The sequence below is a fragment of the Amphibalanus amphitrite genome, unplaced genomic scaffold (assembly GCF_019059575.1).
Source record: "Amphibalanus amphitrite isolate SeventyFive unplaced genomic scaffold, NRLGWU_Aamphi_draft 001041F_arrow, whole genome shotgun sequence".
Lineage (NCBI taxonomy): Eukaryota > Metazoa > Arthropoda > Thecostraca > Balanomorpha > Balanidae > Amphibalanus > Amphibalanus amphitrite.
Genome location: NW_024882535.1, coordinates 185,373 through 256,968, shown reverse-complemented (window position 1 = coordinate 256,968; position 71,596 = coordinate 185,373). Strand labels below are relative to the sequence as shown.

General features: G+C 46.7%; 2 protein-coding genes across 6 annotated transcripts; both read left to right on the top strand.

Annotated features, from left to right (window-relative positions):
- The first annotated feature begins 30,785 nt into the window (after window positions 1-30,785).
- LOC122369490 (glycine-rich protein DOT1-like) lies at window positions 30,786-51,580 on the top strand. 5 transcript variants are annotated; one of them, XM_043344282.1, is made up of 4 exons: window positions 30,786-30,980; window positions 50,261-50,343; window positions 50,640-50,696; window positions 50,987-51,580. In XM_043344282.1, the coding sequence occupies exons 1-4, from the start codon at window positions 30,975-30,977 to the stop codon at window positions 51,294-51,296; spliced, it is 456 nt and encodes a 151-aa protein (XP_043200217.1). In that variant the 5' UTR covers window positions 30,786-30,974; the 3' UTR covers window positions 51,297-51,580. The 5 variants fall into 5 exon arrangements, 3 of the variants coding, with proteins under 3 accessions (XP_043200217.1, XP_043200215.1, XP_043200216.1); XR_006254408.1 differs by having other exon boundaries at window positions 30,865-31,014; window positions 50,987-51,504; XR_006254409.1 differs by lacking the exon at window positions 30,786-30,980 and adding an exon at window positions 32,232-32,264 and having other exon boundaries at window positions 50,987-51,504.
- A 14,889-nt stretch (window positions 51,581-66,469) lies between these two features.
- Window positions 66,470-67,870, top strand: LOC122369491 (glycine-rich cell wall structural protein 2-like). Its single transcript, XM_043344283.1, has 4 exons — window positions 66,470-66,503; window positions 66,692-66,771; window positions 67,041-67,097; window positions 67,381-67,870. The coding sequence occupies exons 1-4, from the start codon at window positions 66,495-66,497 to the stop codon at window positions 67,730-67,732; spliced, it is 498 nt and encodes a 165-aa protein (XP_043200218.1). The 5' UTR covers window positions 66,470-66,494; the 3' UTR covers window positions 67,733-67,870.
- Window positions 67,871-71,596: the final 3,726 nt, after the last annotated feature.

Genomic DNA, 71,596 nt, shown 5'->3' with positions numbered 1-71,596 from the left:
AATGTGTGGGAAAGCTATGCGTTTGCAATGGAAAAACACTTGCAATGGAAAAAACAGCAATATACCAACACCAATGATGTAAAAAAATGTGTAATTTAATCCGAATGGCTTTTTTACGTTTACAGATGTCTGAAATTAAGCTACAGACAGTCTGGAATCACTGCCATCTAGCGTCAAAAGGGGAGAACTAAAGCTTCATCCTACGTCCGCAGCAGTTGGAATGGGGTTTACAAAAACCGTTCCGGGTCAGTCAATTTTGAGTTTTGAGGAAAATGTTGCGCCCAGATATTATTTTTACGTCCTTGCGCCAAATAATATGCCAGTTTCCTTGCAAATTTCGGTTATCGATACACTCTACTAAACACTCTCAAACACTGAATTGCACGTAAGTTTGACACACTGAACAAAACATTAGTACCTGTGACCTCTCTTTATGCCCCTGAGGTCATCTCAGGTCACGAATTGAATCTCAGTTTTTCGCGAATAACTTTTGATAGTCATTCTAGAGCGATGAAAACGCCTAAGATGTGTTCAGCTCGACGATACGGATCAACTGATATGCAACATGACCCTTTCCGGTCAGGTCATGACATTGACTTGAGGTCAAATTTTCAAGTAGACCTTTCAAGGTCATATTATAGTTCATTCGATGCGTCTCGACGAGAGAAAACATGATGCTGGCAAAAGCAAGTTGTGTCTCTCTTGAGTCAAAAGTTATTGAAGAAAAACATTTTTCCAAAAAGGCGGCTATTTTTGGAGTTTTTGCCCTCTGTGTGTAAACCGTTGACCTGAGGTCAAATATGAGAGCACTCTACAGAAAGGCCAGTAATATATGATACTGAACGAGGCCGGTGTAAATTCAGTAAGGACTGAGGTCTTGAAAATTTATCACCGGCCGAGTTTGGTATGTATTTACGGTATGCCAACGATAAAGTAATTGTCTAGACCGAAGCTCTTAGCCGTTTTTTGAACGAGGCCATCCCAAAATGTTGACTTGATAATACATTCCTGTCCGGGGCTGGGAAAGTTTAATGGTGTCGCCGAGATTTTTAATTGAAAGTACCGAGGTTCGATTAAAATACGAGGTGACACCATTACATTTTCCCAGCTCAGGGCAGGAAGCTCTTCCCCATACATGCGTACCATTATAGGGAGCGTTGCAAATGTTATGGAGAAAACCAAAACGCCCCAATTTCAACCTTGTTGAGTCTTTCGTGGCTAGCTATGGTTTGTTGCAAATTAGCGTCAAAGTTTAAGTTTTATATGGTGATGCTTCACTTTATTCATGACAAATAATAAAATCCTTGCATCAAACACAATGTAGGTAGGCATATCATAAGCCAATCAAATAAGATGGACGATAGATAAAATGAAGTTATAAGGAGCAAAATGATGCTCTTCAACTTTATGATGTGACGTCATTCATGATGACGTCATATATTTGAGAAGTGCAGGAAAACGTTGAGGGGTGCAGGAAAACGTCGAAAGGTGCAGGAAAACATATTTTCCTGCATGTCTCGCACGGACGTATAAATAAACTGGACTGACGATCCCAATGGACCTCCTATGGAACATAGTGAAGCCGACAAGGCGCCATTTTACGTTGCCAAAAACCCGTGCTCTGAAAGGTCATCGAGCCAATACGATTGGAATTGCGTCTAAACGGATGATCGGATCGAGATGCTGGTGGTACCGTTCGACGGGTAATGCTTTGAGGCAGGTGATGATGCATGTCACAGGTCATTCGGTGCCACGTGGCGCGTGCCACGTGCCGACAAAGTCAGGAAGGACAAAAACCTTTAAGCGACGCTCCAAATTAAACGGTGGGCAACACAGGTGCCAAATTCACAGGTCCACGTCCCGGTGTTTGACCATTAACATATAGTATGCTCGGCAGCAGGGGGTGCGGATGCACGCGCCAGGGCGAAAAACATGTTTTGAGGAGGCATCCTCCGATTCCGGAAAACCTTGATCTAGGCACACCAAATTTGGCACACTGAACGACTGGACGAGCGCTTTAAGGCGCTGTGCAAATAGATGTGCTGGGGTACACGGTGCACGTGCACAGCACGTGCAAACCTTTGATGTTGCACTCTGTGTCACATATACGGGCAGAGCGGGTAGCGCTAGCAAGCTCAATGTACCAAATTTACACAGGCCACCCGGAATGCATTCCCGCATAGTTATTGAGCATATCCATCTCCTGGTGGACCCCGAAGGTGCGCTCTGCACGTGCAAAAAATTATCCGCGCCGGGTGGTGGGGATGCTTGGACACCCCATGTAGGTCTATGTAAATATCTCGAAAACAGCGTTGTGGAGCGCCGCCGTTTTTAGCACACCCTTTCATGCATCTTTTTCACACATGCTGCATAACTTTCAGACCCAGGTCACTCAAGGCTAGGTCACCAAGGTTACGTCCAAGTGGCCTTACCTTAGGAAAAGTTATAATGCTCGTCATAGCTACACAGACTGAACAATTGGTCTAAAACGTTGGCAGCGATTACTAAGAGCACCATATATACGTAGAGTACCTCTACCTCGGTAGTTCACTGTCACTGACCTAGGGTTCTGATATCAGAGTGAGTTGATTTTGCGACCTTTCTATTATAGGTAAGTCAATGGGAGACAATTGAACTGCGCTTCTGTTGCACGAAACTCATATTAACATACTAAACAATGCACTCAAATAACGGGACGCGGGTAGCAGTGAAACGTGACATATTTAATCGGAAAATTGCACCTGTGACCTCTAATTATGTCCTGGGGTTATTTCAGGTCATGACAGCCATCCAAAACATTTTGACAATAACCTTTGGTAGAGACATGCAAGAGCGCTGAAAACACTTTTGATATGTTTAGTTCAACTTCGTAAATTGAGGTTGTTGTGAGTTCTACGGGTCATTTATCAGGAACGTCATGTTTGTTTTGATCACAGCTGATGTTTTCATGCATTTAGGCCAGGTCGGGTCAGGTCAGGTCAGGTCAACCAGTAGGTGTCCTGCCACTTATCCATAGTAGGTGTCAACCACCACTGATGGCGTCGTAACATGTTACGAAGGCAATGAAACTATAACTTCTTAAATGTTAAACTTAATGCTAAATTCGAAATCAGCTCCAAAAACTGTCCTAGAGACATGTAAAACTCGAAAAGGTGAACCAAGGTCATTAAAGGTCAGTGACCTTGACCTAATTTTCACGAGACCCTGACACCAACCATATTGCATGTGACCAGCCTCATATCACATGTTTGAACGCTTAAGTTGAAACCACGAAAAGACAACAAACGCGCAGCTAGTGCGCGCCGACGTACGCCGAATCGCGATTCCGGCCAAATGCACGGTCTCGTAATAATAACTTAATATTAGATGCTGATTTACCGCTACTCAGTCAAGTTAGAACCATTTCTTGGCCGCGGTCACCGGTCCAGGCCACCACATAATCGTACCTATTACACCGCGCTTGCTCAATGCTCAGTTCGTATTGTAAAAGCACTGCGGCACAGCATAGGTGCAGGCGCTCTGCTACTGCCATCTATGGGTGAAAGATGAAGATAATGGTTGTTGCGGTACAGTATCACTACAGGCGCCGATAATGCTTTATAATTGTACTTTTTGTGTTAAGACTGCAAGAGCTTTTGCCTTTTGCGCTAGGTACCTACAATTAATCTTTTTTGTCATTTTTTCATTTTTATGTTGGTAGGAATGAAGCGCAGTTCAACTGTCTCCCATTGACTTATACCTATAAAGTATAATAGAAAGGTCGCAAAATCAACAGAACCCTAGGTCAGTGACAGTGAACTACCGAGGTAGGGGTAGTCTACGTATATATGGTGCTCTTAGTAATCGCTGCCAACGTTTTAGACCGATTGTTCAGTCTGTGTAGCTATGACGAGCATTATAACTTTTCCTATAAGGTGAGGCCACTTGGACGCAACCTGGTGACCTAACCTTGAGTGACCTGGGTCTGAAAGTTATGCAGCATGTGTGAAAAAGATGCATGAAAGGGTGTGCTAAAAACGGCGGCGCTCCACAACGCCGTTTTCGAGATATTTACATAAACCTACATGGGGTGTCCAAGCATCCCCACCGCCCGGCGCGGATAATTTTTTGCACGTGCAGAGCGCACCTTCGGGGTCCACCAGGAGATGGATATGCTCAATAACTATGCGGGAATGCATTCCGGGTGGCCTGTGTAAATTTGGCACGTTGAGCTTGCTAGCGCTACCCGCTCTGCCCGTATATGTGACACAGAGTGCAACATCAAAAGGTTTGCACGTGCACAGCACGTGCACCGTGTACCCCAGCACATCTATTTGCACAGCGCCTTAAAGCGCTCGTCCAGTCGTGCCAGTGTGCCAAATTTGGTGTGCCTAGATCAAGGTTTTCCGGAATCGGAGGATGCCTCCTCAAAACATGTTTTTCGCCCCTGGCGCGTGCATTCCGCACTCCCTGCTGCCGAGCATACTATATGTTAATGGTGAAACACCGGGACATGTGACCTGTGAATTTGGCACCTGTGCCACCCACCGTTTAATTTGGAGCGTCGCTTAAAGGTTTTTGCCCTTCCTGACTTTGTCGGCACGTGGCACGCGCCACGTGACACCGAATGACCTGTGACATGCATCATCACCTGCCTCAAAGCATTACCCGTCGAACGGTACCACCAGCATCTCGATCCGATCATTCGTTTAGACGCAATTCCAATTGTATTGGCTCGATGACCTTTCAGACCACGGGTTTTTGGCAACGTAAAATGGCGCCTTGTCGGCTTCACCTGAATGGAGGTGGTTGCGGGTCCAGTTTATTTATACGTCCGTGATGTCTCGGAAGTCGGAAACCAATCAGCATTGACTTCTTGTGTGTTTCAAAAGTGCCATTTTAATGCCTGACTTTGTCGATTTTAACGTGCAATGTTGCATGTATGGGAAAATGCATTTTTGACCGTAGTCACTTTGCTTACACCAGCTATTACCACACCCCTCAGGCCAATGTATTTGGATAGACCAGGTATAAGAGAGCTATCGAATGCGCTTTTCCGCGGCGCTGTAGCTCTATTGGTTCCCGAGTTGTCCGTTGGCAGTTTCGAAAAAAATATTGAAATAGCAAAATTGACCTTTGATGGCCTCTGGTTACCTGACCTTTGACCTGACCTAAAAAATGACCAAAGTATTTTCGTCATGAATTTTGACGTTCTTTCAAATACCGCTTACCGCGTGCCGCTACGTGGCCCAGGGGCCGAGTTAGATGGGTGAGGGTGTTCAAACACCCCCCCCCCCCCCAGCAGAGCGTGGAAATCCAGGACCCCCAGCGGGGCGCGGGTTAACTTTTTTTTAAGGTAGGAGGGTTCCTGTAAATCAATTCCTTACAGATACCCAAAATTTGGCGCGCCTGCTGCGCCGTTTTTAAGCTATACCTAGCAAGGCGAAAAGCGGACGTGTCTAGCCCCCCCCCCCTCCCAGCAACTCGCATGTTATATTCTGCTATGAATATTAATGATCTGAGCTATTTCAGTTGGTATAACATGATATAACTCTGTATTTATGTTTTACAGAGTCACCGTCCGTGACAACGGAAGCGACGGCACGCCTCCTGGCTACCCTCGCCGACTTGAGGTTTGTCGTTCTTGATGGAGCAAGCGCCATTTCCTGTGCTGTGCTAGCAGCCCTTCAGGGCTGTGCGCAGCTGGAAACGGTGCAGCTCTATGACTCCCGGCCCGTCGCGGACATCGCTGCCCTGACCCAGTCAGAGCTGGCAGCGGTCAGCAGGTCAGTCGGCCGGACGACGCCGGCGGATACTTGTCATGCTGTCATGATTGGGTTCTTGAAGTGTACAGACGTGTTTTGCTGTGCTCTAGAAAACTTGGATTTTAGCCGAATATAGCTTGTTTTCATTAATGTGTTATATATTGGCATGTTCCTAATTTAACGTAGACTAGATGGCATGTTTTGCGCTATAACTGTGCGTTTTGATAGATGCGTTTGATGGGGCATTAGTTTGGGTGTGTGAACTTGTGATTTAATATACTTTTGTGTCATATAAGTATAAGATGTGTCTTTATTCTTACATCTAAAATTTGATTTTTTCTAGTCTTTTGTTTAAAAAAAAAACAACTATAGTTCGTTTTTTTTTCAAAAGGACGCTGGCTCCAAGTTCCTTATTGAAGCTCTCACGTGAGTTTTGGCAGCTTCAGCGTCTGGCCAAGAATTTCTTACCGAAAAAATATTCGATTTCAAATTGTGCACGGTAAGTACCCGGAAATTGTGTCTTGAAAAATTAGCATGTTATGATGACGTCACTGGTGGCAGCAGGCACCCAATGTCCGTACGATGGGACAAAGTTTCGACGAATGTGGGGGAAACTTCGTTTTTCACTGTTGCCGAGGTTATAATCGAGTAAGCGGTTTCGTCCATGATAGTTATACGGTACATTGCAATACAAGTACGACAGCATGACGTCACCGCTGTTCTCATGTCTGGTTCCAAAACACACGTATGAAAATTTTCGGTAATACTTCACATGTTAAAATAAGGCGAAGTTCTAGTTTCTCAGGTTCAGTTTTTGCTCGTTTTGCTCGCTAAAACGCGTGCTTTTTCGAAAAACATACTTTGAGCCAGCGTCCTTTTGAAAAAAAAACGAACTATAAATGAAAGTAGGGCAAAGTGCCCTTGATTTTTGTAGGAAGGCTCGTGCAGCTAAATAGAGTAGTTGTTCGTTTTCAAGATACCATTAGCTGAATTATGAACGACTCTGTTGGCGAAGATTCTGAGACATCCGCACTCATTGAAGGTTTTGATCTATTCTTTTAGGAGTGGGTTGTAGCGAACAAGCGTGAGAGGAACAAAAAGGACAAAAAAGCCGGTGCCTTGCCCTCTCGTAAAAGCGTGCCAAAGGTCACGGGCAATGTAATATTTGTAATGGTTCCGAGGGTAAGCCTTGCGGAAAATCGGTTTCGAACGACGTTTTTGGTTCAATCAGATGCCAAATATGCATGACCTGGTACCATCCAGCTTGCCAGGGCCTGGAGGAGGAGGCGTACAAAGCGATCACTAGATTTGGTCTCCTTTGGCTGTGCGAGGAATGTGAAGATCACGTGCAGGATTTCCGCAATCTTGTGCAGGGAAAAGTGTCAATTGAAAAGAAGATAGATGCGCAATTCTCGAGTGTAGAGAGCCAGATGAAGGAAATGCATCAGGCTATTCTGGAAAACACTGCTATCCTAAAACAACAAGAAAAAGCGCAGGTGATCGAATGAAGCTGATTGAAGGATGCATAAGCGAGAAAAAGTCACAGGAAAGTACCTATGCCGAAATAGTGAGAGGTTCGTGCTCCGAAGTTATTAGTGAAGTGTCCGCTAAGCTGTCAGCCTTCCCACTCTCTGCCACACCTCCAAACGACGTCCCAAGTGTAGCCAAAGTCGTTGACGATTTTTTCGACAAAGACGAGCGAAAAAAGAACATCATCCTGCACAACCTCCCGGAGCCGAGGGCTGGAACTTTGGGTCAGAGGTCCCAGGAAGACATAAACCAATTTTTGGAGATGGTCAAGGAAACCTTTCGACTACGAGTTAGCGTGGCCAGATTCTTTCGGATCGGCAAGGCTAACCCTGACAAACCCAGACTGCTCGTGGTAACGCTGGAGAACGAGGACATAAAGCACGAACTGCTGAAAATGGCCCCGCAGCTCCGCCACTCAGTGCGATGGGGAAACATATACCTCTCCCCCACCAAACTAAGGTGGAGCGCGAGGCTTCTAGGAAGTTGAGAGATGAGCTCCGCTCTCGCAGGGCAGCCGGCGAGCAAAGCCTTGTAATCCGCAACGGGAGGATCATTTCCAATGACAGGCCAGTTTCACATGCCCAAGCCGGTCGGAGTTTCGATAGTGTAAGGAACAGTGCCAGATCTATTACCTTGCCAGTCGTCCGGTCGTCGGCTGCAACCCATGATTTGGTTCCAGCTGATGCATTGGCACATAACGATACCTCCCGTGTGTTATCTTTGGAAGTTCCGGTGTCTGATGGCTGTCCTCCAGAACCTCAGCAAGCGTGACTGCCCGTGAAGAATGCATCTGAGGGCACTCGGTGCCTACGTATTTGGTACACAAATGCGGACCAATTGTTGAACAAGAGGGATGATTTGTGCAGGACTATTTGTGAAGATCCCGATATCATTTTCATCACTGAAGCGCTACCAAAGGTGCGGATGTCGTCAGTGCCCCTTGTCTTGTTCTCTGTGCCTGGTTATGAAGTGCACACCAACTTTGATGATACCAATTACCTTGGCATTCGAGGCATATGCATCTTTCATCATCGACTGAAAGTTTCCAACGTACATTTTCCAGATTCAAGATTTAAAGAGCAACTTTGGGTACAATTGTGCTTGGAAAACAATGACGTGCTACTTGCCGGATGCATTTATCGCAGTCCCTCAGGCGACCCCCCCATCGAAGTGTTGATGACTTGTCTTGCTTTTTCAAAAATGCGATTTCTCTCAAGCACACTCACCTGCTCATTGTTGGGGACTTTAACATTTCTCAGATTGACTGGGAAAACAACTTTTGCAGCGCATCTGAAGCACATTTTGCCAACAAGTTTTTGTCTGCCGTTCAGGATGCATTCCTGTTCCAGCATGTCACCAAGCCTACCAGATTTAGAGAGGGTTGTAGGCCTAGTATACTGGATTTGGTGTTTACAAATGATGAGAATATGATAACAAAGATCGAATATTGTCCTGGATTAGGAAGGAGTGATCATGTGCTACTGAAATGCGATATTGCCTGTTACAACAAAAAATGTTCTTCTGCCGGCTTGAAATGGAATTTTCACCGCGCTGACTTCACGGCCTTGCGTGTAAAACTACATGCAGTTGACTGGAGCTGTTTGTCAACCATGAGTGTAGACGCGGGTTACAAGTGGTTCAGGAGCAAACTTGAATCGCTGATGAGTGAGTGCATACCCAAAGCAAGGAACGTCAAGTCTAAAAAGAACGTTTACGTGAATAGCCGTTCACTAAACCTCAAGAAGAAGAAGAAGGCACTGCGGTCAGTGTACATGAGAACGCAAGACCCGATCGACTATAGCAGATACAAGATTTGCAGAAATAAGCTTAGGACATTGACTCGCCAGTTAACCCGCGCCCCGTAGGGCTACCGGCGGACCCTACCACCCGTAGGGGGGGGGGGCCGTTTCGGCCCCCCTAAGATCTCGGAAAGTTACCGGCCGATTTTCAAAATTCAAACGGCGTTCGATAGCCCCACCCGGGAACTACCTTGTGACCAAATTTCATTGACCTAGGTCAAACCGATGACGTCACAGGTCAGGTCAAAGGTCAGATTTTCACCGTTCACAGGCAATTCAAGAAATGTGCTGTGAAAGCGAGTAAATTGGTAATTTATTGAAAACCATCGATGGCACATTGTTCGTCAAACACATACTTTGCTATCTGAGGTCACTGATACCAGGTCAGGTCACAGCGAGGTCAGGTCACCGGGGGTCACAATATGAATGTGTCGTGTGATACATGTTTTATGGTCCATTTTACATGACAAATGCGATTATGTGGGTTAGGCAGCCTTTGGGGCCAGCCTAGGTCACGTTTTTGTGAAGGTCAGGTCAAGGTCAGGTCAAATTAGGTCAAATTTCAAAGTTGATATTTTTGCATAAAATGGGTATCGATTCGATGCAGCTCGTCACGGGGAGTCTAATGGTGGTCTTCGTTTTGCTCTACGAGTTCTAGAATTGCCAAAAATTGAGTTTGAAAATTTGACGTCATCATTTTTGAACAGTTTTTTCGCTATAACTTGGCCAAAAAACGAGATATCGATCTGAAATTTGGTATGTAGATAGAAGACGGTAGGCACTATCACATATATTCCGGTTTTTTCGAAACTCAAAAAACTTCTTGGATTTTTTGGCGAATATATCCAAAAAAATGCTTTTTTGATTTTTGGGGGTCAAAACTCAAAAATTTCAAAAATTCGAGATAGCAGTTTTGTAGCCCTGTCAATTCTACACCTTTTATGTCTTGATCATTTTTCTGTATCTTCAAAGCTGTAGTCCTGACAGGTCTTCTCGCGAAGGTCTTTTTTCGGTCGAAAATGACAGAACATGACGTCACTCTGACGTCATTTGTGGCCAACCTATCATAGCCTCTGGAAAATTTTTTGGTCACAATGTGTAAAATTGATGCCCGGAGGGATCCTGAAAGTTTGGTGGCGATATCTCCAGCCGTTTAGGAGATATCGACCGAAAAGGACAGGGGGGGGGCCGTTTCGGCCCCCCCCTACGGGGCGCGGGTTAAGGAAAGATTTTGAAGCTAAGATATCAGCAAACATGAAAGTAAACCCGAAGGCTTTTTGGAAACATGTGAACAGCCGCCGTAAAGTTAAAGCAAGTATTGGTGATCTAAGAAACGACCAGGGCCAGCTTGTTAGCGAGGAAAAAGAGAAGGCCTCGCTCCTGAATGATGTCTTCTGAGGCGCATTCACTATTGAAAAAACGGATGTCGTGCCACAACTAGCAAACCGTTACACAGGGCCGCCGCTGATCGATATACCAGTCAACCTTTTCACAGTGAAGGAAAAGCTTAAAGCACTGAACCCCAATAGTGCCCCAGGAGCTGATGACATTCACCCCCGCATAAGGGAATTGAGTGGTCCTCTCTCCCTTCCCTTGACCTTACTGTTCCGAAAATCGCTTGAAACTGGGTCTATTCCTGCAGACTGGAAGCACGGTAAAGTCATACCCATCTTTAAGAAAGGTGAAAAGGAAGACCCAAGAAACTAAAGACCTGTCAGCCTCACATCTGTTCCCTGTAAGATTCTTGAGTCGCTCATCCGTGATTGTTTAATGGACCATTTGCTGTCAAATGACCTGCTGTCCAAGGACCAGCATGGCTTCCGCCCGAAGCGATCTTGTGACACGCAACTGCTTGACTCTATAGACTCATGGAGCCGCCTGTTGGAGGACAAGACGGAGGTCGAAGTGATTTACCTTGACTTCCGAAAGGCGTTCGACTCCGTCCCACACAAGAGACTGATAGGCAAGCTGCGCTGTTATGGTATTGGTGACCGAGTGTTGTCTTGGATTGAATCATTCCTGGAAGACAGAATGCAGCAAGTGTCCCTATATGGAAACATGTCAGACTTGGTCCCTGTGCGCAGTGGTGTGCCCCAAGGCTCAGTGTTGGGCCCATTGCTCTTCTTGCTTTATGTCAATGACTTGCCAGATGCTGTCACTTCAAATGTGCGAATGTTCGCGGATGACACAAAGCTGCTCTCAGGCATCTCTTCTGAACATGATGTGCGGACATTGCAGGCAGACCTGAACGCCCTCGTGGAATGGTCTAGATTCTAGAACCTGGCAGCTGCCATTTAACGAGAATAAGTGCAAAGTGCTTCATGTTGGTGCAGCCAAGGACCACCACTCATTTCAAATGGGGTCGGACAGACTGACAAACACGTCAGTCGAGAGAGACCTGGGTATGCAGGTCGACTCAATCTTGAAGTTTCGACAGCAAGCGTCTACGGCGGTCTTCAAAGCGTCTCAAGTTCTTGCGGTCATCCGCCGGTCCTTCGCCTTTTTAGATGAGTTTACCCTGCCTCTTCCGTTCAAATCTCTCGTGCGGCCTCACCTGGAGTTCAGCAGTCTTGTTTGGGGTCCGTTCAATAGAGCTGATCAGAAGGCAGTCGAAAGGGTTCAAAGAAGAGCCACCCGGTTAGTGGTGAGCATCCGCCACCTTCCATATCCTGAAAGGCTGAAGAGACTGAAGCTCCCGTCACCGTACTATCGGCGTAGACGCATGGATATGATTCACGCATACAAGATGCTGCACGGCCACGTTGATACTGATCCTTCAGAGCTTCTGGCAACGAATCCTGAAAGGCGAACTAGGGGTCACACACTTAAACTACGGAAGCCTCGTGCAACCTGCCGTGCCAGACTGAATTAATTTTCTGTACGGTGTATTAACGATTGGAACGGAATTCCAGCAGAAATTGTACATTCGCCCTCAGTCAACGTCTTTAAGAACAGGCTGGATGCGCACTGGGAATCGATCTGGTACTCCACTCCTGTAACAGACTGAGAACTAAGTGGAGTTATGGAAATCGGCGAGAACGGGCCCTACAGGACATCGTGCCTCTTGACCCGATCACACGAAGATGAAGATGAAGATGAAGAATAACATGAATTAGCATGAACATGATCGGCCGACTGGTTCCCGAGAGCCAACTATAGTTCGTTTTTTTTTCAAAGTTCGACCCTCACTGTAAACGTCTCTTTGAACACAGCACGAGAATTGCTGGCTGAATTGCTGAGAAAACTGGCTGGCACACATTGATTTCACATACACGATAAATTTCATCAAAATTATTTGTACCTGGCTCCTATTTCCCAGACTTGTAGCTCGTATTTGCCTATTTTTACATCCACACTGGGCAGGGGCGGCGGATTCGGGGGTGGGGCAGGAAAGGGCAGCTGCCCCCTGGCAAATTCGTGGGGGGCAAAAGTATCTTTTTGCCCCCCCCCATAATTTGTGACAAAGCCTAGACAAGAAACCATATACCTGATTAGTGATTATGCTGTTCGATCATCTGAAGATGTAACCAGATGCCCATATACTTTATCATACGTTGCCTTTCTTAAATGGCAAGCGTTCGCGTTCAATTGAAGTTTTCCTCTCTTCAACCTATAGTTTTGGAGGCATTATAAGCGTCAGCGTGACGCAGCAGCAACCCAGGCCTTCAGTGACCGCTTACAGGGGCGACGGATACGGGGTGGCAGAGGAGGCATCGTCCCCTAAGAAACTTTTGGAGGAGGGGCAAACGCATATTCTTGCCCCTCCATAATTTGTGCCCTAAACATGAGGAAAATTTCCATAACCTGATATTGCAGCTATGCACTCCTACAGTTTGTCCAACGGTGCCTTTTGAATATGTGTAAATGCTAAACATTTCCGCTTTATATCATTTTTTTTTTGTCTTTTCAGATTCGATTTAGAGATTTTTAAGTGTGCAAGAGACGCAACTCATACCTTCAGTGGTCGTTTGCCGCTATTGTATTTTGTACCTACATAAATGCCAAATCGCAAGCGAGCGGAGACGGAAGGGCTAGCCATTCGCTTGCGGGTAGTTAGGACTAATGAGCGCTCATAATAAGCCAGTCCCCTGATTTTTTTTCGAGCGCAACAGTTTCCAGCGCATAAAATGGTAAACGCCGAGGTCGTACACATTGACCACATTGACCAATGCACGGTATGGTATGACACCCAAAGGCCAGTCATCAGAGATCTGCTTTGGGCATTCGGAGACTTGTGTGGGACCAGTGTAAAAACTGGATGTTTACAGTTCAGCATCCGCTTTATTTCGATTTCACTATTAAAAAAGTAAATATTAATGTTGGAAACTTTTGAGGGTTAGAGCACTGATCATTAGTGGGCCCCCCTCTGTCTAAAGGCTGGCTATAGAATAAAGAGCAGCAAACACGAACATTAGCGGCGGAACACCTTCAATTAAGGGGGGGGGGCACTGCCGACTTTTGGTCCCATTCTTTCCTTGCAACGCCCATATCGCTAACGTTAAAATGCCAAAATCAAAGGGGGCACGGTGCCCCGGTGCCCTCCCCGTTCCGCCGCCTATGAATACGAAAGCAAAATCTAAGGTATTTTGGAAAAATGAGTATGCCCCGCAGCGTTCGATAACAACCACCTTCCAGTGGGTCAAGCCAACGGGGCCCAAGTCTATAATGGCACTTAACGATAGCACTAACCTTGTCTCACTTTTCGTTGAAGTCTGTTCCGAATGGTTTCGGCCACAGACTGGCTGCACTGAGGTCGTTTGGTATGTGCAACTGTAATTAAAGCCACCTGAGGCGCCCTGACACCAGGCTGAAGCTGGGTTGGAAATGCTTCGTCTTTGCAGATACCACTGGTCGCTGATTCTCGAGTGCCTGAACCGGTAGATGTCGTGGCAAGATTTGGTGTGATAAGTTGAACCTTTTACCGCAGTCAGCGCACCCTAAAGCCCTAAGAAAGAAACGCCCCACCCAGAGCTTCTGGATTCTCGTTCCAGGCCACCGTTCCTTCACCCCAGCCCGCCGCCGCGCTCCCTCACCTCAGCCCTCCGTTCCCAGCTTGACGAGCGTTTAGGCCTTATTAAGCCTTGCTGTAGGCTTCCTGTATAAACCCATCGAGACAGCCCGTCTCGGTGAGCTTAGTTGGCGAACTACTGCCATTGGGGAGGGTTTCTGGCGGATCGCTGTCCCAATAGGTTTAGATGCGACCGACTGTCTCTGAATGTTTGAGTGGTCTCCTCCCGCTGTGAGCTAGTTTCAGTTGATATCTGACTCAAATACTTTTTAAAGGAAGGTTAAACGGAAATCGAACGTAAAATGAACAGAGGAAATGGTAACGAGTTACCTCATTGAAGAATAGCGCTCGCCTACTTCAAAAGGGTTGGCACCGTTCTTCAACATCTGATATGCGATCGGGTTATGGCACAATTTTTCCCATTGGAGCTTTTTTCTAATACAGCAATAAGAAAAGCGTTTCATCGTCCACTGGCGGATCCAGGGAGCGGGCATTTAAAACAAATATTTACTCCCCCTCCCCCTGGCCCCTGCATCGCCCGAAATAGACAAAACGTACCTTCCTTATGTTTCCTAATAACCAGTATAACGCCTTTTGGGGCGACTAACGGAGCGAGCGATAGGGTGAGCCTTGCACGTGCGAAATTTCGAGGGGGTTCCTCCAACTGACTTGTGCACGGCACCCCACTAACCGATCTCTAGTGATGTGCCAAATTTGAGCGAAATCGGCCCAGCCGTTCTCGAGATCTGGAAGCGCCATCCTGCACGTGCGCACATGCAAAATGGGTCCCAACTGACTTGTGCACGGCACCCTACTAACTGGTCCCTCACCGTGTACCAAATTTGAGCGCCATCGGTCCAGCCGTTCTCGAGATCTGGAAACGACCCCTGCACGTGCGCACGTGCAGTGGCACCCCAACTCTGGCCCATGGATATGCAGTGCCTAGTGGGTGCCTACCTACATGCCAACTTTGAGCGCAATCGGCCAAGTAGTTACCGAGATATTGCAACAATTACAAAACTGACACCTCTTCGTTTTGCACGTGGCACGTGCATAAGGGGTCACCCACATGCATCGGGAATAGTCCAATACTTGGTAGAAGGAAAGAAGCTACCCTACAAAAATTACCGCATGTAAATCGGTCAAGTGGTTGCTGAGTGCGGACGCCTCGCAAAAGCGTCCGCACGGCCGGCCGCTCATACTCAGAAATTTCCGTTAATCTAAGGAAAGACTCCGCTCGCTTCGCTCGCTCCGTAATAACACTTTTATCAGGATTTTTTTTTTTTTTTGCATTAAATGTTCACTGCACTGTTCACTGCAGACTGTTTCTCAGCTGACCTTAGACTCGTCTTCACTCGAAGTCGAGTCGGTGCTCGAACCGACCGCCACCGCAGGCGATGCACGCCTCCAGGCGTTTTGGGAAGGCCTCGATTGCCTTTATCACCTGACGCTGGGAGATCTTAGCCCAACACACCTGCAGCCGCTCTCTCAGGTGGTCTAGATTTCACTCAATATACCCTGGTCTAGATTAGCAATTTTATGCAGCGGTAACCATGGAACAGTTAAGAAAAATGCTCACGTGAGCTGTCACGTGAGCTGTCAGATCAAAAACTCTGTCCAAAGTACAAATTTGCACAACCAAACTTTTGAACACGCCAAATTGCGTCCTTCACATACTTTTTGAATAGCTACATCTTCGTTTGCGGCATAAACCATGCATATTTACATCCATTCGAAAGGAAATTGTATGCTCTTTCCAATGCTGCCTGGCGCAAAGTCGTACGACCAACCAATCGCGAGTTATATGGCTTTTAAATTAGGGGTGACACTTTTTCGATCACCCTGTATAATGCAAAAAAGGAATCGAAGTGAGGAATCGAAATCCGAGGAGTTTTTGGATTTTGGACACTTTTTTTGGGGGGGTATGTCCCCTACAGCGTCGAAAACGCCTTTCTGGATCCGCCTATGACATCATCTCGACTGGGATCTTGCCCCCCCCCCTCGCCAAAATCTAATCCGCCGCCACTGATACTGGGTTAGATCAGCCCCCGTTCACGAGCCTCAGAATTCCTTTACCGTGACGTCACGCGGGCGGCAAAAATCCCTTCACCCCATAACGATCTATACAAATGATGCCGAGTTGTGAGCTGGACTGACGCCTAAGTTGAGGACTAAAATATTATTAAAGCATACCATTTGACTCAGTGAGGTTTGGTTTATCCAAAACCGGGCCTCAATTGGTCGAATTCGAATGAACTAAGCATAAATTTGGCCTTTTAGATGAGGCCTGCAAATTTCGATGAAGTTTTTTTCTCGTGAAGGAAAAAATAGTGCTACCAAATGCGTCTTTCGCCGCTCTTGCAAAAGTCAAATACTAACGCCATTTTCTATCAAAAATATGTCAAATTTATGATGATTTTGGCCAAATCGAATGGCGAACATTCACGCTGGGGGGGGGGGGGGCAGAATCTGCCCCCTCCCGTTTTTCGCCAATAACTTCTAAACGCGTTACGCCAGCGACGTCAAACTTTCAGTACCTTATCATACATCAATTTGACACGTTCCCTGAAAATTTGAGCGAAATCCGTCGGAATGTTTTGAGAAAATGACCTTTCAGTGGCGTCATGTTCGCCATTTTCGCCTCAAAAACGGCAAAATTTCAAACGCCGCTAAAATCTTCATTTTAAAGTTATACATGATTTTACTTTGTCTATCAAATGGCTATCTCGGTTTTCGAAAATTTTGGAGTTTGGCCCATTTTTTTCTTCAAAAAACTGACTTTTGGGAAAATAATTATACAATCCAAAATGTTGAGTGTATCGAAAAAAAAACGGAACATCTGTCAGATAAGTGGTCTATGTGCACCTACATACCAATTTTTAGAAGAATCGGTTCAAAAATGTGGGAGTTATTCAAAATTTTATGACGTCACGACACACAATTTTTTTTTGAAAAATGAAGTTTTTGGAAGTTCTAAACCTCGTACGGAAACAAAAATAGCACCATTCGATTCGCCGTGAAAAACTGCATCAGATGACACCTTTTTAGGCCTTAACAACCAACTTCAAAATTTGACCTCACTTGACCTGACTTTGACCTGACCTTGACCTGAAATTCATCCAGATGTGGTCCATATCACTTATTGAGTGTGCCTATTGAATTATATGAATAATATGACCTATAAAACATGTGTCGCACATGCCCTTTTCTATATTTCGTTTTTGGTGACCTGACCTGACCTTGACCTTGACCTTTGCATGATATTGTATGCAACGAATATTGTCTTGGTAGCTAAGAACACGTTTTGGGCGAACACGTCTCCGAACTCTGCCGCCGGTGTACCGGTCTGTTGATTGGTCTCTCACACGCGCGCCACTGTCTCCCAGATGGCATCATTAGAATGTTCGTGACGGCACTCGTAGTAACACGTAGCCAGTACTGCCTTTCAGTTTATGGAAATGGGTCCCAAAAAAATTTTGATCGACTCCAAAAAGTTATTAACTTTGCCGCCCGAGTTATTTTCGGCCGACGTAAATTTGACCATGTCTCCGACCTGCGAACAAAACTCGGCTGGTTGTCCCCGCGCGGTATGGCCGATCACCAAACCCTTGTAATCGCACACAAGGCCATACAGCGTCGAGAACCCGAGGAACTAGCAGCCCTGTTCGTTACTAACAGCGCAATCCGCGAGAGACAATCCAGACAAGATCACCTCCTCCATCTTCCGCGTCCGCGGCTGGAAACAGGCAAGCGGTGGTTCGGTTATCGAGCTGCAGCTCTGCCATAGGCGTAGGAACGTTTTCGAAAGTGGGGGGGGGGGGCAAGGTCCCAGAGGTCCAAAACCTAACCTACCCCCAAAATCCGATTTCTCCTCGGATTTCGGCCACTTTGTTTTCGCAAACATGATCAGAGATAAAAAACTCGAGACAAAAACAAAAACAAAATTGGTTAAAATTTCAGGGAGACTCCCGTCCATAAACTCAAACTGATGGACGCGTTCCCCTGTCCTCCGCAGCCGTTGGCACCCATGCAAATTCCAGAGGCATCCAGGAGCTTTTTCATTACGAGCAAGCGTGAAACGTGCAAAGCGAGTCTTTTCAATATACCTATAAAAATCAGCATGAACGGCCCAGCTAGGCTCAGCCAGACCTATCACGTTTTTAAGAGGTTTTATATCAGCGACCACTGCAACTGGGCTGATTAACTATCGGAGGCCGGTGTGGGACTTTTAGAGGTCGGTCTGGGCCATCAGAGGCCAGTTTAACCCTCGCCGGACCGGACCTATAGGTTTTCTACATACGCGCCGGCCGAGGGGGCGGGGGCGGGTACGACCCCCCTCGCCGTTGCGCCCCAGGTTGAGCTAGCGCGTCGCGGAAAAACGAGCGTGTGCGCTGTTACAAGACGCAGAGATCGATACCCGATTTTAAGGTTCTAGGTCAACCGGTGACCTCTGAGGCCAGGTCAAGTGCCTCAAGGCACGGTTCCGTTTTTGGTGAAAAACTTCGCAAAAAACGGCCGCAGAGCCGCGATTTTGCCAGCATCGTGTTCGCCTCTCTCAGGCGCGTCGAATGATGTACTTTTTGTTTGGGTGAGGTAAACTGAGGGTGTTGACCACGGGTCGCGGTCAGGTCAGCGCCCCCAGGTCACGAAATTGGTCGAAGGAGGTCATGTCGCATAGCATTCGATTCGGCAGGTCTTCCTGAGTCCATTGATGGCTTCCCCGACTCGCTAGCTCAATTTGATCGGTAGTTATTGACGACAAACTTATATGACCTTTATAACTTCATAAATGACGTCGCGCAAGGTCAACATTGCAAAAGTGACGCATCGAACCTTGCAAGGAGTGCATGAAAGATTCAGTGTGCTTGAGATAGTTGAAGATCGTTTACGGTGCCAGAAAAAGTTTTCAGTTTATCCCCATTGACTTATACCTAATGGTGAGGTCACGAAAATGACCTTAGGAAAAATCCGAGATGTACAAGTTGTGAGACTCCTAATGGATACTAGGTCCTCCAAGGTTCATTTCCCTGTGAAATCTCCTCTGGCAGTGAGGGCGTTGCGAAGTTGCGACATCTGAAGACCGTGCAGAGGTTCACTTATGACCTCATGGGTCAGTGACCTGGTCTGACCCGAAAATGCGGTTGGTGTCAAAAGATCCGGCTTGATTCAAAGGTCAGGTATGCAAAGCTTCAGCTATCTATCACCGGCGTGTTCGGAGCTATCGCGAAAAAAAAACTATGGAGGGGCGGCACCCGTCCCCCCATCGCACGGTCTTGCCGAATACCAGATTAGCGCGAATTTAATCAAAAACCCGACTTTCGATAAACTGTTATTTATACCTATCAGTGGGTAGGAAATTGTCTGAAGTTATCTGATAGAACCTTATTTTTAAGCCACTTTACCATTTGAGGACTTATATCCTTGCCGAAAGTAGACCCACGCTCCGGTTCCTAAAATCGGGCTATGGTACTGATAAATATGTCCAGTTTTCAACGTAAATTTTACGGAAGTTTCGAGAAGATATATGAGAAAATAGCATATCACCGGATAGCACAATTCATGATGAAGCTGTTTCTGCTATCATGGTAGCTTTTCAATGAATGGTTTTTGAGTTTAATGAGTTAGAACAAGAGCCCTGCATGTGTATCGTTCTCACGATAGTATTTAATAAAGAAGTTGAAAAATGTCAAAATGGATAAAAATGGATATGACGAATAGGGCATGGCTGAACTCTCCGCACCTTTCTGAACATAAGCAAACAAGTTTCAGCTGCCAGTTTTTGCCTATTTGCCGTCAACTCATCTTTGAACATGTCTAGTCGGCCGCCCTATGTGACCTGACCAAGGTCGGGGGCGGCGCGGCCGGACAGGCTCCAGCCTAATAAACTATCTCAAGCACACGAAATCGTGATTTCATGCACTCCTTGCAAGGTCCGATGCTTCACCTATGCATTGTTGGTCTTTACGTGACGTCATTTATGACGTCACTAGGGTAATAAGAGTTTTTCGTCAATAACTCCCGATTAAATTGAGCTAGTGAGTCGAGAAAGCCACCAATGGACTCAGGAAGACTTGCTGAATCGAATGATATGCAACATGACCTCCTTCAACCAACTTCGTGATCTGGAGGACTCTGACCTGACCTTGACCCACGGTCAACACCTTAAGTTAACTTCAGCCGAACAAAAAGTATACCATTCGACGCGCCTGAGTGAGGCGAACATGATGATACCAAAATTGCGGCTCTGCGGCATTTTTTCGCGAAGTTATTAATAAAAAATGAATCCGCGCCTGGGTCACTTGACCTGACCTCAGAGGTCACAGGTTGGCCTAAGACCTTAAAATCGGATACCAGTCGCTGCGTCTCGTAACGGCGCACACGCTCGTTTTTTCCGCGGGGCTCTAGCTCCATCAGGGGCGAAACAGCGACGGGGGTCGTACCAACCCCCCCCCCCCCCTTCGGCCGGCGCGTATTTTGAAAACCAATAAGTCCGGCGAGGGGTAAGTGTCAGTTTTGGAACCAGAGAACCATTTTCAGTGGATCCGAGCAGCGCTGGGTTTAAATTCGCGCTAAACTGGTGTTCGGCCACACTGTGCATCGGCCGGTGAGGGTTGAGGCCCTCAGAGACCAGTACAGGGCCTGCAAAGGGCAGGATGAGACATTTAGATGCCGACTTGGGCCATCAGAGGCTAATGTGGGCCCTTACAGGCCAGCATGGGCCCTCAGAGGTCAGTGTGGGACCCTAAAATGCCGGCATGGGCCGGTGTTGGACCCCAGAGGCCAGCATCGGGTCTTCAGAATCCAGTGCAAGGCCCTCAGAGGCTAATGCGGGTCCTTACAGGCCAGCATGGGCCCTTAGAGGTCAGTGTGGGGCCGTAACAGACCGGCATGGGCGGGACCTGGAACCTAGAGACCAGCGGAAGGCCCTCATAGGCCAAGGTGGGCCCTCAGAGGCCGATGCGGACCCTTAGAGACCGGCATAGGATATTCAGAATCCAGTGCGGGGCCCTTAGAGGTCAATGTGGGACCCTAAAATACCAGCATGGGCCGGTGTTGGACCCCAGAGACCAGCAGAAGACCCTCAAAAACAAAGATGGGCCTCAGAGGCCGGCATCAGGTCTTCAGAATCCCGTACAATGCCCTCATAGGCTAATGACGGGTCCTTACAGGCCAGCATGGGCCCTTAGAGGTCAGTGTGGGGCCCTAAAAGACCGGCATGGGCCGGCGTTGGACCTCTAAGGCCAACCAAGATGGACCCTCAGAGGCCGATGCGGACCTTAGAGGCCGGCATCGGGTCTTCAGAAATCATAATTCAGTGCAGGACCCTCAGAGGCACCTAAAGGTTAGTCTTGGGACCCCAGAGACAGAAATGAGGCCACCAGAGGCCGGTGTGAGGCCCTCAGACGCCGACTGGGCCCTTGAGGCCGGTTTAGGGGCCCTCAACTGAGGTCAATGTGGGTTCTCAGCGGTCAATGTCGGCGCTTGACCGCCACTGAAGTGCCCTCCAAGATCAGTGTAGGACCCTCAAAGACTGGCTTGGGAGCTGTTAATAGCTAGCGTGGGATTCTTGAGCCTCGTGACAATCGAATAAGGGCCAGAGCCCCATACGCCCATGGGGGCCCATTGGTTGTTTGGGGGGGGGGGCAAATGATATGATGGCCCCCTGATTAGCCTTTGGAGGGGGAAGGGCATGGCCCTGATCCCCCCTCTGCGACCGCCACTGCACTGAAAGTGGAAGGGAAGGGGCAGATACAGACATTGCTGGCCCCCAGCCTGTTTGAGCCGAGGCGGGGCATGGTCACCCTGGCCCCCAGCTAGTACGCCTTGACGAACTATGCCGACCCCAAGCAGATCCGGTCAAGCGTTGGTCGTTCGTACATATACGCATTCTCCTGCACCGTGCTAGTATTGTCTTATACCTTTTCAGTGCTCGCTGTCCCGTGCCTCGTATTCAACAAAATGCTGTCACCAGGACCCACACTCCACAGTCTTGTCTCTGATATGGTTTCCTTCATTGAGTGAAGGAAATTGCGGTCAATAACGCTGTAGAAACAAAAGGGAATCTTCATTAAAGGGCAAGCTGAATTGTTGTCAAGTTACCGGGTGGTAGCACTGGTACCTAGGTACAGACAGACACTTAACCCTCGCCCGTATAGGGGGGGGGGGGGTCGAACGGACCCCCCCATGGTTTTTCGCGAATAACTCGCGTAAAAGCGGCCGAACGCGACGAAACTTTCAGTACCCTCGCGTTGATCAATTTTACACCTACCCTGAAAATTTTATGACCCTGACCCCAATGACCTTTGACCTGTGACCTACTTTTTGAGACCATGTTTGGCCGGAATCGCGATTCGGCGTATGTCGGCTCGCATTAGCCGCGCGTTTGCAGTCTTTTCGTGGTTTCAAGCGTTCAAACATGTGATATGATGTTGCCCCCATGCATTAGGGTGGGTGTCAAGGTCACCTGAAGGTCAGGTCAGGTCATTGACCTTTGGTGACCTCGGTTCACTTTTCGAGTTTTACATGTTTCTAGGCCAGTATTTGGAGCTGAATTCGAATTTAGTAACCATATGAACGTTTACGAAGTAGTTTTGGTACCTTCGTAACATGTTACGAAGCTGTCAGAGGCGGTTGACACCTACCAGGAATACCCGGCAGGACCCCTACTGGTTGACCTGACCTGACCTGACCCGACCTGGACTAAATGCATAAAGACATCATCTGTGATCAAAACTAACATGATATTCGTGATCGGCGCCCCGAAAAACCCCATAGCAGCCACACTTTACGACGTTCTAACAGGTCCCGATTTTCCCGACTTTTGGGTCATTGACCTGACCTGCAAGGTCAACCAATGACCTAGGACCTTAAAATTAGGTATCATCGGCTTCCTCTCGCCACGGGCAACACGCTCGTTTTTTCCGCGAAGCTCTAGCTCGATCAGGGGCGAAACGGCAAGGGGGGGGGGTCCAACGGACCCCCCCCCCCTTATACGTTCGCGGGTGGAAAAACACCAATACGGGCGAGGGTTAAGTCAGTAAAAAGTGGGGGGGGGCAGTTAACATTGCTGGCCCCCCCACCTCCGAAAGTGGGGGGGGGCATGGCCCCCCGGCCCCCCCCCCCCTGTTCCTACGCCTATGCTCTGCTAAACAGCCTACCACCTCACCTGTCGCAGCTGCCTCCCGCCCGCTTTGCCCGCTGTGTTAAAGCCGCGATCGTGAACGGTGAATCAGCACATCGTCGCTGACCAACAGTATGGCGGTGGATAAGAGGGATGAGGCTCTCCTGAATGTGTTTTGTTTGTTTTGTCCGTGTTTTTTGACGTGAGTGAATGTGCAAATGTTATGAATGATTAGATTAGCACCCGCGGATACGGATTTTGAGCAGTAATCGCCACGCATTTTGATTGTGGATCGCTCTTAAATGTAAATACAATACAGTACAGTACAATATCATGGATATATGACTCACAGGATCGTGTGAAGCATCAATAGCTAGATGCCGCACCAGACTGGGAGTATCAGGCACATTTTATAATATGAATGACACTGACAATTTACACTGTCCTCCGTGTTAACCCTATTAGTGGCAGGGGGGGGGGGTTGTTTTTATCCACCCCTCAGGTTTTTCGGGAATATCTCCAAAACCGCTAAAGCTACGATGCTGAAATCTTCTGACTTTTCCTAAAACTAAATTGGGCACATTCCCTGAAAATTTCAAGTTCATAACTTTACCAGGGGCGGCTCCAGAGCACTGGGAATTGGGGGGTCCTATTCGTGAAGCGAGTCATTTGGGCGAAGATCACGATGCTGCACCAGTTTTACGAACAGTGAATGAAAGATATCATGTGATAACATATACAGTTATTGTGCATCCTCTTTTGACACGTTTTTGCTATAATAGGCGGATCCAGGCGTCCAAAAAGGGGGGTTATGTTTTACCTCCCAACATAGGTGCCCTGACACCGCCTATGCATGACCAATACAATTGTAGTCGTTCTCTCATAAAAAAATTGTAACATAACAAGACCATTACCACCCTTTTTAGAAACAGTACCAACAAAAACCTTATTTACTATACTTTTTGTGTACCCCCAATCTCAATGATCTGTATCCGCCTATGATTTTTGAAAATGCATATTTTTAGGATCCATGTGAATTCCTGGTTCATTCTCTATCGATCGGCAAAAGTTACGTTAAGATTGGTTCAGAAACCTGGCCGTGATAAACAGTCTAAAATGTATCTGCAATTTGCCCGTTTTTACCCCCCTCTACCCCCCATATTGACATTTTTTAATTTTTAATTTTTAGAAATGTAGATCACGTTGAGCGAAATCGAATGCCGTTTGAATTTTGAAAATCGGCCCGTTAGATCTCGAGATATCAAGGGGGGGTCGTAAACAGCCCCCCCCCCTGCCACTAATAGGGGTATGCCAGGAGCCTGCCACTAATAGGGTTAAGTCAACTGCTGGTGCCACTGTATGGCTGTGTCCCGTTTACTGACCTGTCCTGTTTTGATCTGATCTGTTGCAGGATGGCAGTGACCTGCAGGAAACTGAGGACACTGTTCATTAAATCCTCAACTGAAAACTGCAAGGCTGTCCTGACTGCCCTGCACGAGACAGACCTGGGATGGGGCCATGATCGGCATCGTACCATGAATCTCTATGTCCCCAGTAAGTACCGGCGTCTCTGACCACCCACGCCAGCTGACACGGCGCCACCGGCCTCTAGTCTCGGGGGCAGGTTGATGTTCCACCTCCCCCTTATACCCATCGGGCTCCCATGGCTCAGCAGTGGCTGCTGCCAGTGTTGCCTGCCCTCAGCACTGATCAGCACTGCCTGCCAGTGCCAGTACTGCCAGTGCTGCCACTGGCAGCAGCCAGTGCTGAGCCATGGGAGCCTGATGGGTAGGGAGTGGTGGAACATCAATCTGCCCCCGAGTGTACCATCATTTCTGTAAGTGACGTCACAGTATCAGTATCAGCCATAAATGACGTCAATAGTCAGTGATACACACATTGTCATTGTGTTTGTTTCTGCATATTCTGCACCTAAATGAAGTCATCAGTCTGAGTTGCCAGCCCCATGTGACATCACAAGCAATTAGTGTGTAATCTGACGTACTCTGTTTCCAGAGTTTGTGTTCGACCAGCTTACTAAGCCTTCAAATGGCAGCAAAATCTACTTGAAGTACTATAACAGCTAGACGACTATCTTCCCTCGTCCGCTCCGGTGCCACCGGCAGTGTCGGAACTCAACAACAGATGGCAGCACCAGGTCCCGTCTGTAGTGTCGGAACTCAACAGATGGTAGCACCGTGTCCCTTCTGTAGTGTCGGAACTCGACAACATATGGCAGCACCATGTCCCGTCGGCAGCGCTATGCTTAACAATATACGCATCTAGACCTTCGTCCTTCCCATCCAGCAGTACTTCGATCCGCCCCGTCCCATCCGGCCAGGCCCGCGGGTACTTTACCGCCGTGCTAACTGCTAGGGTGGTTTGGGTTGAGTCGCCACCTGAAGGCTTGATTATTTGAGCACAGGCTGCTACGTGTGTTGACAGTGGGTATGTTTACTCTTTAGTATCCGAGATGGTATCACTCTCGGGGCCACTGTCCAGCCGTCGGTAAACCGTTGTCGCCGTGCCGGCGGTACCGCCGTGGTGACGTCACGTGTGTCGTGTCGTGACGTCACGCTGGCTCACGTCGCTGTGTTGTGGTGCAGTTTCAGTTTAGACCAGGGTCGGAGCTAGCTGTGAGGGCGGCCGGTCCCGGCTATATCGGGCCTCGCCCGTCACTGTGTCGGACCGTCGGTGGTCCGGTCGGCTGTGGTTGATTTAGACCAGATATGTCCGGTTCAGTGTCGTTCATGGGATATCAAGGGCTGATGGAGATCGAAATATACGTTTGGTGGCTTCGTAATGGTTCTTCATTAAACTGTGTTTATACCTCTTGTATACCGTCTTGTATGCGAGGCACAGGACGGATGTGTTGAATACGCATCTTACCGAGGTGGCCCTCGCAAATGTGTTTTTGGGGTTTTCATTTTTATCTGTTATTGTGTAATGTTGGGCTAGGCTGTTTCGGTCTAATAAGACCATTGCACAGCCGGAAGGACGATAGGAATTAGAGGGGAGACATTGGTCTGGGCGGCCACCCTGGTGAGTCGTCAGGGGCTGAGCCCATCCAGTGGACAGGTCACCCTGCCCCCTAACGGTCGCCGCGCCCGACTTCGGGCCTGCACCTAGGGGAGCTTCCCCTAGGTGCAGCTTCCCAGTTCCCCCTAACTCCCGCAGGGGATGAAGTTACCCGTCCAGTCCGGAATAGGGGGTTGAGGCGTGGAGGAGAATGATTGATCATCCTGGGGATGGAATTGACGGAACTGTAGATATTTTGTAGATATGCTTGTAGATATTTTATTTATACACACTGTGGATCTCAATGCCATAGATCAAGAGTATATAGAGCAACAGGTACAGCCAGAGTTTGGAATATGGTAGCAGGCATATGTCGACAGAAATATGTCCGTGAAGTTAGCGTCAGCAACAGCAACGAATACAGCGTCGGATTCAGAATCGCTTCAAAAACTGCCATCAGGTCAATTGGGGGACGGGGAACACGAATATGACATTTATTTTGCCCTAGCTCCCTTCCTTCATCCCTTAATCGTCCCTTAAAGGACGGGGCGCGTCAAAAGTGCCCCAAGGCTTCGTCTGATCGCCAAAATAAGGGTCGCAATCGATTCCTCGGGTCAATATCTAACCTCAGTCGAAGGTTCCAGACCTGTGGCTCCTATCCCTCATCCCTTATTCGTCCCTTAAAGGACGGGGCGCGTCAAAAGTGCCCCAAGGCTTCGTCTGATCGCCAAAATAATGGTCGCAATCGATTCCTCGGGTCAATATCTAACCTCAGTCGAAGGTTCCAGACCTGTGGCTCCTATCCCTCATCCCTTAATCGTCCCTTAAAGGACGGGGCGCGTCAAAAGTGCCCCAAGGCTTCGTCTGATCGCCAAAATAAGGGTCGCAATCGATTCCTCGGGTCAATATCTAACTTCAGTCGAAGGTTCCAGACCTGTGGCTCCTATCCCTCATCCCTTAATCGTCCCTTAAAGGACGGGGCGCGTCAAAAGTGCCCCAAGGCTTCGTCTGATCGCCAAAATAATGGTCGCAATCGATTCCTCGGGTCAATATCTAACCTCAGTCGAAGGTTCCAGACATGTGGCTCCTATCCCTCATCCCTTAATCGTCCCTTAAAGGACGGGGCGCGTCAAAAGTGCCCCAAGGCTTCGTCTGATCGCCAAAATAATGGTCGCAATCGATTCCTCGGTTCAATATCTAACCTCAGTTGAAGGTTCCAGACCTGTGGCTCCTATCCCTCATCCCTTAATCGTCCCTTAAAGGACGGGGCGCGTCAAAAGTGCCCCAAGGCTTCGTCTGATCGCCAAAATAATGGTTGCAATCGATTCCTCGGGTCAATATCTAACCTCAGTCGAAGGTTCCAGACCTGTGGCTCCTATCCCTCATCCCTTAATCGTCCCTTAAAGACGGGGCGCGTCAAAAGTGCCCCAAGGCTTCGTCTGATCGCCAAAATAATGGTCGCAATCGATTCCTCGGGTCAATATCTAACCTCAGTCGAAGGTTCCAGACCTGTGGCTCCTATCCCTCATCCCTTAATCGTCCCTTAAAGGACGGGGCGCCTCAAAAGTGCCCCAAGGCTTCGTCTGATCGCCAAAATAAGGGTCGCAATCGATTCCTCGGGTCAATATCTAACCTCAGTCGAAGGTTCCAGACCTGTGGCTCCTATCCCTCATCCCTTAATCGTCCCCTCAAGGACGGGGCGCGTCAAAACTGCCCCAAGGCTTAGTCTGATCGCCAAAATAAGGGTCGCAATCGATTCCTCGGGTCAATATCTAACCAATCAATAATCAATCAAATCAATATCTAACCAATATCATTCCCGTCCCGGCGGCGGTGGAGGTCGGACGCTCCGAGCGCGAGGGTCGCCGGCCGTGCCCTGAGGGACAGGTACCGGGCCGGTAGGGTCGCCTAGCCGCGCCAGTTACCGGCCGGCCGCTGGAATAGCCTTGTGGAACACTTGTGTTTGTGTACGCCTGTACCCGTTCGCGGTGGACACAGTGATATTTTCGGCTCGTCTCGGTGTCGATGCGTGAAATGACCACGGACACTGGTGGATCGGAGCTGGACTCCGTGTTCGGTGACGCCGAGGACACTGATCGCTCCGTTCTGATAGGGAGAGGTGGCCGGAAACGTCAGTGTTCTTTCCCAGAGATGATGCAGGCTCTGGATGACGGACACGGACAAAGACGTCAAAAAAAGAGCAAGCGTTCCAGCAGAGAAAAAGACAGCGCAGAAAAAGGTGAGCACTCATGCCGTCTGGACGGCGAGTCCTTAGATGCCGTGAAATCAATTATAGATAAAGGCATCGAAAAGGTGACGAAGCTCATGGAGGAAAAGTTTAGAAGCATGGAGAGACGTATTGAAATCATGGAAGGTGAACTGTTCTTGAAAGATGCCGAAACAAACGTACTGAAGGACAGAGTTAGCTCTCAAGAAGCTACCATTAAGGCTCTACAGGAGCAGCTAGAAGGCATAGATACCAACAGACGAATGAACAGCCTGATACTCAAGAGCGAGGAATTTGGAAAAAGGGAGCGCGATGAAGATATCGAAGGAAAGGTGATATCTGTCCTCAATCGACGCCTCCCTGAGGTGCATGTCACCGGCAGCGACATCCAGACCGCTCACAGACTCCAGGGTGACAGCACAGTCATTGTAAAGTTTTTCAAGACCAAGGTTAAGGACGACATTTACGAGAGAAGGATGAAGCAAGCCAGAGTACAAAACCATGGAGATCGACCGGCGGCACCTCTCTATATCAATGAGTCGTTATCAGCTATGAACAAGGAGATTTTCAACGCTCTGCTCGAAGCAAAAAAGCGTAAAAAAAAATCTACACCGTGTACTCAAGGAGAGGTGCGGTCTTCTGCAAGTTGGACAGCGAGTCTCGAGGTCAGAAGATGGTCAGCATGAACCAGGGCCCAATCTTACCAATGCCGTGGATGCAGATGCCGTGGATGCCTACCACGGCGGCTGATCCACGGCACTCCATTTACCCAATCTCACCAATGCCGTGCCACGGCATTTCTATTCACGGCATTTTGCCCACGGTACAATTCAGCGCCAGCAGAAAACACGCAACGTGATTGGTCAATTCTTGTCACCTTCGCTATCGGAAATTGTGCGTATTGCTTGTGAACAAGTATAGCTCTCTATTTAAAATTTTGTCGGGCGTTTATTTGTTTTAGAGCCATACATATGTGTGAAGGATAAGTTATTTGTGGAAAACGTGATAGCAAACTATGAAAAACTAAAGCCTGCCTAAAGAATTCTCCTGAAAAGCGGATTACTGGCCTAGTAAAGTTCCGCGAGGACATTCTCGCGCTGAGAAAATCGAGTGGATTAGATTTCAACTTCGTTTCGCTGCTCATCATTTCTATTTACTTGCTGTTAAGATATTGCAACAATTTTGAGATAAAATTATTGAAGTAACGACCTAGTGATAGCTACGCTGTTGTTTCTAAGACATTGGAATAATGCAATTGAAATGCAGCTGGTAAAGTTTAAGCTTTGGGTACATGCACCCGGCCAGCTCAAGCTATAGCCTTATTTGCTGCTTTTTACGAGCACGATAACAAAAGGAATTACTCAAAATATTGAAGAAACCCGTCTACATCTCAAAACCATAACATAAAGAAAAAGGCATTCAGTTCAGAAGTCAGATTGAGACGCATGAAGACAGCATGCTCCGTAGCTGTTTGTGCCAGACAGAAAGTGGTAAAATATGCATTGTGAGTGCTGATACTTGTTTGACAAGTTTACGGTATTTAATTGTTTTAAATATTTACTTAGAAATCATGAAGGATGTTTGTGAGACGTCCGGACGGGGTGAACACTGAAACACCCATATTATAGCATATATATGTAGATAGGTTTGGCATTGTTATGATTGGGCCCAGATGCTAAAATCGCCTCCACGATCTCATATGGATTTGAAAAATAAGACCATGTAATGAATAAACATGTTTATTTTTATGGATTTGAGTGTGATTTTATCCCTGGAAAATACATGTTTTTGAAATAATCACTATGCGTGTAATCGTCGCTCTAAGATGTCAAGGGCATTATATGAAGAATTATTTACTTTAAAAAAATAATAGTGTCAAATATTGCATAGTAACATCCTCCCAGCGACCTATCCCTTTCACAACACCCGCCATTCACGGCACTAAAAGGTGGCGTGAATGGAACGGCCACCGACAGCGCAAACAGCTGATTATTTGCGTTTGTTCTGCCGCTCTCGCGGCAGCTTGTGCCACTGCCAATGTTAAAGCACTGCCAAAATGCCGTGGATAAACATCGACCGCATGCCGTGAATGAGATGGCGTGAATAGCTATCCACGGCATTGGTAATATGCCGTTGCCGTGAATGGGCTCCATTCACGGCATTTTGCCTATTCACGGCATTGGTAAGATTGGGCCCAGGTGACGTCACTCCTCGGCGGGGCCGCCCGTCCCGACGGCCGGCGTCCGGCGGCGGCTGGCGGGGCCGATGTCGATCGCTCCGGTGCCGCTGCTGCTGCTGATGTTCGTGCCGTCCGCGACGCAAACGACGACGGCGGCGGCGGAGCGCGCGGGGGCCCCCTGGACGCGCGGCTGGCGCCGGCGGCGTGGCGGTCTGGCCGAGCTGACGGCGGCTCCGGTCGGTCGGCTGCCGAGCCCGGCTCGGGCGGCGCGGCCGCGGACGGGCGACGGTGATCTGTCGCGACGGCTCGTCTCCGGTATAGCCTGGCGCGACGTCTATACCTGGACTAATGCAGGTGACCACGGTTTCGTCGGCAATTACCTGTACAGGTAACAGTACCGCGGGTTGCAGGGGAGGGGTGTGTCGGTGTGTGTATTGCTGGGGGTACTGTTATCTCTTGAATTTCCTTGGAATGCAGGCTACATCGCGATGATCGTTCTGACAAGGGTCGCAGTGCTTTACATTGTATGAAAGTTACGGAAACGTTACATAAAATTATGGCGATGTGCTTTACATTTTGCGTTTCTTTTTCGTAAAGTGAGATGTAACGTTAGCTTGCCTACGTTTAAATAATGCGTATGCTGATTTTTTTGTTTTTTTTTCGCGCGAAATAAAAACGCCATCTGGCGGCCGGCCGGCGGTGCGGCTGCGGGCGATCGGTGCCGGCTCGTTGGCACAGCGTGCGTACGCTGCGTCCAGTGGGAGGGGGGATGGGAGGGTTCTGCGGGAGCATTACGGGTCAAAACTCAAAATATTATCGAAACAGTATTACATTGCACTCCATCTATAAATTTCACAGATGGAGCGACGATGCGCATGCAGACCGTGGAATGCTAAATTTAGGAAATGTTTGTGTCTCCTAAGCTTAAAATAGCGTCACTCAACGTAAACGGGCTACGAGGCTGCGCTCAACGAAAAATGCCAAAAAGGCGTAAAATATTTACCTGGTTTAAACAGAAAGCAATAGATATTATTCTTCTTCAAGAAACGCATTCATCAGAATCAGACGCCCAGATGTGGTTAAATCAATGGGGAGGCAGTGGATATTTCGCTCATGGAGAGAAAAACAGCAGAGGCGTGGGAATAGGTACTAGCACGACCAAACTCTGGCATCGTTTTTAGCAATGTTTTTAGTGACGATAATGGTCGCTACATTATCCTCAACGCCGAATTCAATGGTGCTAGCATGGATGAGATAATAATGGATTGGTGTCTTCGCAGTTTTTGGCGACATTGAGCTCAGGCCTGCCATCTAGCGGGAGAATTGTCGTAAGTTAGGAGCAAGCCGAGTGAACGCCGCTGATTAGCATTGTGACACATGGGAGTGTGGTGAAGTAGCAGGCTTGTTGTGCAATTTTTCAAAAGGTTATGTCTTTATATGTCAGTAAAAGCGAAGAAATTAATAGATTTATGTGCAGGGTCAGTAATAAGATAAGCAGTTCCATATTATTTCCTCATTAAATCGTAAAACAGGGAGTTATTGGAGACTTCGCCAGCACGTGTCGTTTTCGCTATTTTTCACGTGAGTCTTTACTTGGCCTAAATCAAACAAATTGTCCGATCAAGGAACAAAACGAACGTAAGTACTATCTACAAGTCTAATGAAAAACTTAAACGGAATTGCTAACGTCATTGCCGCTCAATATGTCATTCAAGACGCTCTATGAAAAGGACCCAACCAGTGCTGCGTAGCCGATGAAATTTCAGTGACTTTGGCTCCAACTCCGACTCCGATGTTCAAATATCGACTCCGACTTCTCCGGGCAGAACTGGCAATTCACTTAGACTCCGACTCTGACTCCGACTCTGCAGCCCTGGTAAGTAGCTGTGTAGTCGATGACTTTTCGGTGACGTTCGCGGTTCGACTCATACTCAGACTACAGCTTTTAAAAATCAACCGACTCCGAGTCGGAACAGAACCGCTGGCTCTGACTACAACTCCGCAACCCTGGCCCAAGATAGCCGCCTTAAACAATAAACAACTTTGATGTGTGATCTTCTTCGTACATTGTTATGTTATTTTAAACAAGGAATGAAAAAGGGAGACGACGCCTTCACAAACAGGGATCTCCTGTTGAGGATCAATCAGCTGCTTGAACAGAAAGGCATAAACACCACGCATCTCATTTCATCGTTTTCCTAATGACTCTGCACCAATGTAAGCACTGATCAATGCAGTGCGAGCATCGATGTGACATTTGTGTACCAAGTTTGAGTGTTATCTGCCCAGCCGTTCTTGAGATATGGAAGCGGCACCCCGCACGTGCGCACGTGCAGTAGCACCCCCATAGTGACACGTGGAAATGCATGGGCCACTGGGCGCCTAACTATTGACGAAGTTTTACTGTAATGGGCCCAGCCATTGCGGAGTTACTTTATGTGGAACAATTTCGACACCCCTAAGTTGGCACGTGGCACGTGCCGTAACATTAACTACAGGGTGAGCCATAAAGATTTACCCATCGAAAATTTCACTTTGTTTGCAAACAGGTTGGCGTAGGTATGCCATCTTTTGCATATATGTCGCAAATTTGTCTCCAATACTGACAGTGTAGTTCAGTTTGTATATGCTCGTCCACTGTCTCTGCTACGCTCCTGAAATGCGAGGTCGTCTTAACGCACATCCGCCGCTCCTGAAATTCAGGAATCACCACTGGGTGTTGGCTGCTGAACACTCCTTGGTCTAAAGAATGCTGGGCACAATTTATCCCCGACTTCAGCCCCACGGGCTTCGCAAACTAAAATATCCTGAAAACCCTACTCTACCTAGTCTCTGAAACACCGGAAATGACATACGGCGCAGCATTGTTATAGCGTGGATGATCGAGGAAAATAATTAAAACGACGGTGCGGCGGCCGCGTGCCATAGTGCTCTCGCGTCTCGGGCGCGTGACAAGAAGAATGCGAGCATACAGAAACAGACTATGTATATTTATTAGTTAGGAGATGAAGTTGTTATATGAATGTAAAAGGTGACATAGCTAATAGCTATATGTCAGCGCGCCTTGAAACAAAGTGAAATTTTCGATGGGTAAATCTGTATGGCTCACCCTAAGATGAAGAAAATCGAGCGAAATTCGGAGAAAAAGGAATAAGCCCACCAAATATGTATGAAATATTGTCAAACTGCTGTACATTGTGAGTAAATGACCATATAAAAGGTCGTACAAGCCGATCGGACTGGGCTTTTCAATACACACCGTTTTACGCATTTTATTTTCGTTATTACCTAAAGGCTGCTTGACGTTTTTGGCTTTCAAGCATTTAAGACATTTTTTGTCGTCTCAGGTCCAGTAAGATTACCTCCAACTCGTGGGAACATGCACTCCAAGCTAACTAACACACTACACCCACGTGTGTCATAATGCTGAGAGATGGCGTTCACTCGGCTTGCTCCTAACTTACGATAATTCTCTCGCTAGATGGCAGGCCTGATCCCAATGTCGCGGATCCCAATGTTAATTTCCACGAGACACCAATCCAGTGTTATATCATCCATGGTGCTAGGATGACGATAGGGAACGTTTATGCGCCAAATCACGATAACCCAAGCATGCTAGAAGATTTTTGCGCAAAACTAAATGATTACGACGATAGCACGATTGTTGTAGGAGGTGACTTTAATTTCTGCTTCGACTTGGGAAAAGATAGACGAAGTTCAGCAAGGATTGTAGCAAATAATAATAGAAACAAAGAAGTCATCCTAAGCCTGATGTCTGAAAAGAACTTAATCGATATTTGGCGTGAAATCAATCCAGTAAAGGAGGAGTACACCTTTATCCGAAATAACCCGACTAGTAGATCACGCATAGATTTTTTCCTCGTGAGCGAAACTTTAACCCGCGCCCGGCTGGGGGTCCTGGATTTCCACGCCCTGCTGGGGGGGGGGGGGGGTGTTTGAACACCCCCCCTTGTAACTCTGCTCCTGGGCCACGTAGCGATACGCGGAGGGCGGCGTTCGAAAGAGCGTAAAAAATAATGACGAAATCACTTCGGTCAATTTTTTGGTCAGGTCAAAGGTCAGGTCACCAGAGGTCATTGAAGGCAAAATTTCGCCGATTTCCAGGTCGAATGTCGAAAATTTCCAAGAAGCCAACGCATAACTCGGGAACCAATAGAGCTACAGCGCCGCGGAAAAGTGCATTCGATAGCCCTATTAACGCCCTTTCTGAGTAATTCTCTCAGATTTGACCTAACGTCAACGGTTTTGCCTGCAGGGGGCAAAAACTGCAAAAATAGCCGATTTTTTCGGAAACAGTTTTTCTGCAATAACTTTTGACCCAAGCCTTGTACGAGCTTACTTTTACCAGCTTCGTGTTCCTCTCGTCAAGACGCATCGAATGAACTATAAGTTGACCTTGAAAGGTCAACTTGAAAATTTGACCTCAGGTCAAGGTCATGACCTGGCCGGAAAGGGTCATGTTGCATATCAGTCGATCCGTATCGTCGAGCTGAACACATATAAGGCGTTTTCATCGCTCTAGCATGCCTCTATCAAAAGTTATTTGCGAAAAACTGTTAGATACCATTCGTGACCTAAGATGACCTCAGGGCACAAACAAGGGTCACGGACACCATTTTCATGTTCAGTGTGTCTAAACCACTTGTAATTCGGTGTTTGGGAGTGTTTATAATGTCTTTCGTCCAAAAGACGCGCATTTCAATTTTCTCCCATTGACTTATAATGGGGAGGTCGCAAAATTGACCTGACCTTAGGTCATCTATATCAAAATTCTGAGATATACATTTTGTACATGCTATTGCTCTTAGCAATCGCTGGAAGTTTCAAAGCGATCGGTCACTCGGTGTAGCTATGACAGACATTGAAACTTTTTATGAGGTGAGGTCACTTCAAGTGACCTGGTGACCTGACCTTGAATGACCTTGGTCTGAAATTTTCACAACATGTGTAGAATTGATGTATGATAAAGTGTACCAAAAACGGCGGCGCTCCGCGCCGCCGTTTTTGAGATATTCGCGAAAAACCGCAAGGGGGGGTGTTCAAACACCCCCCCCCCCCCCAGCAGGGCGCGGGTTAATGTACAGTGAAAAGAGGCCAAGCGCAAAGATTGTAGACGGATACCTAACAGATCACAAGTTAATTACTTTGTCGATAAATATTTCCAATGTTGACATAGGAAAAGGATATTGGAAATTTAATAATGATCTTTTGAAAGACGATCAATTTGTATCATTGATCCAAAACAGAATACCTGAAGTAATTAGTTCAAACGAACAAAGTGCCTCCTCCAGTACAATATTGCTGGAGACGACGCTTTGTGTTGTAAGGGGAGAAATCTCGCGGCCTAAAGGTGCCAGACTTAGCACTTCAGGCACAGAGTTTAAAGGTTACCTGGGTAAAAAGACTCCTAGATAAAAGCCACGATGCTAAGTGGAAGGGCCTGGTGACCCCAATGCTTTTTCTAAATGACGACATAACGCTGTTTCACTGCAATACAAATGCAAAGTACATAAAAAACACGGTAAAGAATACTTTTTGGGAGGAAACGTGCATTGCATGGAATAACATTAACGGAGCTAATCTTAGTGCCACAGATCAATTGCAAAATAGCATATTATGGGCGAACAAAGATTTGAACATAGAAAGCAATGCCAATATCAACAGGAAACATCTAATAGAAAAAGGTATCATTAGACTAGCAGATATATGTAACTTACGAAAGAAAGAATTAATGACAGTCAATGAAATATCACAAAAATTTGGTGTGCACCCAATGGTTTCAGCGGCAATAAAAAACGCAGTGCCAACCGCTTGGAGCAATAAAATACGAAACCTTCAGAGAAGTGTCAATGCAACATCTATAGAACAGTTGCAAAATTCATCTAAACCAGCAAGATGGGCATACTCCAAGTTATTAGAACAAGTATTAGATACTACTCGGGGTGAAAAATCGCACACAAAGTGGGAAGCAGAGCTTGAAGGTGGAAGGCGGCTGAATTGGCCTGCTATTTACGCACGATTGCATTACGCTGTTGAAGATGTTAATCTAAAATGGTTGAATTACAGATGCATAAAAAGAATTTTACCAACAAACAAACTTCTTTTTACTTGTAACATCAAAGATACGGATCGATGTACGTACTGTCACCAGGTGGAAACAATTGGACATTTATTCTGGCATTGCCACCGAGTAAGGGCTTTTTGGAGCAGTATTGGTGAGTTATTTAACGGGCGCAATATTACATACAAAGTCGTAGTCACCGGTTTTGAGCACAACGATTCCGCGGTCTGCAAGCGCATCAATACTATTCTTTCATTGGGAAAACAGTTTATATGGTATAAGAGGGAATGCAATAGTCACTTATCTGAGCCCACATTCGTCACTTACCTGTACAACTATCTTAAAGTAGAAAGGTATGCTTATAAAATAAATGATCGAGAAACGAAATTCAACGATACCTGGGGCTCGTTGTTTTGCGCTTTAGCGGAGCGTGTAGAAAGGTAACCGCCTTAGAATATGAAACAAGCACTTTGTGACTAATTATTGTTGTGTGTCACGATGTTTGCGTAGTGCAACATGATGTGTACAGTTTTTTTTTTCTACGATGGGAAGGGGGGAAGGGGCAAATGTCAGGTGTCGATGATACACAATGTTAAAATGACTGTCCTTTGTATGTATGCATATGGTGTTTGTTATATAAAGTGTTAGTGGAAAACGATGTGCGCGCTACAAGCCCCCGCCCCCATGACCCATCCGGGCCAACCCGGGACTGGCCCCTCCTGTGAGGGGCCGGTCGGCCGGCCGGGCGTGCGGAGCGCCGACCTAGACGGGTCGACGCTTCGCTCGCCCGGTCGGTGGTTAGGGGGCACCGCCCGGGGCTGCTTGCCGGGCGGTGCGGGCGGGGGCTGGCGGCCCGCCTGGAGCGCCGGGGAGGTAGCCATCAGATCTCCCCGGCTGGGGAGGTATCCCACAGCTCTCCCCGGGGCCGGGACGGCATATGTCACGGATTGACACCGTCCCGGCCTGGCCAGGCGGGTCGCCGATGGGAGCACAAAAATGTTTTATGCTTATTTTTGTTTGTGTTTTATGTGAATTGTGTTAATAAAATGCATGAAAAAAAGCTTGCAAAAAAAAATATCTAACCACAGTCGAAGGTTCCAGACCTGTGGCTCCTATCCTTCATCCCTTAATCGTCCCCTAAAGGACGGGGCGCGTCAAAAGTGCCCCAAGGCTTCGTCTGATCGCCAAAATAATAGTCGCAATCGATTCCTCGGGTCAATATCTAACCTCAGTCGAAGGTTCCAGACCTGTGGCTCCTATCCCTCATCCCTTAATCGTCCCTTAACCCGCGCCCCACTGGGGTCTGTGTATAACACGCCCTACTGGGGGGGGGGGGGGGCTATTCATAGCCCCCCCCCTCCTAACTCCGAAACTACTGGGCCGATCGTCAAAATTCAAACGGCGTCTGATAGCCCCGGAAAAACTGTCGAGCGAAACCTAATTTCATTGACCTCGAGGTCACCGATGACGTCACAGGTCAGGTCAAAGTAAAAATTATTAGCACTTTGGCTTGTTCACATTTTGGGCTCTGGCCGCCGTCTTACAAGTCAGATCAGGCTCATTTTTGGTTTCCACACTCGTGAACAGATGCTCTAGATACCTTGAGGGTACCAAACTTGTACTTTGATTTTCAGGTCAGGGTCAGGTCATCACAGGTCACGAAAATATTATATCATGCGTCGGTCACGTGACACATGTTTTATGGTCCATTTAGGCCATAGATTTCGAATTTGATGTCGTCTGTGTTATTCAAGGTCATTTTGAGTCGAAATTAGCTTAGGCCAGGTCACTTTCAGGTCAAAAAAGGTCAAATTTTGAAGTTGAAATTTTTCAACAAAAAAGGTGTCTATTGGATGCAGTTTGAGCTCAGAAACACGATGGTGCCATTTATATTGGTGTACGATGCCAAATACGTACTGAAAAATTGATTTGAAAAATTAATAATTGTGAATTTTTTGCAATAATGCGTATAACTTGGCCATTTTTGAAGATATTTAGCTAAAACTTGCTAGAGTTAGTCATAATCATGCGTTCTGTCACATATATTCCGGTTTTTCGAAAACTCAAAAACTTTTTGAAAAAATATAAAAATATAAATTTTGAATATTATTATATAAAATTTTCGAAATTTTCAAAATTTTGAAAATCCGAGATAGCAGTTTGATAGCGCGGTCAATTCTGAGTTCTTTCATGCAAAGAAATTGGATCTAGCTTAAAAACTGAGCTCTTGGGAGCGATTGCCGTGGTTCAATGTTTTGCGTCGAAATCGGACGAACATGACGTCACTCTGACGTCATTTCCGGCCGACCTATAGTAGCTACGAAGTTCAAATTTTGACACAAGGTGTCAAATTGATGCAGCCGAAGGTACTGAAAGTTTGGCATCGATTCGTAAAGCGGTTTGGAAGTTATTGCAGAAAAACGGGAGGGGGGGCTATAAATAGCCCCCCCCCAGTGCACATAGCCGCTATCCGGGTTCAGAAGTGGCCAATACCCTAATTTTCGACAAATTTTAAAGCGTGATTTTCTCGCATTTTCTGGTCGTAAATTGATCAGACTGTATAAAATATCATCCAGAAAAAATATTATTCATTGTGGCACAGATTGGTGGGCTCCCAAAGTACATCGTTTTGTTTTGCTCCGTGAGACCGAACTTGTGCTGCGATTTTCATGTAAATGTTGACGAGTCTCCTGTCATATTCTTTGCTTGAAAATGCGTAAGTAAGATATCAGCTGAAAGGAGAAAATGTGCGGAATCCATTGGTAACAATAGTGCATCTAAAAAACTTCCCACTCAGTTATTGTAAACTAATTGTTGCACACTTGCACAAAGCAGAAGGGCTTGAGGATTTCAATATTTACATAGGCCTACCAAAAAACGCACAGCGTGCTTCACATCGAGACAACGTCCATAACATATACCGTACAGTTGTGATTCATTTGCTGAAAAAATTAGGTCGGCATCACACTGCCGGCAAAAGTTATTGCAGTTCTAGTGACGCTAGGTCGCCGCCCGGCCGACCCCGGTCAGGTCGGCCGGGCGGCGGCCGTGCAGCTGACGTCCGTGCGGTTCGGCAGCTGACCAATCAGCTGCGAGAGAGGAGCGCGGTCCGTCTAACCGTCCCCGGCAGTTGTTTGTGCTGAGGGGTGGTCGACGCTCGTGTCGATTGCATTTGTTGGTTGTCGATTGTCGATTGACTTGTGGGTATACTTTCTGGTGACCAATAAATGTACGTCGTCTTAACTGCATGTAGTCTGATCAAATTCAATAAAGCAAAAAGACATCCAGCCAACAGAACATCGTAAGAATGTCCGATATGATTGATAACATTCATAGTTTTGGGGAGCAGCCATCGACCAGAATGAACCTTATTGGCTTTTGTATGTAACATTTGCATTGCTTTTGGAAAGTTTCAGTCAGATATCTTCAGAAATGGCAATGTTATCGGCTTTTGCATTTTACCGTAGTCGGTTAATCACAATTTTCGATATTGCAAAGGCAATTTCAGTACGTTCTTGACATCGAAAACCAAAACGAATAGCATCATCGTGTTCCAGAGCTCAAATTGCATCCGATGCACATGTTTTTTGTTGAGAATGTTCAACTTCAAAATTTGACCTTTTTGACCTCGCCGTGACCTGACCTTCATTTGTCGAATGGAAATAATTTTGAATCGGACGACCCAGATGACATCATTTTTAGATGCTTTTGCCGAAATGGACCATTAAAGATGTGTCGCATGGCCTTAAAAGTGTATACATTTCCTTCCATGACCTTTTTCATGACCTTTTGTGACCCATGACCTTTCCATGACCTTTTGTGACAAAGTTAGGTTTCGTTTGTCAGCTATTCCTATCAGAAGCCGTTTGAACTTTTAGTATTGAACGAGTAGTTTCGAAGACAGTAGGGAAGCTATGCAGAATCCCCTCCCGATTCACCCACGTTATGGGATATCATATAGGTACCCGTCATCCGCGGATTACAAGCAAAAATATTTTTTACGGCAATGATGTATCAGCATGGATGCTCATACGTTCCCATATGTGACCTTACGGTTGACTTCACATACAATAAAAATTCCTTGGCAAAATGTCAACTGGTTAACGAGTTATCGCATTTTGGCCACTTCCGAACTCAAATAGCGGCTGTGTGCAGTGGGGCGCGGGTTAAAGGACGGGGCGCGTCAAAAGTGCCCTAAGGCTTCGTCTGATCGCCAAAATAATGGTCGCAATTGATTCCTCGGGTCAATATCTAACCTCAGTCGAAGGTTCCAGACCTGTGGCTCCTATCCCTCATCCCTTAATCGTCCCTTAAAGGACGGGGCGCGTCAAAAGTGCCCCAAGGCTTCGTCTGATCGCCAAAATGAGGGTCGCAATCGATTCCTCGGGTCAATATCTAACCTCAGTCGAAGGTTCCAGACCTGTGGCTCCTATCCCTCATCCCTTAATCGTCCGGGACGATTAAGGGATGAGGGATAGGACGGGGCGCGTCAAAAGTGCCCCCAGGCTTCGTCTGATCGCCAAAATAAGGGTCGCAATCGATTCCTCGGGTCAATATCTAACCACAGTCGAAGGTTCCAGACCTGTGGCTCCTGTCCCTCATCCCTTAATCGTCCCCTAAAGGACGGGGCGCGTCAAAAGTGCCCCGTCAAAAAAAAGTGTCAAAAGTAAGGGATGAGGGATAGGAGCGACAGGTCTGGAACCTTCGACTGAGGTTAGATATTGACCCGAGGAATCAATTGCGACCCTTATTTTGGCGATCAGACGAAGCCTTGGGGCACTTTTGACGCGCCCCGTCCTTTAAGGGACGATTAAGGGATGAGGGATAGGAGCCACAGGTCTGGAACCTTCGATTGAGGTTAGATATTGACCCGAGGAATCGATTGCAACCATTATTTTGGCGATCAGACGAAGCCTTGGGGCACTTTTGACGCGCCCCGTCCTTTAGGGGACGATTAAGGGATGAGGGATAGGAGCCACAGGTCTTGAACCTTCGACTGTGGTTAGATATTGACCCGAGGAATCGATTGCGACCCTTATTTTGGCGATCAGACGAAGCCTTGGGGCACTTTTGACGCGCCCCGTCCTTTAAGGGACGATTAAGGGATGAGGGATAGGAGCCACAGGTCTGGAACCTTCGACTGAGGTTAGATATTGACCCGAGGAATCGATTGCGACCCTTATTTTGGCGATCAGACGAAGCCTTGGGGCACTTTTGACGCGCCCCGTCCTTTAAGGGACGATTAAGGGATGAGGGATAGGAGCCACAGGTATGGAACCTTCGACTGAGGTTAGATATTGACCCGAGGAATCGATTGCGACCATTATTTTGGCGATCAGACGAAGCCTTGGGGCACTTTTGACGCGCCCCGTCCTTTAAGGGACGATTAAGGGATGAAGGAAGGGAGCTAGGGCAAAATAAATGTCATATTCGTATTCCCCGTCCCCCAATTGACCTGATGGCAGTTTTTGAAGCGATTCTGAATTCGACGCTGTATTCGTTGCTGTTGCTGACGCTAACTTCACGGACATGACAGAAATGGCGAAGAAGTAACAAAAAGATGAAGCTTTAGAAACTTTATTCCATTGCTATCTATGCTCGCGAAATACTCAGCACTCGCCCACACACATGACGTGATGCCTGATGGAGTAAAAGTCTGAAACTGTCCTCAACTTTAAAGGGACCCTCCCACCTTAACATTAGTTTTGAGTTGAGATAGCCAAATTGGTGGCCATGGCCTGAAAATACCGGTTTGGGCATTCACAACATCGAAAAATGCTTTAATTCGGAGATATGGAATTTCAAACTTGCAGTTTTCGGATTCTAAGGGGCTAATGCATTGGTATGCCCCCTTAGAATTTGTGACGTCAGCGGAGATCTAACGATTTTTAAATCTTTTACTAAAACGTTTGGCAGCACGCGGTGGTATATGCTGCTTTGCGCGCAACAAATGCCGCACTTTCAAATAAAGTCGCTAGGAACAGCGGAGATCCCAAAAAGTAAACAAAAGTAAAAGTCTAATATCTTGAAAACCGGTGAATATTTTTCGATGAAATTTGGTAGATATTCATTTTTGCTCTTTCTGAACCGAGCGACATCACTTTCATGCCAATTCATTAACTTTTTTGAAGGTGGGAGGGTCCCTTTAACCATTTCGAGGCTTTTCTGATTTTTTTCTTTTTTTTTAGTAACCTTACTTGTTTATCGCGGTGCAGGGGCGTCGCCACGGATTTTCGACAGGGGGGACGGATCGGCCGACTAAAAACCCAATTTTAGGTATTGTTACCGTACTTTTTCAGGCCGATGCATTATCTGTCTAATGCCCAGACCGAATTCCTACACAGTACATTTTTGAACTGAAGTCAGATTCATTTTGACAGTTAATGGCAACGCCTCTGGTCAATTCTATCAGGGTATAGGAAATTGTTGATGTATGACACCAGTCGGATAGGTAATGCATTACATACCTGCATTGGGGGCTGCTTTATTAATCACTACTCGCAATCTCTTTTTGACTCGAGTATGAATCAGCGGCGTGAAACTCCGCAAAAAATCAAAACCAATTGGCATAACAGCTCCAAAACACCTTAATTTTGCAGCCCGTGTAACAAGTTTGATACCAGAACACCTACAGGGTGTCCCAGAATTACCCGGATATTTATTTTCTGGCTAAAAGTACGACTGCGCTCGCTTCTAATTACGAGCGAGCGAGCGCAGCGAGCGAAGCGAAGTCTTTTCAATATAAGGGAAAAATCTCAGTATGAGCGGCCCGGCCCGGCCCGGCCCGGCCTGTAACGCTTTTGAGAGGCTTATATCTCAGCAACCGCTGGACCGATTGCCCTGCGGTCTTTTTTGCTGGGTAGCCCCATCCCTTCTACCCCGTAATTGACTACTTTTGATGCATCTCAGTGACCGTCGTGGCACGTGCCACGTGAAAAGTCAAGGGTGTTCAAGCAGTTTTGCAAAAGTAGTGATTTTGAGAGGCCCATATCTCAGCAGCGGCTTGAGCGATTGTCTTGCGGTAATTTTTATAGGGTAGCTGCATCCCTTCTACCAAAGGTCGGATACTCTTGATCTATGTGAGTGACCCCCAGTGCACGTGCAAAATACAACAATAAGAGGTGTCAAATTTGTTCCCATTTCAATAACTCGGTAATTACTGGGGCGATTTCGCTGAAACTTGGCATACAGGTAGGCACCTACCAGGCAATGCATTCCCATGTGTTCCGGTTAGGGTGCTACTGCACGTGCGCACGTGCAGGGGGCGCTTCCAGATCTCGAGAACGGCTGGACCGATTGCGCTCAAATTTGGTACACAGTTGGGGACCGGTTAGGAGGGTGCCGTGAAAAGTCAGTTTGGACCCCGTTTGCACGTGCGCACGTGCAGAATGCCGCTTTCAGATCTCAGGAACGGCTGGGCCGATTGCGTTCAAATTTGGCACACCGCTAGCGACCGGTTAGAGGGGTGTTTTGCACAAGTCCGTTGGAAGTACCCTCTCGCCCTTCCGCACGTGCAGGGCTCACTATCTCGCTCGCTCGTCCTTCGCCCAAAAGGCGTTTTACTGGTGATATACAAGCATCATACTTTTATTACGAGCGAGCGAGCGCAGCGAGCGAAGCGAAGTCTTTTCAATATAACGGAAAAATCTCAGTATGAGCGGCCCGGCCCGGCCCGGCCTGTAACGCTTTTGAGAGGCTTATATCTCAGCAACCGCTGGACCGATTGACCTGCGGTCTTTTTTGCTGGATAGCCCCATCCCTTCTACCCCGTAATTGACTACTTTTGATACATCTCAGTGACCGTCGTGGCACGTGCCACGTGAAAAGTCATGGGTGTTCAAGCTGCTTTGCAAAAGTAGTGATTTTGAGAGGCTCATATCTCAGCAACCGCTTGGGCGATTGACTCGCGGTAATTTTTATAGGGTAGCAGCATCCCTTCTACCAAAAATAGGATACTCTCGATGCATGTCGGTCACCCCCATTGCACGTGCAAACTACAACAATAAGAGGTGTCAAATTTGTTCCCATTCTAATAACTCGGTAATTACTGGGACGATTTCGCTGAAACTTGGCATACAGGTAGGCACTCACCAGGCAATGCATTCCCATGTGTTGCGGTTAAGGTGCTACTGCACGTGCGCACGTGAAGGGGGCGCTTCCAGATCTCGAGAACGGCTGGGCCGATTGCGCTCAAATTTGGTACAAGGTTGGGGACCAGTTAGTAGGGTGCCGTGCAAAAATCAGGTTGGACCCCGTTTGCACGTGCGCACGTGCAGAATGCCGCTTCCAGATATCAGGAACGGCTGGGCCGATTGCGTTCAAATTTGCTACACCGCTAGCTACCGGTTAGAAGGATGCTTTGCGCAAGCCCGTTGGAAGTACCCTCTCGCCCTTCTGCACGTGCAGGGCTCACTATCTCGCTCGCTCGTTCTTCGCCCAAAAGGCGTTTTACTGGTAAGATATCCCTTAGCTATCGAGATTGGGGACAGTGTGCTTTGGTGGCCGGTAACGACTCGAATCAATTATTATCCAGAGTCAAGTAAGAGTAGTCCTTTTCCGTTTTCAGCTTAAGCCACTAATAGGCAACCATGGTGAATCAACTCCGGTTCTCAACTTTGTAAACGGACTTTCGGCATGGTTTTTGCTGGAGAGCTTCAGCAGCTCATCTGCAAGCAGTTAGGATTGAGCAAAGCGCAATTATATCAGCTAACGAAGCCAGAGAGAGCAAGAGATAAACCTGATTGACAAGCTTGGGCTCGGCCAAAAAGGGCCATGCACCAGTTGTCAAACAAGGGGTTGCTTGTCATAGACAACAAACGTCACCGATCATGGTGTGTCAAAAGTGGAAATAGCCGCCCAGCTTTAGTTCGCCAGCCTTGTCAATAGATGGCAGTACCATAATATGGGCAGCGGATCGTGCAATTGACGTCACATTTTTGTTATCTGCTAAGAATTGAATGGCGGATCTTTTCATGCAAGAATCAAGTAAATCGGTCCACAACTTTTCTAACAACAGAGATGTGAAGTCAAACACCCTGCCAGAGCGGCGGCGCGGCGGCCGGCGGCAGCCGTTACGCGCCGCCTGGGAGACTGGCGGCGCTGAACGGTTCCGAATTGGCACTGCACTAAAACCTGTTAACTGCTTGGAATAGTTGTTATAGCAAAAAATTCATTCAAGTGAGGAATAACCAAGGGCAGGAAGTATGTTGCTTGTGTGCGTACTATGTAAGCCAAGAAACTGCATTAGCAGATACTCGCTAATATTAGATCCAGCCAAGTCCAAACGCATTCCAGGTGATGTGTTTCTGATGGGTCAACAATATTTATCGTTCGAGGGCGGATACAGTTTTAACAATACAAAAAATATTTTTGCACAGCTCTATTCCTTGAATAATTCTCTACAACGCCTCATTCCTAGTTAAGCGAATTAGCCCACCCTGGTTGAATAAATAAGGCGATTTCGTCACAAGGTCGGGGAAAACCGACCGAAAACGGCCGCGCTCAACGTTAATTTGGGCATGCAGACTCTTAAAAACTCGCATTGGGCGGGTAGGGTTTCCCAGGTATTGGCTCCAAAACACCGTATTCGGCTCCCGAATACGTCCAAGTGACCCGCCTCGTTCCTAGTTAAGCTCTAATTAGATCAAGTGACTCATAGGGAGCGAAAAAAGCGACAAAAAGCATGAATTTCCCTATGGCGGCGGGCTGCCGGGTTGCCAGACGGCGCACCGGCTATTTCCACTTTTGACACACCATGTCTAGCTAAAAACTAGCTAAACAATAGATCAGGATTATCTACAAAACATCAGTCTACTTTGCACCACTATCTTCGACAAAATTTTGGAATTTGGGGTCCTTCGCCAGAAAAATATGCGAAAACTACGGGGAAAGCAGCGCAAATCACTACAATTCATCCCAAAAACATAACATATACAACAAACCAGTATATTGAGGCACACTTTGTGGTCTAACGAAGGTATTATGTCATTTGAACCGCCCGAAAAAGGCTTGTGTGAACGTCAGATGGCTACAACGCCCCAACAGCAGAGACGGCCAGGCACCAGTCGAAAATCAAATTGTGAGACATTTTGAGCCACCGTGCACTCATTGGGCTTGATATGATGGCCCAAAGACAACCGTTAGCACAGGGTACTACTGCGGTAATATTCTACCAGTGCGAAAACTGGATGCCATGAACCAAATGGCCATGAACGGGTTTGTTTTGGAAACCAAATCTGTTGGAAGCCAAAGGTTGCGCAATGTTCAGACATGGAGCTTCTCCACTCCAGATGTAAAAAACGCAGCAAAAGTGGCGTATGCAGAAATTTTTGTTTTGGGGGATAATACCTTATGGCCTGGGAACACTTTGATGTCAAGTTTATCTTATATGATCGTATTATCCTCCGGCAAGAGGTCAAAGAAAACAGGCCTACACCCAGTTTCGAGAGACCCGTAAAACAACTGAGACCAGCAATGGCTGGCATTTTCCATCATTGTCGGCTGATCTTGTAACAAGCGTATCTATTGCATGTGCTATTTCACAGCCACCCTAGTTGACTATAGGGGAAGTTGGGGGAACGCCGAAGACTTTTTTTCTGACGCCCGTAGCACGCAAGGTAGACAACATACGCTATTCTTGTTGGCGTCATTCGAGAGGCCAGTCTTTTGCCTTTCAAACGTACCAGGCGCATTTGATGAATTCGCATACCATTAAGCGCACAAACTAAAAATATCAAAGAAGTGACTTTTTCGGCGTTGCCCCGGACTGCGGGGAAAGCCGAAAATGGGAGAAATGATCTACGGGGAATGCCGACATTGATGTTTTGCCATTTTATCTCAAACTTTATCCAGAATTCATCAAAGCTGACACACGTTTCAAGAGCTTGAGGACGCGGTGCACACTGGAGGTTATAATTGTGTGATATAATAAGAAAATGCCAGATAAATCATTCCTTAAAGGTAACAGGCCGTTGTGTCGGTTGAAAGTGTAATTTGTGTGGCTAAAAATACGCGTTGCTATTCTACAGCAGTAAAGTCCACGTGGCGTGCTTTTAACACGTGCGTAATCGCACGTTTTCGGCATTACCCCAGCCAGCCATACTTTCATTTGCAGGCCCATAACTTTTCAACGTGCTGTATAAATTTCAAATAGGCAGCACACTTATGCAAAGACATGCTAAAGATTACTTGACCGAATTGGCCAGACAAACGGTAGCATAATGAGTAAAAAATGCAGCTTCAAAGGCGCATGTAGTACAAGGGAAAAGTACCTTGAAAACGCTCTTGGCGCCCTCACAGTCGAAGTATTCCGAATGACGACTCGTAACAAACATGCGATAATTGTAGTCACTTAAGCTTCAGAGCATCACTGACAGGTGGCATCCATGTCTTACGGTTTTCGAAATATCTCGAATTTCGGCTTTGCCCCAACTCCGGCATTGCCCCAACTTCCTAGGACGGTAAAAAGAAAAAAGCGCAATCATGTTTGCCTTATTTTATACGCTAATTAACAATGTCCGAGTAATTATGGGACACCCTGTAAGGTCTGGTCACCAAGTCAAGTAGCGCTGCCTAAAAAAAATTGTGGCCCTTTAACCGTATAACTTATTTCCTAGAAGTTTGAAATTTTGTGTAGTGCAACTGGAGGACTGCGGGGTCGGAGCCGGAGCTTGACAGCTCGTCAGCTTGACTTGACAGATCTGGCCAGAGTAGGAGCTGGAGTCACCGAAGTCGCTTGTACTTCGACTCCGAAGTCAGAGTCGACATTCTCTGGTTTGAAGTCATGCTCTTCACTGGTTAGTCGAAGTATATGAAGCCGTTTTAGCCAGTCGTATACGGCACACGTGGAATTCGTGGATGACGATATAAAAATCAGCAGTTTCCCAAGGACGGGTGGGATAAGAGCTGGATGTTCTGCTGGCCGTTGTGACTGGTGGACGGTGGTTGTATAGGGGTCAGACCAATAGGTATAGATAGGCCCACACTGAGTTTTAAAACCTCCTGGACCCTCTCATACCACACACCGTTCCGTCAGTTCTATCCTCAGGACAGTCAGTCAAATCCCTCTCCTCCACGCCTAAACCCATTGTTCCGGACTGGACGGGCAATTTTTCCCATGCGGGAACGCCCGATAAGAGCACGACCGTAACGTAACCGGGTGCGGTGAGTGTTTGCGGGGCTGGTCGGCCTGCCCTTGGACGGTTTCAGCCCCGGCGATTCACCAGGGTGCTCGCTCAGACCAATGTCTCCCCCTAATTCCTATCATCCTTCCGGCTCTGAAATGGTCTCGTCAGACCGAAAAGACCATAGCCCAATAAAACAAATCTCACGCCGTGACGAGTTCCTCTCACACCAGTATCAGTTCCCCTAAAGGCCATGGTAAACCCCTTCGGCTGTCGTTTTGCCTAGCACGGGAGGATGACTGTTTGACTCATTTGAGAGTGCTTGAGTATTGTGAATATTATAAAATGTGTGGCTTATGCAGCTGTCACCCCACCCAGAGACTTTGGGACCGAACTTCAGCCCTTGGTGGGTGTACATACGTTGTACCTGAGCCGCTGAAGTGCCTGAGGTCATATTTGTGTAGGTACGGTCGAAATGACCAGCATCAGTATTCTTTTAAAGAAGCTTATTTCTGTTTACATGGCTCCATTGTGAATGACCGTCGCAAAGAGTCATTTTTTAAATATGTTATGCAGGTGATTTTTTTGGAGAGGACGTCCCCCCGGATTCCTCGACTGGGGGGACGCGTTCCCCGTCCCCGTCCCCCCGCTTTCGACGCCCATGTCGCCGTGCACGAGCACGAAGTCAGTCGCCACCGACGTGAGGCGACGCGATCAGTAGCGGCTATGGACGCGATCCAGCCGCGCCGGGTGTTCGCCGACGTCCTATGACGTCCGCGCAGGGTGGTGACCTGACGTGTAACGTCATCGGAGACCTCAAGGTCAATGAAATTAGGTCTCGCGCTACAGCTTTTCCAGAGCTATCAGACGCCGTTTAAATTTTGACAATCGGCCAAGTAGTTTCGGAGGAAGGGGGCTATGAATAGCCCCTCCCCCCAGTGGGACGCATTATGAAACTACCCCAGTGGCAAACCAATGAACTATTGAGTTTGAATGCACGACAGACAGGTATGCTTTTACGATCGATCCACTGCGTCAATTTGGGCTGACCGCTTCAGTACACTTGGGGGTTTTCCGTTCAAATCACGACACACGTGTTGAGCCAATATCTCCCGGTGACGGAGAGGTCACGACCTGACCGACCCTGAGGGGGGGGGGGGTCACCAGCTGTATATAACGCTAGCTAATGGCTAGCAGAGACACAGACCTCACCCACCCACCAGCCGAACAAACATGTTCAAGGTAAGGTACTGCAACAGTGGCATGTCTTGACGAGGTACCTACTATCTGCAACCGCAGTTCACGATACAATTACAAGATACCTAAGAAATACGGGAAAATCTGCGAAGCTACAGTTTATTACATTTGACGGATGATGTGTTATATTTCAATGCTTCAATGGCGTGCTAACTCCCAGTAAATGTTTTCAGTTTGTCGTCCTTGCGGTGTGTGTGACCCTGGCCGCTGCCGGAGGAGGCTATGGGGGCGCTCAGAGCCACGCCAACGTCGAAATGTGAGTGAGAGTTTGTCAATTATTCTGGCTAGATTATATGACAGCTTTATATTCTTCAATACGGCGTCGGCAGCTGTATTTGTTTTACCTAAATGCGTTGCAAAAGCTATTTCAAATTTCTTATTTTGAAATCGAATCGAATTTTGAAATTCAGTTACATGTAGTTTTAATAAATATAGCCTAAAATTAATCTTCGGAAACCATATATCTGTGTGCGTGTAAGTACCCTCATAAGTCGTATGCACGCTGAACACTGATACATAACGTACGAATTAATGTTTTTTATTATTTTTCAGCTACAACGCGTGGGGAGGTGCTAAATATGGTGTGAAAAATCAGCACGCAGTGAAGGTGTAAGTAACGAGTAGTTCAAAAATTTCAATTAAATTATAAAAATATACGGCATAGATCGTTGTCAATTTTCTTGCATTTTTCTCAAGGCGGTTTGTCATCATTTTGAGTACATAAAGTGCTTTTATTGTCGATTACCACTGTCTTCAAAAGCTTCAGTTCCAAGACTTAAGTTTAATGGATGTAGGTATACACTATACATCAATATAAGAAATAATAAAAACTAGCAGGCATGGAAAAATATATGTTGAAGGCGACACATTGACATCAATGTCAATCCTTTTCCCTCTAGAGGCGGGCACGGCGGTGGAAAGGGTTACGGCGGAGGATACAGCAAATTTGCCGGCGGAAACGCACAGATCTACGCCGAAGGACACGGCTCTGGTGGATCCGGATACGGCGGTGGATACGGTGGATACGGCGGTGGACACGGTGGATACGGCGGTGGACACGGCGGATACGGCGGCGGATATTCCTACAAGTACAGCGCCGATGTCGGACACGGTGGATCCGGCGGATCCGGCCATGGGGGCGGACACGGTGGATCCGGCTATGGAGGCGGACATGGCGGATCCGGTCACGGATCTGGATACGGGCACTAAGGTGTTTCCCGTCGCTATATGAGCTCGTGTTTGCATGTTGCGGTAGTGGTTGTCCGTTGTCCTGTGTTTGAGCTGAGCGTCTATAAATGTTTGTAGGACATAATACACTACGAGTGGAACGCCGAAATTTGGCTGCCTTCCCCGGGACCGGCGATATAACGATTTTGTGATGCGTCAAACGAAGATGAATAAAATACCTACATCGAAAGCGGTCTATATTTATAGAGCTTGGAAATGGTTTAAGAGTTGGGAAGGCATATACAATATACATATAAAAGAAACAGCGACGAGAGAAAAGCCTAAATATAATGCCACCACTAACAACCAACTTTGGAATAATTTGAGCATTTTCCAGACACCTGGGGCATTCCACGATCGATCGTACCACTTTTTCCAATTTGACACCCTCATCTCTCGGAATTTGACGAGAATTGGTCTCAGGGGTAATCAGGGGCTCTGAATCCCCCTGTAACAATTTCAGGCTTATCAGATAAGTATTTTTTTAGTTATGATGTATAACATTTTTTGGATCTTGCTTTGCAGCGCTAAGTTTGGCGGGCTGTAACTCTAAGACGGATTATTCAAATGCCAAATGTTATATAACATTGAACTTGCAATGAAACAGAGATTAATATGTATTTATGAAATTTCGAAAAATACGCTATTTTTGATATATGACATATCGAGTTTTCTTTCATTTGTATTTTTTGGACTTTGGGACCAAATTTTTTTGAATCTTTATTTCTTTAAAAAAAATATTTGGCTCATTGTTAAGAAGTATGCGAAAAATTAGGAAGGTGTTCTTTCTATAAATGTATTTATTTTACGTCACGATAACGGTTTCGAATAGTGATTTCGGGAGGGGAGCTTACAAATGGCGTGGTAAAGCTGCCTAGTGACATCACGGGTTACTGAAATTTCAATTCAAGTCTGAGTCATCTGAAAAAGTGAAAAGAGCCCTCTCAACCCCCCATTCAACCCTCTTTCCTATAAGCGCGAGGGTGAAAAAGGCTGTTTTGGTTTTGATATTGTTTTGGACGCCAATGACCATAGCTGTCCGAGATGAAAGTTACAGGACGCATACATGGTGTCTTCCAGAGGTCTCACAACTTGTAAATCTGGGAATTTTTCAAGGTTACATGAGATCAGGTCAGGGCCTATTTTAACATGTTAACTGGGGGGGCAAATGCCCCCGCACTCAAGAGAATTACCCCCCTAGTCGTCGAGATTTGCCCACTATAAAAATGGGCATAAAGGAACAGGGTGACAAACATACCTACTACGTAACTACTGTGACTTGTTTTGCAATGGATGTCAAATGAGTCAGTCTGTAAGTAATGACCAGTGGTGTATCTAAGGGTGGGTCATATGGGTCATGACCCCCCACCCTCTTGGGGCCCGGGGACACCACAGGCCTGCCAGGGGCACCACCGGCCTGTCAGGGGCACCACAGGCCTGTTGGGAGCACCATCAACCTAGCAAGAGCACCATAGGTCTGCCAGGGGCACCACAGACCTGCCAGGGGCCCCACCGGCCTCGCAGGGGCACCACCTTGGGCCTGTCAGGGGTACCACCACAGGCCCGCCAGGGGCACCATAGGCCTGCCAGAGGCACCATAGGCCTAGCAAGGGCGCCACGGACCTGTCAGGGGCACCAGAGGCCTAGTATGGACACCACATGCCTGGCAGGGACACCACCGGCCTCGCAGGGACTGGGACACCTTGGGCCTGTTAGTGGCACCACGTGCCTGTCGGGGACACTCCAGGCTTGTCAGGAGCACCACAGTCCTGTCAGGGCCCAGGGGCACCACCGGCCTCACGTGGACACCACCGGCCTCGCAAAGGCATCATGGGCCTGTCAGGGGCACCACGGGCCTGTCGTTGGAACTTCAGGCTTGTCAGGGGCACCACAGTTCTTTCAGATGCACCGGCGGCCTAGCACCATGGCACCATGTTTGGCCGAGGTCGCGATTCGGCGTACCTATGTCGCCTCGCATTAGCCGCGCGTTTGCAGTCTTTTCGTGGTTTCAAACGTTCAAACATGGGATATGATGTTGCTCCCATGCTTTAGGGTGGGTGTCAAGATCACCGGAAGGTCAGGTCAGATCATTTACCTTTGATGACCTCGGTTCACATTTTCGAGTTTTATATGTTTCTAGGCTAGTTTTTGGAGCTGAATTCGAATTAAGCAACCATTTGACCATTTACGAAGTAGTTTTGGTGCCTTCGTAACATGTTACGAAACTGTCAGAGGCGGTTGCCACCTACTACGAATACCCGGCAAAACCCTTACTGGTTGACCTGACCTGACCTGACCTGGCCTAAATGCATGAAGACATCATCTATGATCATAACTAACATGATATTCGTGATCACCACCCCGAAAAACCATAGCAGCCACTCTTTACGACGCTCTAACAGGTCCCGATTTTCCCGACTTTTGGGTCAATGACCTGACCTGGAAGGTCAACCGATGACCTAGGACCTTAAAATTGGGTATAATCGGCTTCCTTTCATCACGGGCAACACGGTCGTTTTTTCCGCGAAGCTCTAGCTCGATCAGGGGCGAAACGGCAAGGGGGAGGGTCCAACGGACCCCCCCCCCCTATACGCTCGCTACTGGAAACACCAATACGGGCGAGGGTTAATGGATTATTAAAGACAATTTTCCAGGTTGCCCCCCCAGTCAAATTCCCTTAAAATAGGCTCTGGATCAGGTCGGTCACGTGACATCACTGTTATAAATCAATGGGGAAATATAAAAACTGTTATTTTCAGGGGCGGCGCTGACCTATTGAAAGTAGGTATAAGGTAGGCACTTGGTAGGTAAGGCAGAAAGGCTGAATACGGAATAGGTAAAGGGGGGGAGGGAGACAGCCTTATTGCTTAGTCGGGATGCGTCAAGCAGCGACAGCAGCGTCATCTACAAAAACCATCAACTTAACTAGAGCTTACACGTCTGCCGCCAGAGGCAAACTAGTCTCTCAGTAGGAGTCTAGTTCGTTCAATATAATTTTTAAGGAACAATAGAATAACACAACAAGCATAACAAAGCTACGTACGCTGAACTTATGATAAAAATTGATAAAGTAAAATGTGCTTTATTTTACGATACATGGACATATTAAAAAAGTTAGGTTTGAGAGTTGTAAGGTAGCACCTAGTCGATGTGCCGACCATCTAGACCTTTTCTACCAAAAGGCTCAATAGCCTCAGCATGGCAATAGTCGATAATCTAGTAGGACGAGGTAGGCACAACTTAGGCAGAGGTTTTCGTCGAGGTTTTTATAGTATGATCTTTATGTGACGTTTTTTGAAAAGTTTAGGAAATTCTCTTTCGTTTCAATGCATTTTGAAAAACGAGAAACAAAAGATTTTTAACAAAAGCAATCAGGCAAACAAAAGCCACGATATAGTGATGATTTAGACGCAGGGGAGACGGCAATTGACGTAGGCACTGCCTACCTTGCCTATATGGAGAGCCGCCCCTGGTTATTTTGGCGCCGAGAATGATCTAAAACTATCCCACGTACATGGTATCGTGATTTCATGCACTCCTTGCAAAGTCCAATGCTTTACTTTTGCATTGTTAACCTTGCGTGACGTCATTTATGACGTCACTAGGGTCGTACGAGTTTTTCGTCAATAACTCCCGATCAAATAGAGCTAGAGAGTCGGGAAAGCCACCAATGGACTCGGGAAGACCTTCCGAATCGAATGATATGCCATATGATACCCTTTGCCCAGCTTCGTGACCTGAGGGGCTCTGACCTGACCTTGACCCGAGGTCAACTACTTAAGTTGACCTCACCCTAGCAAAAAGTATACCATTCGACGCACCTGAGCTAGGCGAACACAATGATGCCAAAATCGCGACTCTGCGGCCATTTTTGCGAAGTTATTTACTAAAAACCGAACCCGTAACTTCAGTCACGTGACCTGACCTCAGGCGCTACCGGTTAACCTGTGACCTTAAAATCGGGTACCAATCGCTGCGAATTGTAACGGCACACACGCCCGTTTTTTCCGCGAGGCTCTAGCTCTATTAGAAGCGAAACGGCGTGCTGACTGCTGGGGTCGTATCAACCCCTCCGAAACCCATTTTGTTTGCGGGAAAATGAGGAACTTATAGAAAGAACACCTTTCTAATTTTTTGCATGTCGATTTGCAATGACATGAAGATTATTTTGAAAAACTAAAAATGTGAAAAATTTTGGTCCCAAAAGTCATTAGAGGCAAATGAAAAAAGATTAAGGTTTTTGCTCAACAATGAAATTTTTTCTTTGGAATTTTTAAATAGTAATATTAATTTTTGATTCATCGCAAGCTTAGTGTTGTTTACTTTTTGTTGGTTGCTTAACCCGTTCTTGAGTTATAGGCCATCAAACTCACCGTTACATACCGAAGTTAAAAAATGTAATGCAATATAACTCAAAAACTTTTGATCTGAGAAGTCTGATATTTTGCCAGGCGTCTTTGGGGCCTATATAACCACCCCTATATATATATATAACCACCCCTAGGACCGATTTTCATTAAAATCTGAGAGATGAGGGTGACGGGCCTGGTACGATCTATCCACGACAAATCGACAAATAAAAAATTAAATTTGCACCCTCATATTTTATTCTTCGTTGAAAACTGGTGTAAGTGGTTGTGATAGGCGGGGAAGCCAGCTGTGGCAAGGATTTTTTTCTTCGAACAACGGTTTCCGAGATATAGCCTCGGGCAATTCCTGGAGTTCGCGCTGCAGCCCTATGTTTGGCGGCCTATAACTCAGAAACTATTGTTTTTTTTACAATAAAAACTTTATATGGTTCAACTCACAATCAACCAACAAACATTTTGGCTATCTCGGATTTTCAATTTTTGAAAATTTTGATCACGTGACCTTTTGTCCTATTTTTCGAAGAGTGACCTTGATATTGACCCCACTGAAAGTTGCAATTTTGTCTGATGACGATTAAAGCCTTATCGATTGTCATTCATATGCGATAATAAAAAAAGTGGTTATCGCCCTGCGTTGACCTCAGGTCAGGTCATTTTTATGACCTGTCCATTATTACGAGCGGGAGCGACAGCGAGATCTCGAGAATAAAGCAAGATAGCGACAAGCGGTAAACGGTAAAGGGTACACACGGATAAGGTCTATAATTTTTACTGAGGTCATTTTCAGGTCAGGTCAAAGATGACGTCACAGGAGCTAAAAGGTCAAAATAGCGGCACTATACATATATATGAAGTTTTTCTCGAATAACTTTCAAGGTATCCCAGCTAGGAACAAACTAATAGCACCATCGTGATCCTCTCGTCGATCCGCATAGAAACATATGTATGTTGACCTCGAAAGGTCGAAAGGTCAAAAGTTGACCTTATATCACGTGACCTAAGGTCAGCTTTTCACCTTTCGACCTTTGGAGGTCAACATACATATGTTTCGATGCGGATCGACGAGAGGATCTTGATGGTGCTATTAGTTTGTTCCTAGCTGGGATACCTTGAAAGTTATTCGAGAAAAACTTCATATATATGTTTAGTGCCGCTATTTTGACTTCCTTTTAGCTCTTGTGACGTCATCTTTGACCTGACCTGAAAATGACCTCAGTAAAAATTATAGACCTTATCCGTGTGTACCCTATACCGTTTACCGCTTGTCGCTATCTTGCTTTATTCTCGAGATCTCGCTGTCACTCCCGCTCGTAATAATGGACAGGTCATAAAAATGACCTGACCTGAGGTCAACGCAGGGCGATAACCACTTTTTTATTATCGCATTTGAATGACAATTGATAAGGCTTTAATCGTCATCAGACAAAATTGCAACTTTCAGTGGGAAAAATATCAAGATCACTCTTCGAAAAATAGGACAAAAGGTCACGTGATCAAAATTTTCAAAAATTGAAAATCCGAGATAGCCAAAATGTTTGTTGGTTGATTGTGAGTTGAACCATATGAAGTTTTTATCGTAAAAAACTAATAGTTTCTGAGTTATAGGCCGCCAAACATAGGGCTGCAGCGCGAACTCCAAGAATTGCCCGAGGCTATATCTCGGAAACCGTAGTTCGAAGAAAAAAATCCTTGCCACAGCTGGCTTCCCCGCCCATCACAACCCATTAGACCAATTTTAAGCAAAAAATAAAATATGAGGGTGCAGGGTACTTGTCGATTATCGTGGAATGCCCCACCTATCAACTGAAGAAGTTTTGTAAACGATAGACTGAACCAACCAGAGCAGTATAAAAGGCACCACCGAGATTCGAACTCGGGATCTCCTGTTTACTAGACAGGCGCTTTAACCAACTAAGCCATTTTTTTTTTTTTGGGTTAGGCCCTTTCGGTCGACAAGACCATTGCAGAGCCGGAAGGATGATAGGAATTAGGGGGAGACATTGGTCTTGTAACGCGCCGCCTGTGGCTGACTGTCGTTGTGAAGATGTTGCCTTCGTCACGGCTCGCCCTCCTCCCCGGACAGAGTCAGGTGGGAGGTCCGTTTGATGATGTATTGGCGAGCGACAGCAGACAGAGTAACCACTAGCGGCTAGCGTTGTCCCGGAGTGAGATGTGTGTGCCTCGGAGCCCCGCCGCAGACTGCCCTTCTCGGTCCGGAACAGAGGGTAGTACGCACCCGGGCCGAGCCACTCGTTACCAGTTCAAACCAGTACAGAGTGCCCTCTGCCCGGCTACGCCCACTCTAGTTCTTTTCCATCAGGCAGTCCCGGGTCCGATAGCCACCAGAGCTCGGTCCGCGCAGGGACTGGCACTGCTTAATAGAATAATAGAATAACATTTCAACACCTCCGGCGGCCGCAGGCGCGTGAACTGTATATTTGTCTAGCGACACACCCGGGCGGCAGCGCGCCGGCGTACGGTGGCCGGCGGCCGGCGGTGAGCGCTGCACGCCTGGACCGGCGCGTGGGGAGGAGAGCTAGTGCTTTTCAGCTTGCTGATAAAACACGAAAATGCTATTCTATACTGATAAAAATGAAAATGCTATTCTACAAAATTGCATAAAAAAAATATAATCCATGTCTGGCTGTTACAGTCTGGGCAGGCACCCTAGAGAGTCGCCGGGGCTGAGCCCGTCCATAGGACAGGCCGACCAGCCCCCCAAGCACTCTCTGCACCCGGCTACGGGGTGCAGCTCCCTCGGGAGCAGCGGTGCCGCTCCAAGAGAGCAGCCCGCATGAGATAAAGTTGCCTGTCCAGCCCGGAAGGGGGTTGTGGCGTGGAGGAGAAGGATTTCAGTATCCTGAGGATAGAAGCACGGATAGGTGAAATAGGTGAAACTAAGCCATGGCGCCACAACCTATTTATAGAAGCATTCAAATTGCTCCAAAATGGAATTGATTTTGAATTAAGGTCATCACGGGTCATATAACTATTCTATTTTTTCTCATAACCATTATCTAGCGTCGTACTGGTGGTCTGAATTCTGGTCATGGACGCTGCCCCTACGTGAGTGTGCGAGCATGTTTTTGTTTTCATTATTTATATGAAGAAGGGCAGCGCGGGCAGGGGCAGGAGGACCTTCGCGTGGGGAGCGCCGGGGAGGTATCCCACAGCTCTCCCCGGCCGGGACGGTATCCTACAGCTCTCCACGGGGCCGGGACGATTAGTTCAGGATAAAGGTCACGTCACCAGACGTCATCGAATGTCGAATTTTCTTTTTTGACAATTTTCAACAAATTGGTGCACAAGCATGCATGTAAATAAATACAGATATAAAAATAAAACTGAATGGAACCCTAAAAGTTTCAACTTCTGGTAGGTATAGTATATACTATATAGTATACTTCATCTGTTGGTAGGTATAGTAACTCTGGCTGCCATGGGCGTAGGAACGGCTGGAACATTGTGGGTGCATGGGTGCAGAAATCCAGCCATGGCCGGTGAAGCAGGGGGGGGGGGGGGGTAGGGAGCGACACCCGGGCGAAGGCTCGTTACGAGCTTTGAGGGTGTACCATGTCGAAAAGGTACCGACCGATAAGTGCATTTGGAAGCATTGACCCTCGCATGTGTACGGGTGTCGGATGACCCCCCCCCCATGGTTTTTCGCAAATAACTCGCGCAAAAAGCGGCCGAATGCGACAAAACTTTTAGTACCCTCGAGTTGATCAGTTTTACACCTACTTTGAAAATTTCATGACCCTGACCCAAAAGACCTTTGACCTGTGACCTGATTCTCGAGACCATGTTCGGCCTGAATCGCGATTTGGCGTATGTCAGCTCACATTATCCGCGCGTTTCCAGTCTTTTTGTGATTGTAGACGTCCAAACATGTGAAATGATGTTCTTCCCATGCATCACGGTGGGTGTGAAGGTCACCTGAAGGTCAGGTCAGGTCACTGACCTTTGATGACCTCGGTTCACTTTTTCTAGTTTTACATGTTTCTAGGGTAATTTATCGGGCTAATTTCGAATTTAGCATCCATTTGAACGTTTACGAAGTAGTTTTAGTGCCTTCGTAACATGCTACGACGCCGTCAGTGGTAGTTGACACCTACTATGGATAGCCGGTAGGACGCCTAATGGTTGACCTGACCTGACCTGACCCGATCTGGCCTAAATGCATGAAGAAATCATCTGTGATCAAAACTAACATCAAATATTCGTGATCAGCACCCCGAAAAACCCGATAACAGCTTCACTTTACGCAGTTCTAGCAGGTCCCGATTTTCCCGACTTTTAGAATATTGACCTGACCTGGAAGGTCAACCAATGACCTAGGACCTTAACACGCGCACTGCAGCGGGTCTGAGCCGAACACGAACTGCAGGGGGGGGGTTTGAAAACAACCCCCCCTGAGATCTCGAAAACGGCGCAACGTAGCGACAAGCGGTAAACGGCGTTGGATAGGTTAAGATGAGATCGACAAGAAATACAAAGATCATTTTTGGGTCAGGTCAAAAACGAGGTCACCAGAGGTCACCGAAGACAAAATGTTACGATTTTCACAACAGGAATTTCGCGGTAGTTTTTCTTGAAAAACTTGTCTTGCACACAAGACAGAGGATCGATTCGAACGCCATCGTTCTTAGCTCGTCAAGGCGCATCGAATGTTATGTAATATGACCTCGAAAGGTCAAGTTGAAAATTTGACCTCAGGTCAAGGTCATGACCTGACCGAAATAGGTCATGTTGCATATCATTCGATCCGCATTGACGAGAAAAACACGATAAACGCCGAACGGAGTCTCTATCTCTACTCAATCTCAAGTTATTGAAGAAAAACCGCTGGTGACCTCAGGTGACCTAAGATGACCTAGAGATCACCTTCCAAAGGTCATAAGTGATATGTTTCGGTGAAATCACCAACAGGGACCTGTAATACTATGATCCTGAGTGTATTGAAGTCATAGGAGGCATTCAGAGTAAGTTGAAATTTCTCCCATTGACTTATAATGGGCCGGTCGCAAAAATGACCTGACCTTAGGTCATCGATATAAAAATTCCGAGATATACAAGTTGTAGCCCGTGATGACTTTACTATTTCCTGTGGGTTTCAAGATCATTTCTCAACAACTGTGGGCTTGGTGGGATTGCAAACTTCGAAATTTACGTTTCGAGGTAGGGTCACTTGACCTGACTTGGTGACCTGACCATAGGTCACCTGGGGTCAAAATTTTTACTCAAGGTGTGCAAAAGTTGTGAGAACAGGTATGCAAAATTTGGCGGCGCTACGCGCCGCCGTTTTCTCGCAATTTGCGAAAAACCACAGGGGGGGTTGAAAACAACCCCCCCTGCAGTGCGCGTGTTAACCCTCGCACGACCAGGCCATTTCTCATAACACGAACGACCAGGGGGGGGGGGGTTGTTACGACCCCCCCCTGGCGTTTCGAAACGGAAGGTCGTAGAGCTTAGCGGAAAAAAACAACGGATTGCTCTCAACGAGATCTCGCGATTGGTGGTATATTTTTTGGTCCTAGGTCAACATTTGACCTACTTTTGACTGGTCAAAGGTCAAATTTTCGGAAAAATAGACTTTTTTCAACTTTCGGCGGCGATTGCGGCAAAACGGTGGGAGATATCGACTTGAAACCTTCACTATCGTGTTCCTTGATCATTTCTCTATCGTTTGGTATGTATTTCGTTTCCCTAGCTCTAAAAATGGCGCGTTGGGAGCGCCGGAAGTCGGCAAGGTCACAGTCGGCGGCAGAAATTCGAAAAATCAAAATTTAAATTTTTGAAATCTGATTGTATTTTTGGATTTGGGAGGTCCATTTGCTCCCTATAGAAGCTAATATTGCTGCATATTCCCATTGAGGTGACAAGAATTAGCAAAATAGTGGTTCGGGCGCTTTTCAAAAATAGTACCGGACGCTGTTCCACTTGTGACGTCATAGCTCCGTGACCTGACCTGACCCGGTCAAATTTCTTATACCATATGATAGCCAATACTTGCCCCAACATGCATGGGAAGTTTCATCACGATCCATCAACCGATGTCCGTACCACCGGCAGGAAACCTCGGGCGTTGGCACTCAGTTTGTGAAAATCCGGCCGGAGGCTGTACCTCTTATGGCGTCATAACTCCGTGACCTGACATGACCCGATCAATTTTTTTTCGGCAAAAGATGCGCAAAGGTTGCCCCAGAGGGTATTGAAAATTTCAGCCCGCTACGACAAGCCGTTTAGCGTGCACTTCGAAAAAACCTCAGGGGGGGGGGGGTTGATACAACCCCCCCTAGGCGGTCTAGGGTTAAAATTGGGTTTCATCGGCTTCCTCTCGTCACAGACAATGCCCTCGTTTTTTTCCGCGAAGCTCTAGCTCGATCAGGGACCGAACGGCAGGGGGTCCGACCGACCCCCCTCCCCCTACACATTAGAAGCTGGAAAACGCCGCACACATGCGAGGGTTAAAGGGACCCTCCCACCTTCAAAAAAGTTAATGAATTGGCATGAAAGTGATGTCCCTTGGTTCAGAAAGAGCGAAAACGAATATCTACCAAATTTCACCGAAAAATATTCACTGGTTTTCAAGATATTAGGCTTTTACTTTTGTTTACTTTTTGGGATCTCCCCTGTTACTAGCGACTTTATTTGGAAGCAATAATTTGGCAGCCTTAAAGTGCGGCAGACGTTGCGCGCAAAGCAGCGTATACCACCACGTGTTAAAGGGACACTCCCACCTTAACATTAGTTTTGAGTTGAGATAGCCAAATTGGTGGCCATGGCCTGCAAATACCGGTTTGGGCACTCACAACATCGAAAAATGCTTTAATTCGAAGATATGGAATTTCAAACTTGCAGTTTTCGGATTCTAAGGGGCTAATGCATTGGAATGCCCCCTTAGAATTTGTGACGTCAGCGGAGATCTAACGATTTTTAAATCTTAGACTAAAACCATCGTTAACACGTGGTGGTATACGCTGCTTTGCGCGCAACGTCTGCCGCACTTTAAGGCTGCCAAATTATTGCTTCCAAATAAAGTCGCTAGTAACAGGGGAGATCCCAAAAAGTAAACAAAAGTAAAAGCCTAATATCTTGAAAACCAGTGAATGTTTTTCGGTGAAATTTGGTAGATATTCGTTTTCGCTCTTTCTGAACCAAGGGACATCACATTCATGCCAATTCATTAACTTTTTTGAAGGTGGGAGGGTCCCTTTAACGATGGTTTTAGTCTAAGATTTAAAAATCGTTAGATCTCCGCTGACGTCACAAATTCTAAGGGGGCATTCCAATGCATTAGCCCCTTAGAATCCAAAAACTGCAAGTTTGAAATTCCATATCTTCGAATTAAAGCATTTTTCGATGTTGTGAGTGGCCAAACCGGTATTTGCAGGCCATGGCCACCAATTCGGCTATCTCAACTCAAAACTAATGTTAAGGTGGGAGTGTCCCTTTAACCCGCGCACCGACGGGGGTCCGCGCCAACTTCGCACCGACGGGGGGGGGGGGCGGATGACCGCCCCCCCCCTGAGATCTCGAGAACGAAGCAAGATAGCGACAAGCGGTAAACGGCATCGGATACGCACGGTCAAGATCTACAATTTTTACAAAGGTCATTTTCAGGTCAGGTCAAAGATGACGTCACAGGGGTCGAAAAAGTCAAAATGGCGGCGCTAGATATTGAGAGAGTTTTTCTCGAATAACTTTCGAATTAGTCAAGATAGGAACAAACTAAGGGCATCATCGTGATCCTCTCGTCAATCCGCATCGAATGATATATATGTTGACCTCGAAAGGTCAAGGTCAAAGGTTGACTTCAGGTCACGTGACCTCGAGGTCATCATGTATATCATTCGATGCGTCTTGACGAGCTGAACACAATACCATCCACGCGGCTGTATCTTGTTCCTGTACGGAGTTATTGGCCAAAAACCTTTGGTGACCCTTGATGACGTCACATGACCTCACAGCTGCCCAACAGCAAAACAGACCTCAAGGTAGTGAAGGTTGATCGTATATGAAGTCATGTATGGTATATGGGGCCATTCCGACCCGTTTTAGTGGTAAAAACAGGGAGTTGATTTTTCCCCCATTGACTTATAATGGGGAGGTCGCAAAATTGACCTGACCTTAGGTCACCGATATCAAAATTCAGAGATATACAAATTGTAGCTACTAATGACCTAATAACATTCTGCGACTTTCAAAGGCCTCCGACATCTACTGTAGCTCTGGTACGGTGACAAATTTGCAAAAAAGTGACTTGAGGTTGGGTCATTCAAAGTGACCTGGTGACCTGACCTTGAAGGGTAGGAGGTTCAAACTTGCACACCATGTGTAAAATTGATGAGGGAATAGTCCTACCAAATTTCGCGCGCCGCGGTTTTCCCGCTATTCGCGAAAAACCTCAGGGGGGGCGGATATCCGCCCCCCCGTCGGTGCGCGGGTTAATATTGTCAATATTGACTACCGCAAAAAGTAAAAGCGGCCAACTGAGCCATTTTCGAGGATACCGGCCTAAAAATTTTGACAGTGGGTCATCGCTTCGATATGTGTTCAATCACATGCCCCAGTTCCCTTTTTTCAGCACAAATGTAAGTTTTGAAGACCATCACAGTAGCAAATGCTTCGAAAGATGGATAGTAGGCAACATATCCTGAATTTACCGTGCTGCATGGGAAGTAGTGTTGATGAGAAATGGGGTTTTTGTTTCAGATTATTGTGGGTGCAGAATACATTGTCTGCACCCACTGGAGAAATATTGTGGGTGCAGCTGCACCCTTGCACCCATGGTTCCTACGCTTATGCTGGCTGCGGTTGAGATTGCCATTTTTTGTGGGTCTGGGTGACTCCAGGTGACCTAGTGACTTGAACTGACATGAACTGAGCTTGAACTCGTACAAACTGAGGAAATGATGCCTCAACAGAATCTGAAAATTTAGCTGTCTGTTTATGAAAGTTTATAAATTACTGGTTAAAAAAAAACCTAAGTGTGGGGAGGAGGTAAAAACGCCCCCGCACAACATGGGCTAAACGAGAACACAAACTTTAACGAACCATTTAACCCTTGCCGGAAGGAAGGGGGTTATTTGATTCAGTTTAGCAAAAGCGCGGCATGCTCGATTTTTTTCCGTAAAGCTCAGATTTCAATTGGGATGAAACGGCTACGACCTGTTAAACATTAGCTTGGTCATATCCACATTCACTGAAAAAAAAAACACTGATAGCAGTAAGCTTCATTTGTCAAAAAATGAAAACCTTGTCAAAAATGAAAACCATTGCAGCGATTGGAAACAAAACTCGATTTCAGCCTTCGCCGGTGTCCACCTTTCCAAATAACGGTTTGTCCTCAAGGCCGACAGGGGAGATAAAATCCCTCTGGCCATTTTGCACGTAATTGAGCTAGACCTTCACAGGAAAAAGGAAGGCCTTTGCGAGATGCAGTGACTGGTACTCGAGGTCAACCGGGGACCTCTGAGGTCATGTCAAGTGTCCCATGGGGCTGCTTCGATGTTCGGTGAACTGCTTCGATAAAAAGTGCATGGCGGAACGGCGATTTTGGCACAATTTGCCTGATATGATCCGGCGCGAATGATATAATTTTGTTAGGGCAAGGTCAACTTAAAGAGTTTGACTTATATCATTGTCAGACTACAGCCTCTCAAGGCACAAAGACGATCGAACGAGGTCATGTGAGGTCATAGCATTTGACTTAGCAACTTTTCTTGAGTTCAATGGTGCCTTTTACGACTCGATATCTCGACGATCGAAAGCTAAACGAAAACCTCAGATGACCTAAGTGGCGTTACAACAAAAAAGTTCAGTGTCGGACCTTGCAAGAAGTGAATCAAATCACTATTCCATGTGATGGAGGTAATCTTCGATTACTTTCGGCGGACAAATAGCAGTTCCCATATTTTCCCTTGGACTTGAAATGGTGATTGGTGAGGTCACCTGACCGACCTGACCTCAGTTACGACCTGAGAATATAAAGTAGCGACACTTTCACGACCGTGCAGACTGGTTCAATTATGACGTTTTAGGCCAGTGGCCTGATCTGAACTAAAAGTCCGGTTGGGGACACAGCCTTTAGCCTGAATAAAGAATACATGGCCTGATATTCAGTTCTCAAGCAGCACGTTCCAAGCAATATAATGACGAAAAAAGCAATTTGGTGACATTTGAGAATGACCCCGCCCCCTCGGTCGGCGAGGGTTGGACTTTTGCGACTTTTACAACGTCATCTATAAAGTTCAATAGAAGCTGGAATATTAGTCGTTTTCACGACGGCTATCTGGCACATGGTTCACATTTCGTGCAGAGTTGGTGTTAATTTGGTCAAATTAAGTTCATTGTGTTTCTTAGTTATCAATTTCGTCAGTAAAATTGTCAGATTGGGTTCCATAGTCGCTTATATACCTGATTTGTCCAATTACCAGTCATTATTTTCTATTAAAAACCATTCATGATATGAAGATATTTGTTGTAAAAGAGACTTAGTGCATATTTGGTCCAGGTTGGCGCATTCACCTGATAACCCGTCGTGAAAGCGGCTATTTTTTACCTTGATCTATGTAGGTGAGCACATTAATGAACAACCCCTCACGGTTCGCTTTGTCAGTATTGGTTGACTGTGTCCGGACCCTCGGGGTTTTCCGTTCAAATCACGACACACATGTTGAGCCAATATCTCCCGGTGACGGGGAGGTCACGACCTGACCGACCCTGAGGGGGGGGGGGGGCACCAGCTGTATATAACGCTAGCTTATGGCTAGCAGAGACGCAGACCTCACCCACCAGCCGAACAAACATGCTCAAGGTAAGGTACTGCAACAGTGGCATGTCTTGACGAGGTAGGCGCTATCTGCAACCGCAGTTCACGATACAATTACAAGATACCTAAGAAATACGGGAAAATCTACGAAGCTACAGTTTATTTTATTTGACGGATACTGTGTTATATTTCAATGCTTCAATGGCGTGCTAACTCCCAGTAAATGTTTTCAGTTTGTCGTCCTTGCGGTGTGTGTGACCCTGGCCGCTGCCGGAGGCTATGGGGGCGCTCAGAGCCACGCCAACGTCGAAATGTAAGTGAGGGTTTGTCAATTATTCTGGCTAGATTAGATGATGGCTTTATATTCTTCAATAAGGCGTCGGCAACTGTATTCGTTTTACCTAAATGCGTTGCAAAACCGATCTCAAACTTCTTATTTCGAAAAGTATTCAACTCCACGTAGTTTTAATAAATAAAGCTTATAATTAATCTTCAGAAACCATAAAGTACCCTTATAAGTCATATGCACGCTGAACACCGATACATTACGTGCGAAATAATGTTTTTTGTTATTTTTTTCAGCTACAACGCGTGGGGAGGTGCTAAATACGGTGTGAAAAATCAGCACGCAGTGAACGTGTAAGTAACAAGCAGGTCCAACATTTCAGTTTAACCATTAAAAAATATACGGCAAAGATTGTTGTCAATTTTCTTGCATTTTTCTTAAGGCGGTTTGTAATCTTTTTGAGTAAGTGCTTCTATTTTCGATTACCCACCACTGTCTTCAAACGCTTCATTTGTAAAACTTATGTTTAATGGATGCATACATCAATATAAGAAAAATAAAAACTATATAGCAGGCCTTGAAAAGTATATGTTAAAGGTGACACATTGACATCAATGCCAATCCTTTTTTCTCCAGAGGCGGGCACGGCGGTGGAAAGGGTTACGGCGGGGGATACAGTAAATTTGCCGGCGGAAACGCACAGATCTACGCCGAAGGACACGGCTCTGGTGGATCCGGATACGGCTCTGGTGGATCCGGATACGGCTCTGGTGGATCCGGATACGGCTCTGTTGGATCCGGATACGGCGGTGGACATGGTGGATACGGCGGCGGACACGGCGGATCCGGCGGTGGATATTCCTACAAGTACAGCGCCGATGTCGGTCACGATGGATCCGGCGGATCTGGCCATGGGGGTGGACACGGCGGATCCGGCTATGGAGGCGGACACGGTGGATCCGGTCACGGATCCGGATACGGCCACTAAGGTGATTCCCGTCGCTGTATGAGCTCGTGTTTGCATGATGCGGTAATGGTTGTCCGTTGTGCTGTCGTGGTTTGAGCTGAGCGTCTATATATGTTTGTGAGACGTAATTGATAATACACTACGAGTGGAACGCCGAAATTTGGCTGCCTTCCCCGGGATATTGGCGATGTAACGATTTTTTGATGTGTCAAACGAAGATGAATAAAATACATCGAAAGCGTTCTATATTTATAGAGCTTGAAAAATACGGTTAAGGAGTTGGGAAGGCAGATTCAGTTTAGTAAGAGCGCGGCATGTTCGATTTTCCCGTGAAGCTCAGATTTCAATTGGGATGAAACGGCTTTGGAAGGTCTCTACGATCTGTTTAACCCGCGCCCGGCTGGGGGTCTTGGATTTCCACGCCCTGCTGGGGGGGGGGGGTGTTTAAACACCCCCCCCTTCTAACTCGGCTCCTGGGCCACGTAGCGATACGCGGAAGGCGGCGTTCGAAAGAGCGTCAAAAATAATGAGGAAATCATTTCAGACAATTTTTTGTTCAGGTCAAAGGTCAGGTCACCAGAGGTCATTGAAGGCAAAATTTCGCCGATTTCCAGGTCGAATGTCGACAATTTCCAAGAAGCCAACGCATAACTCGGGAACCAATAGAGCTACAGCGCCGCAGAAAAGCGCATTCGATAGCCCTATTAACGCCCTTTCTGAGTAATTCTCTCAGATTTGACCTAACGTCAACGGATTTGCCTGCAGTGGGCAAAAACTGCAAAAATAGCCGATTTTTTCGGAAACAGTTTTTCTGCAATAACTTTTGACCCATGCCTTGCACGAGCTTACTTTTACCGGCATCGTGTTCCTCTCGTCAAGACGCATCGAATGAACTATAAGTTGACCTTGAAAGGTCAACTTGAAAATTTGACCTCAGGTCAAGGTCATGACCTGACCGGAAAGGGTCATGTTGCATATCAGTCGATCCGTATCGTCGAGCTGAACACATCTAAGGCGTTTTCATCGCTCTAGCATGCATCTATCAAAAGTTATTTGCAAAAAACTGTTAGATACCATTCGTGACCTAAGATGACCTCAGGGCATAAACAGGGGTCACGGACACCATTTTCATGTTCAGTGTGTCTAAACCACTTGTAATTCGGTGTTTGGGAGTGTTTATAATGTCTTTCGTCCAAAGGAGGCGCATTTCAATTTTCTCCCATTGACTTATAATGGGGAGGTCGCAAAATTGACCTGACCTTAGGTCATCGATATCAAAATTCTGAGATATACATTTTGTACATACTATTACTCTTAGCAATCGCTGAAAGTTTCAAAGCGATCGGTCACTCGGTGTAGCTATGACAGACATTGAAACTTTTTATGAGGTGAGGTCACTTCAAGTGACCTGGTGACCTGACCTTGAATGACCTTGGTCTGAAATTTTCACAACATGTGTAGAATTGATGTATGATAAGGTGTACCAGAAACCTCCGCGCCGCCGTTTTTGAGATATTCGCGAAAAACACAAGGGGGGTGTTCAAACACCCCCCCCCCCCAGCAGGGCGCGGGTTAACCCGCGCCCCACTGGGGTCTGCGTATAACACGCCCTACGGGGGGGGGGGGCTCTCCATAGCCCCCTCCTAACTCCGAAACTACTGGGCCAATCGTCAAAATTCAAACGGCATCTGATGGCCCCGGAAAAACTGTCGAACGAAACCTAATTTCATTGACCTCGATGTCACCGATGACGTCACAGGTCAGGTTAAAGTAAAAACTATTAGCATTTCGGCTTGTTTACGTTTTGGGCTCTGGCCGCCGTCTTACAAGTCAGATCAGGCTCATTTTTGGTTTACACACTCGTGAACAGATGCTCTAGATACTTTGAGGGTACCAAACTTGTACTTTGATTTTCAGGTCAGGGTCAGGTCATCACAGGTCACGGAAATATTATATTATGCGGCGGTCACGTGACACATGTTTTGTGGTCAATTTAGGCCATATATTTTGAATTTGATGTCGTCTGTGTCATTCGAGGTCACTTTGAGTCGAATTTAGCTTAGGTCAGGTCACTTTCAGGTCAAAAAAGGTCATATTTTGAAGTTGAAATTTTTCAACAAAAAAGGTGTCTATTGGATGCAGTTTGAGCTCAGGAACACGATGATGCTATTTATATTGCTGTACGATGTCAAATACGTACTGAAAATTGATTTGAAAAATTAATAATTGTGAATTTTTGGCAATAATGCGTATAACTTGGTCATTCTTGAAGATATTTAGCTAAAACTTGCTAGAGTTAGTCATAAGCATGCGTTCTGTCACATATATTCCGGTTTTGTCGAAAAGTCAAAAGCTTTTTGAAAAAATATAAAAATATAAATTTTGAATATTATTATATCAAATTTCCGAAATTTTCAAAATTTTAAAAATCCGAGATAGTAGTTTAATAGCACAGTCAATTTTGAGTCCTTTTATGCAAAAAATTGGATCTAGCTTAAAAAACTGAGCTCTTTGGAGCGATTGCCGTGGTTCATTGTTTTGCGTCGAAATCGGCCGAACATGACGTCACTTTGACGTCATTTCCGGCCGACCTATGGTAGCTACAAAGTTCAAATTTTGACACAAGGTGTCAAATTGATGCAGCCGAAGGTACTGAAAGTTTGGCGTTGATATATGTCGAGTGGTTTGGAAGTTATTGCAGAAAAACGGGAGGGGGCTATGAATAGCCCCCCCAATGGGGCGCGGGTTAACATTAGCTTGGTCATATATCCACAATAACTGCAAGAAACACTGATAGCAGTAAGCTTCATTTGTCAAAAAAAAAAGAAAACCACTGCAGCGATTGGAAACAAAACTCGATTCCAACCTTCGCCGGTGTCCACGTATATAAATATCGGTTTGCCCTCAAGGCCGACGGGGGAGATAAAATCCCTCTGGTGGCCATTCTGCCCGTAATTGAGCTAGACCTTCACAGGAAAAAAGGAAGGCATCCATCCGCCTTTGCGAGATGCAGTGACTGGTACTCGAGGTCGACCAGGGACCGCTGAGGTCATGTCAAGTGTCCCATGGGGTTGCTTCGGTGTTTGGTGAGCTGCTTCTATAAAAAGTGCAAGGCGGAACGGCGATTTTGGCACAATTTGCCTGACATGATCCGGCGCGAATGATTTACTTTTGTTAGGGCAAGGTCAACTTAAAGTGTTTGATTTATATCATTGTCAGAATACAGCCTCTCAGGGCACAAAGGCGATCGAACGAGGTCATGTGAGGTCATAGCATTTGACCTAGCAACTTTTCATGAGTTCAATGGTGCCTTTTACGACTCGATATCTCGATGATCGAAAGCTAAACGAAAACCTCAGATGACCAAGTGGCGTTACAACAAAAAAGTTCAGTGTCGGACCTTGCAAGGAGTGTATCAAATCGCTATTCCATGTGATGGAGGTAGTCTTCGATTAGGTACTTTCGGTGGACAAATAGCAATTCCCATATTTTCCCTTGGACTTGAAATGGTGATTGGTGAGGTCACCTGACCGACCTGACCTCAGTTACGACCTGAGAATACAAAATAGCGACACTTTCAAGAACGTGCACAGGCTCCATTATAACATTTTAGGTCAGTGGCCTGATCTGACCTAAAAGTCCGGTTGGGGACACAGCCTTTAGCCTGAATAAAGATTACGTGGCCTGATATCCAGTTCTCAAGCAGCACGTTCCAAGCAATATAATGACCAAAAAAGCAATTTGGTGACATTTGAGAATGACCCCGCCCCCTCGGTGGGCGAGGGTTGGACTTTTGCGACTTTTACAACGTCATCTATAAAGTTCAGTAGAAGCTGGAATATTAGTCGTTTTCACGACGGCTATCTGGCACATGGTTCACACTTT

What these genes read in the sequence shown, in the direction of transcription:
- LOC122369490 (XM_043344280.1), top strand. Translation starts at nt 32,419, where the DNA reads ATGTTCAAATATCGACTCCGACTTCTCCGGGCAGAACTGGCAATTCAC. An exon ending in ACTCCGACTCTGCAGCCCTG is followed by an intron (nt 32,503 to 50,260) that starts GTAAGTAGCTGT and finishes AAATGTTTTCAG; the next exon opens with TTTGTCGTCCTTGCGGTGTG. An exon ending in AATCAGCACGCAGTGAAGGT is followed by an intron (nt 50,697 to 50,986) that starts GTAAGTAACGAG and finishes TTTTCCCTCTAG; the next exon opens with AGGCGGGCACGGCGGTGGAA.
- LOC122369491 (XM_043344283.1), top strand. An exon ending in AGCCACGCCAACGTCGAAAT is followed by an intron (nt 66,772 to 67,040) that starts GTAAGTGAGGGT and finishes TATTTTTTTCAG; the next exon opens with CTACAACGCGTGGGGAGGTG. An exon ending in AATCAGCACGCAGTGAACGT is followed by an intron (nt 67,098 to 67,380) that starts GTAAGTAACAAG and finishes TTTTTTCTCCAG; the next exon opens with AGGCGGGCACGGCGGTGGAA.